The 69,360-nt window shown below is 41.2% G+C and overlaps 5 protein-coding genes across 6 annotated transcripts; 2 read left to right on the top strand and 3 right to left on the bottom strand.

The window, feature by feature from the left end:
* Nucleotides 1-12,964: 12,964 nt before the first annotated feature.
* On the bottom strand, nucleotides 12,965-19,464 carry prpf38b (pre-mRNA processing factor 38B). Its single transcript, XM_053330316.1, has 6 exons — nucleotides 18,941-19,464; nucleotides 16,829-16,897; nucleotides 16,431-16,582; nucleotides 16,229-16,289; nucleotides 14,755-14,990; nucleotides 12,965-14,396 (listed from the first exon to the last, which is right to left on the bottom strand). The coding sequence occupies exons 1-6, from the start codon at nucleotides 19,148-19,150 to the stop codon at nucleotides 13,712-13,714; spliced, it is 1,413 nt and encodes a 470-aa protein (XP_053186291.1). The 5' UTR covers nucleotides 19,151-19,464; the 3' UTR covers nucleotides 12,965-13,711.
* Nucleotides 19,465-20,109: 645 nt separating this feature from the next.
* LOC128368840 (protein FAM102B-like) lies at nucleotides 20,110-28,100 on the bottom strand. Its single transcript, XM_053329728.1, has 11 exons — nucleotides 27,895-28,100; nucleotides 26,319-26,439; nucleotides 26,034-26,063; nucleotides 25,490-25,606; nucleotides 25,096-25,142; nucleotides 23,575-23,678; nucleotides 23,216-23,311; nucleotides 22,905-23,112; nucleotides 22,254-22,390; nucleotides 21,640-21,703; nucleotides 20,110-21,399 (listed from the first exon to the last, which is right to left on the bottom strand). Exons 1-11 carry the CDS (start codon nucleotides 28,038-28,040, stop codon nucleotides 21,357-21,359), a joined length of 1,113 nt encoding a protein of 370 aa, XP_053185703.1. The 5' UTR covers nucleotides 28,041-28,100; the 3' UTR covers nucleotides 20,110-21,356.
* Nucleotides 28,101-29,108: 1,008 nt separating this feature from the next.
* LOC128368713 (calcium-binding mitochondrial carrier protein SCaMC-1-like) lies at nucleotides 29,109-33,646 on the top strand. 2 transcript variants are annotated; one of them, XM_053329568.1, is made up of 10 exons: nucleotides 29,109-29,470; nucleotides 29,619-29,745; nucleotides 29,912-29,981; nucleotides 30,126-30,237; nucleotides 31,233-31,391; nucleotides 31,496-31,648; nucleotides 31,738-31,845; nucleotides 32,004-32,171; nucleotides 32,370-32,520; nucleotides 32,803-33,646. In XM_053329568.1, exons 1-10 carry the CDS (start codon nucleotides 29,291-29,293, stop codon nucleotides 32,982-32,984), a joined length of 1,410 nt encoding a protein of 469 aa, XP_053185543.1. In that variant the 5' UTR covers nucleotides 29,109-29,290; the 3' UTR covers nucleotides 32,985-33,646. The 2 variants fall into 2 exon arrangements, with proteins under 2 accessions (XP_053185543.1, XP_053185542.1); XM_053329567.1 differs by having other exon boundaries at nucleotides 29,894-29,981.
* A 2,383-nt stretch (nucleotides 33,647-36,029) lies between these two features.
* Nucleotides 36,030-41,350, top strand: prkab2 (protein kinase, AMP-activated, beta 2 non-catalytic subunit). Its single transcript, XM_053329467.1, has 8 exons — nucleotides 36,030-36,261; nucleotides 37,227-37,409; nucleotides 37,589-37,746; nucleotides 37,898-37,991; nucleotides 38,264-38,379; nucleotides 38,677-38,812; nucleotides 38,923-38,991; nucleotides 39,509-41,350. Exons 2-8 carry the CDS (start codon nucleotides 37,251-37,253, stop codon nucleotides 39,584-39,586), a joined length of 810 nt encoding a protein of 269 aa, XP_053185442.1. The 5' UTR covers nucleotides 36,030-36,261; nucleotides 37,227-37,250; the 3' UTR covers nucleotides 39,587-41,350.
* A 3,479-nt stretch (nucleotides 41,351-44,829) lies between these two features.
* LOC128368835 (myomegalin-like) lies at nucleotides 44,830-65,424 on the bottom strand. The gene is made up of 41 exons (XM_053329722.1): nucleotides 64,099-65,424; nucleotides 62,460-62,597; nucleotides 62,242-62,361; nucleotides 62,060-62,152; nucleotides 61,727-61,951; nucleotides 61,477-61,635; nucleotides 61,267-61,368; nucleotides 60,455-60,592; nucleotides 60,149-60,328; nucleotides 59,780-59,974; nucleotides 59,445-59,627; nucleotides 59,246-59,362; nucleotides 59,074-59,154; nucleotides 58,855-58,961; nucleotides 58,606-58,745; nucleotides 55,255-55,358; nucleotides 54,925-55,109; nucleotides 54,408-54,780; nucleotides 53,489-53,687; nucleotides 53,287-53,403; nucleotides 52,919-53,187; nucleotides 52,620-52,834; nucleotides 52,257-52,374; nucleotides 52,004-52,121; nucleotides 51,818-51,872; nucleotides 50,469-50,716; nucleotides 50,281-50,382; nucleotides 50,035-50,196; nucleotides 49,579-49,836; nucleotides 49,351-49,482; nucleotides 49,057-49,173; nucleotides 48,774-48,963; nucleotides 48,571-48,692; nucleotides 48,022-48,258; nucleotides 47,795-47,896; nucleotides 47,370-47,587; nucleotides 47,134-47,277; nucleotides 46,795-46,933; nucleotides 46,392-46,438; nucleotides 46,038-46,092; nucleotides 44,830-45,140 (listed from the first exon to the last, which is right to left on the bottom strand). Exons 1-41 carry the CDS (start codon nucleotides 65,422-65,424, stop codon nucleotides 45,013-45,015), a joined length of 7,458 nt encoding a protein of 2,485 aa, XP_053185697.1. The 3' UTR covers nucleotides 44,830-45,012.
* Between the last annotated feature and the right edge of the window lie 3,936 nt (nucleotides 65,425-69,360).

The raw sequence follows: 69,360 nt of genomic DNA, 5'->3' as shown, positions 1-69,360 counted from the left end.
ACTCCCTCCTTCAGTGCACACTACCTCTAATACCTCACATGCGTTGACCAACCTGCTGTGTGGACAGAGATATGCTTTCCGCATCGCAGCACAGGATGGAACCTGCCGCAGCGACTACAGCCCACCCATAGAAATAAACACAGGTAAGGTCTAAGGTTTCTATGGCAACAGCTGCAAGAGATTTACCTGCTGGACTAGAAATCAAAAGATAGTTGCTCCATCATGCATTCAGTGTCAGTTTTCTTCCCCCTTCAGTTCCTTGTCAGCCAACAAACTTTACTGCTCGTATGGACTGTGGGACAAACAAAGGCATTTTCTCCTGGAATGAGAGCAGTGGAGCAGATTTCTACACTGTTGAGGTGAAAGGAGAGCATGGCCATGTCACCTCCTGTTCCTCAAATGACACCTCATGCACTGTAAAACTTCACTGTGGCCGCTCATACTCAGCTACACTGGTGGCCTCCACAGTGAGCTGTAACAGCACTAAACATGCTGACATTCAGTTTGACTCTGGTAAGATATGAGGACAGTGAACAGTGAACCACTCTGCTATATGTCTCTACTGGCAGCATATGAGCTTACTTGTAATCAAACTCTTTCCCCATAGCTCCCTGTCTCCCAGACGATGTTGTAGCAGTGTTGGAGTGTAGCACCAACGTGATGAATGTGAGCTGGACACAGACCCCAGGCTCAGACAACTACACTGCCTGGGCCATCAGCACTGAGGGACACAGAGCCTCCTGTAACTCAACATCCAACTCCTGCTCCATCTATGATCTGCTGTGTGGTCACATATACGAGGTGGCTGTCACCTCCTCCTCCATTCAATGCAAAATCATTGCAGGCTCCGACTACAAAGTTCAGTCTGGTGAGTGCAGCTCTTTCATGTTCATAGCTTCAATATAAAATCAGTGTAGAGATGGCATTTGCTGAAGGTTAAATGATATGACTCTAATGTCTGCTTCATTCAACCACCTGTAGCTCCCTGTAAACCCGAGAACACCACTGTTGAGCAGAACTGTAGCTCCAACATCATGACAGTAAGGTGGAGTCAAAGCAGAATGACTCAGAACTACACAGTTAAAGCCACTTCTGCTTCTGGTGTTAACACCACCTGTGACTCCGCTGAGAGCAGCTGCTCCTTCCTGAACCTGATCTGTGGTCAACTCTACACTTTCACTGTGATGGGACACACTAATGTATGCATGAGCGAGATGAGCACCCTGATGGAGAAGCACACTGGTACATTTAATAAGTTTACTTTGATGAGTATTCCTTAAAATAAAACTCACATACAACTCACAGTCTCACATTTTGGTCAAGGCCCCCAGGAGAAGTTTATCACAGTTAAAGCGTATTACTGCAACAACAACATGAAAATAAAAAACACATTAAATAAGAACATGTGCACACTGGCTTAAAATAAATTATATTCACTGAGGAACATACTTACTAGTTTTCTTGATAAGAGGAGAAGATATTTTATAGAAAGATATTTCCCAAAATGTCTACAGTTAATTTAGTGTCTACATCAGATCTTTTTGCCTCATTATATATACATTATATATTTTCATCTCTTTTCCTCACCTGTGCTCCTCCTGTCTAGCTCCATGTCCTCCAACCAATGTAGCCACTGAAATGAACTGTAACACAAGTCAAGCTCTGGTCACCTGGAGCACAGCTGCTGCAGCTACAGCTTACAGCGTCCAGGCAACCTCCAATAATGGACACAACTCCTCCTGCAGTGGAATGGACACATTCTGTAACCTAAATAACCTGGTCTGTGGACAGGAATACTCTGTTGTTGTGGAGGCAATGAATACTGGCTGTTCTGGTCCTGCCAGTGCCCCTGACAGGCTCATTACGGGTGAGAATAACTCAAATTTTGAACTATTAAAAAATCATCTTAATTCACATGTTGATGGCAGCTCTCATCACTTGTGCATAATTGTACATGCATTTTACCCAAATTCATGCACATATGAAATATTAATGAGCTATTTGTTATGTCCACTTACATTTGCATTAAAGGTCTGTGGGTTTGAGCTATGTTTGACTGCAAAGTGTGTTTGTAATGACTGATCATTTTGAGCATCTTAAGCAGTTCACATTAAAGCAGTAAACACCCAGTGATGGTAATTATCTGCTGTGCAAAAATCTCTAGAGTGATGATAATTTGATAAAAAGAAAAGAAAAATTATGCCAGTGACCAAATTTCTGCTTTTGTAACTATAAAAGAATGATAATGAAATAAATGTGTCATATATAATAGTTTAACTACATGTATACCTTATGTATGAAATCTGTTATACTATCACTGATGTTCTATGTGTCCAGGATTGACCACAAGGCCTTTTACTTGAACAAAATGTTTTGTCCCTCCAGAGCCCTGTGTTCCCACAAATCTCTCTGTTCACTACAATATGAGCACCGCCCAGGCGCTGTGGGATGCACCAAGCGGTGCCAGATACTACTCAGTCCAGGCTGTGACTGACCAGGGCTTGACAGTCACCTGTAACAGTAACAACACCAGCTGCTTCCTGAATGGTCTGCAGTGTAGTCAGATCTACAACGTCACTGTAACAGCACACAACATGGCCTGCAACAGTTTAATCTCTGAAACCAGCCACCTCATGACAGGTTTGTTACCTAATCAGGAAGAGATGTGCAAGAGAATATTTACAGGTGGTTTTTTTCTTATATTTAAATGTGTATGCTTTCCCCTCATTCAGAGCCCTGCCCACCCACCAACATTCAGGCCAACATGGCAAGTGAACAACTTACAGCAACTGTTTCCTGGGAGCAGAGTAACCTCGCTGTGGGTTATGTTGCCTATTTTGACAACCAAAATGGCCACATAACTTCCTGTGTTGGTACAGACACAGATACCAGCTGTGTTGTCTCAGGACTGATGTGTGGCACAGAGTACAACGTGTGGGTCAAAGCCCTGGGACAGCAGCACAACAGCTCTGACAGCACAGTGATCTCATTTACATCAGGTATAGACAGTTTTACACATATTACATACATTTACTAATGCATACCGACACCATTGCAACAACCCAAGCAAGCAGTAGCATCTTAGAAGGCAGTAATGTTTATATTTCCAACTGTAATTGTGTGCATAACTCTGAGAAAGCCTGCACTCCAGCCAGCCAGCAACGTACCCTTTATTTCTGAAGTAATGATGCAGATTAAAGCCACTATGTGTAGGATTTTTGATTTGTTACCATGCTACATCCATGATAGTATAAGAAAAAACACACTGACTCACCAATGAAAGTCTTGGAAATCATTTGAAAGCTGCTACAGTTACATAACATTGCATTAGCATTGCATTTCTGCTATTTACTTGATGATGCTCTTGTTTCAACTCATAATCTGGAATTGCCAATTGCTCCTTGGATTTTCAGTTTTCTGGGTTTTATTTACACATGTTGAGAAGTTTATATAAGGTTGTGTTGGGATTGTATTAGTTACCATCTTACATTTAAAAATGAAGGAATACAGTATATTCCTCATTTACATACAGTTGCGGATACAGCCTTATCCAGGTCCACAGATAGAGTATGTTGGATTCATTTGTGTGTGGATGTTGACGTGACCTTTGGTGTTTGGGAACAATATAGTGAAGAACATCTAAGCCTCAAAGCTACACTAATATATAAAATGGAAAATGGAACGGTATGAATACTGTGAGATGCAGTTGAAAGCTCTAAATCATTAGTAAGTGAGGCTTTAGGCTTTGATTGTCTTCACCATAGATTGTCAGACTGGATCAATATCAAAAGGCGCTCTTGCAGCTATAAATGTCGAGTCATATTCTTCTTAACTCCGCAGGACCTTGCCATCCGAGCGGCATCAAAGCCGTAATGGACTGTGAAATCCACTATGCTATTATATCCTGGCAACCCAGCGTTGGAGCCATGTCCTATATTTCTGAGCTCAAAGCTTCGTCGGGCCACACTACCAGCTGCACTACCAACCAGACCAACTGTCAGCTGACGTCTCTGCAGTGTGGGGAGGAATACAACGTCACTGTACAATCTGTTGGAAAAACCTTCAACAGCACCGGCCAAATGGCAGGATACTTAACCACAGGTAAAGTATGCAGTGCAAATTTTGTGTCTTACAATGACAAACTATTTTGTATTTCTCTCATGCGCAATGTAACTACCCTTTTTTTAATGTCTTGTCCTTCCAGAGCCCTGTGTTCCCATGAATATCTCTGTCCACTACAATGTGACCATTACCCAGGTGTTGTGGGGTGCAACAAAAGGTGCACAATCCTACTCTGTCCAGGCTGTGACTGACCAGGGGCTGATGGCCACCTGTAACACCACCAACACCACCAGCTGTGCCCTGACTGGTCTGCAGTGTAGTCAGATCTACAACGTCACTGTGGCCGCACACAACCTGGCCTGCAACAACTCTGTGACCTCTGAAACTTACCACCTCATGACAGGTCAGTCACCTGATCAAGAAGTAATGTATGTTTTAAACTGTTTCACTACATACTGATACAGGTGTTCAATGGGTATACATAAATGTGTATAATTTCTGTTCATTCAGAGCCCTGCCCACCCGCCAACGTTCAGGCCAATGTGGCGTGTGAGCAACTTGCAGTGACTGTTTCCTGGGAACAGAGTAACCTCGCTGTAGGTTATGTTGCCTACTTTGACAACCAAAATGGCTACATAACTTCCTGTACTGGCACAGACAGAGATACCAGCTGTGTTGTCTCGGGGCTGATGTGTGGGACAGAGTACAACATCAGGGTCAAAGCCCTGGGACAGCAGTACAACAGCTCTGACAGCACACTGACCTCTTTTACATCAGGTATAGATATACTAAATATAAAGATATGCCTATATTAAATACACTTTACAGTCTAACTATCTATAATACAATCTAACTTTTACTTATGCTCATTATAAAATATGCTTTTTCACCAGCTCCATGCCTGCCCACAGAGGTAGTGATAGAAGTCGACTGTAATTCAAATGGTGCTGCTATGGTATCCTGGAACGCTACTTACGGCACAGCAAACTTTTCCCTGACAGCCGTCATCAGTGGAAGTCTTCAGACCATGTGTACCACTCAGCAGAACAGCTGTAATGTGACAGATTTAAGTTGTGGGGAAACATACAATGTCAGCCTCACTGCCAGTAACAAGCAGTGCAGCCTCACAGCACCGATGTATGCTAACCTCACCACACGTGAGTTGTTTGCCAAAATCTTCACACATCATGTTAGTCTGGATTTTATTTATTCAAGGTTTGACTGCTATCTTTCAACACATCCTTTATCCAGGTCCGTGTCCCCCTCGGCGCGTGGCTGTTGATCTGCAGTGCGGCTCCCACACTGCTGACCTGTCCTGGGAGGAGAGGTCTGATGTTGAACTCTACAAAGCAATGGCTGTCAAGGCATCAGGAGGGATGGTGCAGGAGTGTAACTCTACAGGCTCTACCTGTCAGTTCCCTGGTCTGGCCTGTGGAGAGACATACAACTTAACTGTCACAGCACACACTGAAGGCTGCTGCAGTGAGGCCAGTCACACCGTATTCATCCAGACAGGTATTGCAGAGGCTAGACGCTTTCTTTTTGTAAGCCTTACTCACACTGTACTTAGGTATCTTTTTTTTTCTCCTCTCTGGTAATCATCCTAATGCTTTCTCTCTCCTTTTTTCCCTCTGTTTTTCTTTTCTTTTGCTGCTCTCAGAGCCTTGCCAGCCTGTGAATGTGTCTGCACAGGCATTCTGTAACAGTGATGCAGTCCAGATCTCCTGGCACCAAGCAAGTGGTGTCGTGCATTACCTAATTACAGCCACAGGAAGCCTTGGATATGTCGAGAGCTACAATACAACCCAGACGCTTCTGTCAGCCACTCTACCATGTGGACAGAACTACAATGTCACTGTACAAGGAAAAGGCAGCGAATGTGACAGCATCCCCAGCAGCCATGCCTTCTTCAAAACTAGTACTATCTCATATCTTAAACCACAATCCACACCAACATTAAAGTGTTTTTTTCTGCATGTTTATGTGTTCACATCCTCCTTCCATCCTCAGCTCCATGTGTTCCCCGTGATGTAACGACCTATGTGCAGTGTGAATTTAGCACGGGTGCTGTTAGCTGGGGGCCCAGCGATGGTGCTGAAACATATGTTGCCATAGCTACTGGACTGGATGGACACACCCACCAGTGTCTCACTAACACCACCTCCTGCACCTGGGAGGACCTGCATTGTGCGGAGGAGTACACTGTTGTAGTGAGAGCAAAAGATCACAACTGCACTAGTCTGTCCAGCAACACTTCAGTCATCCACATGGGTAATTACATTTTTGAAAAGTGCTGTAAAAATAAACTTAAGAGCATTTTCACAATCACTGAAATCACTGAAAAAAAACACAGCGGGTGTGGTTGAAGACTTCTGATGCAGCATATCCATTTGTTTCTTTCAGATCCCTGTGTGCCCCAGAATTTGGTTGCCTCTGTGAACTGTGATATGAAAGTTGTTTCTCTGAGCTGGGATGCCAGTAATGGGACAAAGCTGTACACGGTCTCAGCTGAGGGAGGGTACAAATCGACTGGGCTCACCACTAATGTCACTACAGCGTACTTCTCTGACTTTATCTGCGGACAAAACTACAGCCTCACAGTCACACCACAAAACCAGCACTGTCCTGGCGACACCAGTGCACCTGCTTCCATACAGACATGTAGGTTATACACATCTGACATATGCAGCATTCATGTCAAAGACTCAGATATGAGTCAGCTTACATGTAGATGTAAACAGATGAAGAAATAACTCAAATATAACAGTAGAAGTAAGTTGAAGATAAATTAACTCTTTTTCCTCAGGGCCGTGCCCGCCTACAGGAGTCTCTACCATGCAGGACTGCCTCTCCAGCATCGTTATGGTAACCTGGCAGCCCAGTAATGGCACGGACTACTACACGGCCAACTTGCAGACCGATTCTGGCCTCTCAAATATGTGCATGTCGGACTCTAATAAATGCAGCATCCCTGGCCTGAACTGTGGGCACAACTTCTCGGTGTCCGTCACAGCTTCCAACCAGCAGTGTAACATCACCTCCAGTTTAACCACCAGTCTGCAGTCAGGTGAGGTCTCAGTGGTCGTCAGAGGGGGAAAAATATGCAGTACGTTATTGTTAATAACATAATGTACAGTTTCATTCAACACAGTCTAATCATAAATCTGCTTAAACATGTGAGCACTTCCTGAAATGGCACATTAGTTACTGACTAAAGAACTGCTTAACGTCATTTTTCATTGTTTTGTCTACTGAAAACCTTGAAGAAATGGAACAGGGGCAGCTTTTAAGAAGGAATTAAATTGACATGCCATGCTTTCCAATGGACTAATTATGTGAAAAGAAGCTTCCTCAGCAAATCCTCAGCAATTTGTAATATATTGCCAGTACATTGTATAATATAATAAAAGATAAAGTAACAGTAACTGTAAGGAAGTGAAGAGATTTAAAGACACAAAATGGAGTTTCTGACTGTTTCTGACTCCTTTACTACAATCAAGATGTCATAAATTGTAATTTTCAGCAGCCCAAAATCGCTGTTGCTTTACTTGAATTCACCTACAAGATGAATATTTTGCCCTGCAGTATGTAACACTCCCTCTTGTCTATCTGCAGTGCCATGTGTTCCCACTAACGTCTCAGTGGTGATGAACTGTGACAATAACACTGCTGTTGTGACCTGGTCTGCCAGTCAGGGTGCTGTACAGTACTCAGTGAGAGCTCACAGTAGTCGTAGCAACGCCAGCTGCCAGACCTCTGACCTAACCTGTAACCTTGACAACATCACATGTGGCAGCCGCTACACTATTCAAGTAGTCGCAATGGATGACAACTGCTCAAGTATCCCCAGCCAGGCTCTGGTGTTTAACTCAGGTGAGTTTTACTCACTCGAAACACTTAACATGTCAATTTCAAATTTGAAGCTGAGTAATGAGATTATTTTCTTATTCCTAGCCGCCTGCCCGCCTCAGAACTTGAGTGCCCAGGTCGACTGCTCGTCAAATGATGTGATGATTTCTTGGGATGCCACAAGAGAGTCAGACTACTTTTTGGTTTCTGTAACTGCGGACAATGGACAAAGCAGCAAGTCATGTAACACCACAAACAGTGCATGCTCCATCAGCAATCTGACCTGCGGAGATACATTCTCTGTTCAAGTCACATCTGTTAGAGGAGACTGCCGCAGCCAGCACAGCCATACTCGTGCCATCCTGACAGGTATGAAAACTGTAAAAAGCCCTCCATTCATCTATCCATCCCTCCATCCAGCCATCCAGTCACCAATTTAATGTTCATGTCTTCTTTCAAGCTCCCTGCCAGCCTCAGGGAATTAGTGGTAACCTTGACTGTGTGACCAATGCTGCATTGATATCATGGAATGCTACCCCTGGGGCGGACAGCTACACTGTGTCAGCTGTAGGTGGAGATGACTACATAGCCAACTGCACCACTTCAACAAACACTACCTGCGAGGTGGAAGACCTGGCATGTGGAGTGCTCTATAATTTCAGTGTTATTGCTAAAAACAGCGATTGTGACAGTGAGCCCAGTGCCACCATCCAGTTGCAGACAGGTAACAAATTTCTGCCTTTGTGAAGGAAATACCTCTGTACTATTTTTTAATATGAAATAAATATTCTAACCTTGAGTGTCAAATACTGAAATCTGTCTCTTCCCCCCAGCGCCCTGCTCCCTTTCTGCTATCACAGCCTTCCCTCAGTGCCACAACTCCTCCATCCTCGTCGTCTGGGATCTCATAGACGGCAAAGAGGGAAACACAGCGTACATTGCCACAGCTGAAGCTAGTGACCACACTTACCTGTCCTGCAATGACACTGGCACCAGCTGCTTCCTGCATGGAGCGAAATGTGACCTCCGTTACACCATCATTGTTTCTGCATCATCAGACCAGTGCAGCAGTATGAGGAGTCCACCTTACAGAATTAGCATGGGTACATAGTTTATTTTACATTTGTTTTCTACAGGTGATTATAAAACATATTTTAAAATTAATTTTTCTAAAATTATTTTAGAAGACTGTACACAGTAGATGCCATTACTCAGGGACAGGGACGAAATCTTGACTGCCAACCTCGAGATTTTATAAAATTATTTCACTACAAATATTATAGTCTGTACAGACATGGATGTAAGCTGTTTCCTGCATTAATCATCTCACAGCCTCACAGATTTATCTTGATAAATCCCCACATTGTTAATCATCAGATAACCTTGTTAATTGATTCCAAACTGGCTAATGCTGAATCTCTTGCTCTTTGCAGAGCCCTGTCCACCCAGAAATGTGATGGTTACCCCCTCCTGTGAGGATGCCCTGGTGTCCTGGAACACCTCTCCAGTTGCTGAAACCTACCACGCTGTTGTGAGGGGTGTAGATGGACATGTGCATACTTGCAATACCACCTCCAGTAACTGCAGCTTATCAGAGCTTCACTGTGACCAGCAGTATACAGTATTTGTGATTGCGAGCCATGAAAACTGCTCCAGCAAAGCCAGTCAAAATGCGACTTTTACGACAGGTATTTGCCCTTTTTATGTGCTTTATATGCACAGTATACCAGTGCTTTATTATTATATTGGATTCAGCACTCTGATGAGGAGTTATGAAGAGTTTTCCATTTTCTGTCTGTCCAGGTCCCTGTCAGCCAGAGGGTCTCTCAGTTACGTTCGACTGTACCAATCAGTCTGCGCTGCTCTCATGGACACGCAGAGATAATGCTGTAGATTACTATGGCTGTGCTCAGGCAGACAATGGAGACACGCTGTACTGTCACAGCACAAATCCCACCTGCACTGTCGAGGGTCTTGATTGTGGAACAGTCTACAATTTTTCCATCCAGGCCTCAGATGGGACATGCAACAGTTCCTTCAGTGACCCAGTTCAGAGTGCAGCAGGTATATGAGCTGTATGCAAAGATGTAACAACTTTGCGGAGGTCATTGTATCATGTCTGAACTTCCTGTCTCTTCCTCAGTTCCCTGTCCTCCAGACACTGTTCAGGTAGAGCTGATGCCGATGCAGATGGAGATCCAGGTAATGCGCTTCAGCTGGACACAGGTCACCTGCAGGGACACCGAATACATGCTGAAGATAACAGGAAGTCTTCTGGGAGACAGCCAGGCACAGTTCGACCTCTCTTCTTATTGGACAAACATGACGTACTTTGAGATTCCCCTCCCCTGCAGTTCATCCTATGTTGCTACAGTGGAGAGTAGGAATGGAGCTGGCACCAGTGATCCATCTGTGGCTCTTAATAAAACAACAGGTAGACTAAGCCACTGTTCTAGCATTGCCCTTCAATAATTACAATGGAGTACGAGTAAATGTCTGTATTAAAACAAAATATTTATTAATAGAAAATTTAGTTAAGTTAATTTCTAATTCACAGGTGTGATTAATAATATTAATTATAGCATCCATAATCAACATCATGAGTTACACCTGTTCTCTTTGTGATAAGTCAATGCTGTATGCTTTATGTTTGCAAGGAAAGCCACTTATAGTCACAGTTATAGTTTTACAGTGTTTATTTACTAGCACATTTATGCCAGAGTAGCAAAAGTGTAAAGTTTAAAGATAATGGTTTTGTTCTTTTTAACCAGATGTTGATGCTGAATCAGACAACAGATAAAACTATACTAAAAAACAGATAAGAGACAAAGAACCGAGACAATTAACATTTACAGCCAAGGCCTCCCTTCCTGTATGTACATTAAATACAGATAGCAGATATACTTGTCCAATGATCTGAGATTATTGCAAGAAATAAAAAGTTCTTTGTTTTATAACATTTAATTATATATTAAAGGCCGCATTCCAACATTTAGCCTCAAGCTTCAGCAAATCTGTTTAGGTCACTCAGTTTTAAGGGATAAAGAAAAGAAGTGAGCCTAAACTCAGCATTGTTCTAGTACTTTTGCTTGCTGGTGTTCATCCTTACTGGAACACTTTTATAGACCTTTTTCACAGCAGAAATTGTAACCTGTCATACCAGGAAACACACAAGTATAATTAATAACATGAATAATGGCTGCTTTCCATTAACATGTTTCAGGGACTCTGTGTTGTGCATGTTGTAGGCTCTCTGGCTCAGCTGGTCATTGTCATTAGTCATAGCTGTGCCTTTCCTCATATGACAAATCATAATGAATGTGATGACAGTTACAAGGTTAAATCTTATCAAACCACACCCTCACAATCTGATGAAGAAGATCAGCTGATTGAGGATTTTGACTTTGTTGCTTATCTATATTTATAATCATAACTATTTTGTGTCATAGATCAATTTTAAGTTGCAGATGATTTCAGTAACAATGATTCTCCTATCTCTCTTCACCTAGCTCCTTGTCCTCCATCAGCTGTGCACAGCGTTAACAACTCCTTTGCCACAGTTTCATGGAATGCTTCAGTGTTCGCAGACATGTACACTGTGTACAACAACCGTGTTTCTCCTGAGACTCAGCTGTGCAGCACTGCAGGGCTGTCCTGCTCTCTGTCCAACATCACCACCTCAAACCTGGTGATCACAGCCAGCAATGCAGCTGGAGAAAGTGAAGCAAAAAGTGTCACAAATGGTAAGAACTGATGGATGCATGGATGGAGAAGACGCTGTAACCTTGTATGAAACATCTATACTAAGAGTCATCTTTGTTTGTTTGTTTTGCAAACTAACTGATAAAGCTTTCTCTTCAGTGGAAACACAAGCACGAAGAAGGAGAGATCTCAGTGAACAGATGCCAGAGAATAGTAAGTTGTATAATATTGGACCCTTCATAGTTTCCTATAGTTTCTAATAAAGTATTCATACACTAAATAGTTGAGCAAAATAGCAGTATTAAGTCTTGCACTGGTCTTTTAATGGCTGGCTATTTCACAGCTAATTGAAAGAGATGTTTTGAAAATATATTTGCTTTGATGCAATCTTCACATTAATTCCTCATTTCAATCTGTATTGGACACAAAAGTCTTCTAGGACATTTTTCACAACTGTGGCTTTTTTTTCTCAGCAGGAGGCCTCTCAGCTCCCATGCTGCACCTCACACAGGCGATGTCAACAGTTATTTTTGTTGAGTGGTCTCAAGTAGATGCTGCATCCCATTACAGTGTGGTTATCAGGCTTCAGGGCAGCTCCAACAAGTCTCAGGAGTTAACAGTGTATGGAGAAAGCGTCATTCTCACTGACTTGAGCCCCAGTTCCACCTACTGTTTCTCTGTGCTGGCCAGGAACGCAGCCACAAGTGGACCGGAGTCTGAGCCTCTGTGTGTGCAAACAGGAGAGGGGCTCGACCAATAGAAAAACAGAGATGTCTACACAACACTCCCGACTAAAATGTGATGGTCTTTCTGTCAATGTTTGACAAATCATTTTTCCAATTTACATGAAGCACAGTAGTTTGACTTGGTAGATTATGGGAATTTGTGTAGGATGCACTGACATTTGCATTTCTATTAGTTTACCATAAACTTCAACAGCTGACACATTAACAGGGAATTCCTGTATTTTACACCATTTAGTGATTTAAAGGGTACTCAGGCCAGGCTGTATGGTTCCTCTATTCTGTCCTTCATTGAGGTACATGTTTTGTCTATTGTTGGTTGAGGTTATATATTTTATATCTGGGGCTTTGTTCCTCTTGCTTTTTATATTGTAGTCACTTTTGTAAATTATATATTAGTAATCTCCAAAAGGTAATATATCAGGAAGTGTTTCACATGCCATTTCTGAATGTATATTTAATATGGAAAATGTTTTTAAACTACATTGTAATAAAACTGTCAAAAATATTGTTTGCATTCAGCTTTTGAATCTCCAGGAAATGTTTCCATTTCTATAGTTGTGTGACACTTGCATGCACTTCTATTAAAACAAGAAAACGCATTGTTCGTAAAAGTGTTTTATTAGAAAACAAAATGCAACAGAGCAATAACCCAAACACAGCACAAGCAGGGCTCAGTGTGTGTAGTAAAAATTACCCTTTGCAGATGGCCCATGAGGGGATTAAAACATTCTCAGGTTGTCTACACATGGTCATGGACATAATTGCTTTGTGCCGGCTTGAGTCGTAATCGCTGCTGTGCTCAAATTTGAAGTTCAACTGTTAGATGCTGGCTCTTCAAGTGTAACTAATCACAATATAGCTTAAACATGTAAAACTGTAATATTAGCCAAATTCTTAAAAAAGGTTTGTCAGCTTATGTACAGCCTGAACATAACAGTTCCTATCTAGAGATTACAAAAATTTTAGAAAACAAATCAGTGTTGAGCTCAGCGTGACTGTGCCCAACCCAGCAATGAATGCAACTCAGACCACTTTTCATGTGTAGACAGCCTCTGAAACATTATATACAAACCCACATCTTTCAGGGGCCAAAAATGAACCGTAGAAAATTAAAATGCCATTTTTTTCCCACTTTTCAAATGTCAAGTGAAGACTAACTGGGTTTACTGGGGGAGTGAAAAAGGCAGGAAAACATAAACGTAAAGCAACATTACATCGGCCAAAGACGACGATTCCAGATGTCCGATGTGCTAACGTTCATTCTCTGTAGCACAAAACAACAGACTAGACAACTGGGTAGAAAAAAGGAAGAAAAACACAGGAGTAGAAGTAATATTGCTCCAAGGTGACATTTACTCAGTGCTCTGACTCCTTCTGCGTTCGCTATGTTTACTATGATCGTTACTGGACTCTCGCTGATGATGGCTCCTGTCTTTGCTACCACTACGTTTGTGGGAACGCTGTTCTCCGTCTCTCTCCCTGTCCTTTTCTCTGCTGTGGGTGCGCTCTTTCTTCCTGCTCTTCTCCTCCGCCCCACTTTTGTGCCTCCTCTCCCTGCTTCGACTCCGACTCGACCTTTTTGCCTTCCTCTCCTCTCTGTGCCTGTCCCTGTCGTCTTTATGCTTCCTGTCATCAGTTTCTCCCCTGTTCTTTTTATCCCTAGACCGCTCCCTCTCAGTGCCGCGGTCTTTGTGGTGATCCCTGTCCTTCCTCTTGCCCCTGTCATCTCCTCCGTCCCTCTCTTTGTCTTTACGTTCGCTTCTTCGCTCCCGGCTGCTGCTGCGGCTTCTTCTACGTTCTCGTCTGTCTTGGTTTCTGTCTGTGCTTCGGGATCGTCGCCTCTCCCTGTCTCCTCTGTCTCCTCTGTCCCCTCTGTCCCTATCTCGGTCCCTGCCCTCCCTCTCCTTCCTCTGCCGGTCACGCTCCCTCTCCAGCTCGCGGTCAAAGCTTGGACCATGGCGTTCTCGATCGCGATGGTGGCTCCTGCTCCTTGACCGTTTAGGAGATCGCCTGGGGCTCGGTGTCCGTCTGGGGGTCCTGGAGAGAACAGTACCATTAGTTTTAACAACTTAAGACAGTAAAACCAAAGCAAAAAACTGACTACTGACACTAAAGTCAACCATATCTTATTTTCAGAGGCTGCATCGTCACACTTATGAGTGAGATTCATTTCAATTAGTCATTTACACCTTTATGAAAAGACCTTTAGCTAAAGTCGGACTGAGTTATGTTGGCAAATTGCTGAAGTCACTCACAGACTTCTGAGAAAAAGTGTAAACATGCAGGACAACTAACCAAACTGGTGTGTGCACACCATGGTGTGTTTAGGCTTTTGTTAGCTTTTCTAAAGAACATGTGAACATAAAAAGTGTTATTAAATTATCTAATTTGTCACCTAGAGCGGCGGCGTTCCCCTTGCTTTGCAGGCTCTGTAAACTCAGCCTCTTCTTCCGGTGTTTCCTTCTGAGCGACCTTACGAGGCCTCGCCTTCATCTGCTGGTCAATGATCTTCTGCACAGGCACTGGGATACGGGGGAACAGAGTGGAGAACCACTCCAGTTTGGTCAAGAAGGAGCGCAGCATCTCTCCAATGGTCATCACGCAGCCGCCTCCTGCCTTCACGTCAAGCTCCTAGAATCAAACAGTGGGAAACAGCCACAGAAACTCAATTAGCACACACAGACAAGGCACAGGTAAATCTGATTGCTTTTTCAATCTTGCCTCAAATCAAAAAGCAGTTTGTGATGACCAAGTACTGAACCTTCACCTCTGTTCATCTAGCTTAATCTCTCATATCAATCAAATGTACCTGGCTTTACTTTTAATTCACAATAGAGGAAACGAAAAAGTATAAATATCACAAAATGTTTTCCTCATCTAAACTGGCTAGCAGTTCATGGCGTCTGTATTTACAAAGTGAGCTTTGATAGTCAGGGTTGTTATGTTTGTAAGATCCTTTCCTCTTTCCTTCATATCACCAGTTTAAAAGAGCGACTTTAAAAAGTTACTGCGTCTGCCCTTTACAGACTGCACATGAAGGGAAGTGAGAGGAGTATCTGAAAACAATGACACATCCTCATTGTGCCGAGGGGACAAAGAGAGAGAAGCCTTGGCTTCCTTGTCCACTCTCCCTTCAGCATAATGAACTCTTAAAAGACTATCAGAGGATAAAAATCACCCCCAGTGTAAACACAGATTGGAGCCGATAGGTAAGTGCACACCAGTTGAATAATTGTCAACTTTAGAGTGTAGAGAACAGCCGCTTTGCACTCACACACGCAAACCAACAGTGCTGAGATACAATTTCCAATTCACCTGCTGCACAATGGGCATCTAAAGAAAAAAACAGGGGAATTAACCAGTTGGGTATGATTATATATGATCAATTCAAATATAATGCAACAGAACAATAAAAGGAGGCCTGGTTGCACACCTGAAATCAAATTATATTGTAATAGCAAGAGATGAATGCAGTGTGTGTGTGTGTGTGTGTGTGTGTGTATGCTCCAATTGCCATTTATAGCAAATTCAGTTTTGTGCAACAAGTCCTGTTAAAATCTTGTCAAAAACAGAGAGCATGCCTTAATATAACATTTGACTAAAAGATGAACTCAGCATCATATATGGTACTTACCCTGACAAAAATCAGCAGCACAGCAGTGAGCAAGTTAGTAACCTAGCTACTCAGGTTTAAAAGGACAAAACTGGGGACAATTAAACCAAATGAAGGCAAAGGTGAAAAATCAGCCATGAGCATCACAGGGTGAGGGGAGGGGGCAGAGGGACATACAGTTTTAAGTGTGTGTTGTGTGACTGTTGTGTGTTCAATGAAGAGAAAAAACAATAAATTATTACCCGGAGTGACATACCTCCTCATCATCCAGGAAGCCGTCATACCATTCTATTAAATCTGCTGGCGGCTGAGTGTATCTGAAGACAGAGACCACAATATGAGCATTACACACAGACACTCATGCTATCAAATGACTGATCATGTCAGACTAAGCTGACATATCTTTATCAGCAGTGCACCCACAATATTTTTTACATATTCCACAAAATGGATCTTACCGTATGTACATGAAGCCAAGGGCTCTGATGTATGGAGAGTCTGTGTGAGTGATCAGACCCATCAGCTGTTTGCGAGTCAGCTTGAGAGTAAACAGTTTGTATAGAAGACAGAAAGCTGTTGACACAATTCCACCAGTCCCAACTCCACGTACCTAGAAAGGACGAAAATGTGTTTATTCAGCAAATTTTTCACAGCTAACTTTATTATTATGGCTGACCCTTTGACTAAATCGCTGAAGTACAAAATCTCATGTCCCAAAGAATCGTGTGAATTTGCCCTGCTTGTACGTCATATCCAGTGTTTTCCACAGACTGTTAAGGAAGATGGAGAGGGATTAGGGTGGTGGTGGTGATGGTGGGGAGATGGGGAATATAAAAATCACGTACTTCTCACTTACCCCTCCGCACATTCCAGTCTGGCCTGCAGTCTTTCTGCTTCCCTTTTCCCAAGGCTCAACGTGAGTCACCTGCATGCAATGAGAGAATGATGTTAAAGTTTATACACACACAGACTGAAAACGCCCAATCTGAGCTGGTGTTATGCACGGCACTCAACAATTATCTCCCCGATAACACACTATCCAGAACAGTTAATAATCCGCAAGAGAGGGCAAGAGTCCATCAGGCACAGAAACATGGCAAAAGTGTGGAGGTATACATCCAAAGTTTACAAGAGTTGGTTGATAGGTACAATTTTTGGGGCCAAAAAGAATGAAACAGACTTGTTCTGGTGTTCTGGATGATGTGACCCTGGAGAACACTAGAGACAAAACAGGCTGTCGGAACAGGTCAAAGCAGATTTCAGAGCGGAGTAGAGTCACAGTTTTGTGTGAAGTGATGCACACATGCAATCAAGTTTACTCCGTTTAGACAAAGGGTGCATCCAGAGAGAACAGACTATCACTGGAAGCTATAGATCTCCAAGGCAGCAACACTTGGGTATAGGTAAGACCATTCAAGTGCTCGAGGTTCTGCGAGCTTTATGATTTGGCAAACCAACAATCACATGAACTAATCACAGTAGTTGGGATGAGTTCTCCTTCAGGACCACAATGGACAACTATGGCTGGTTGCCTTTTGTTCTCGTACCAGACAAACTAAAATGAGAAAAAGTATCTGAACAACCTGGAAAACTTCACTATTGACAAAGATCACAAGCCCATGGTTCCACTCCTCAGTGTTAAGAACATTGATGCCACTTCACTGACAATGAGTTCCTTTTGAGAATGATGAAATTCAACACACAATCTGAATATGTCCCTGCTTGTAGTAGCAAACACACTCTCATGACACCCTTCTGCAGTGCTACACCTGGAGACAATTCAACTGGCAGGTGACATATTGGCCCAAGAGGAAGCCATACAGACAGCATGGCCGATGTCAAGTTCACATCTATTACAGAGCACACAGAGGATGACCTGAAGCTCCAGATGGTGATGCATTTTATGATAAATGGTTGGCCAAAGTATGCATCCAAAGTGACAGACAGTATCTAGACATTTGGTACAATGACAGATTCTCTCACAACATGCTGTAAAACGCATCTCTACAGTGAGGTCAGAGATAGTGGAATGACTGTAGCATAGTCACATGAGTATAGTGGACTGCCGTAAGAATGCCAAATTACCTTGTGATAGTTGATTACTTATCCAGACATATCATGCTTGCCTACTTACCAGACAGGACAGAGGTCTCGCCTCAGCAACATCTTTGCATGGTGAGGCTGCCCCACTACCGTGGTAACAAATAATGGGCCACACTTTGCAAAGGCTTCTAACTTTAACCACTTATCAATGACACAACCCAGACACCAGTTGCTGTCACCACAACCACATCAAGACATACAGTGATTGAAAAGACATCTCACTTAAAAGACTTTCTATTTTGTTAATAGATTGCTATGGCAGAATAATCTTCAGCATGTATATGGGCAACCAGCACTCTACCCTTAACCCTTAATTTAAAATGTTCACAATGAAAAGAGCAAAAATTATCATTCAGTCCTATTTGATGTCATGATAAACACGTTTATTAGTTTAGCATTTCTTTTAATTTAATTTATTTTGCTATATACATCTTTAGTACACTAAGTGGAGTGAAAGTGTAATGTGACGAGTCTAGTAAAGAATTAGGACTAGTTAAGGTTGTAACGCTGTGATTGGAGACTCAAGTGTAGTCTAAACACAGTGAGCAGAGCAGCAGACTACATAGTAGCAGTAATGTATGGATAATCCCAACATGGCTCCTATGTGGAGCCACTCGCGCAAACTGGTCATTACACATTACAACTCTAATATGAGCTTATTTTACAAACTGGCTGGTAAACATTTTATTAATAACACCGCACTATTAATATTCGTGGGCCATTATACTACACTTAAAAAATAAACACTATACTATGTGTCTTATTATTCGACGGCCGCAGCACATTGCTAACACAGTAGCTACCGCTAGGTTGGCTGAGCAGCGGTTATCTAACTAGCATGCGGATTAGCATGTGCTAACGTTACCTTGAAATAGATTTCGTCCACAACTTCGTGGTAGGTCTTTAGTTCATAAAGCTGAACTTTGAAATACGGCGAAGACAGCACATTGGTGAGAATCATTGGGTTGAGGTTCATAGTCTTTTCGTTGCCCCACAGGGGCAGTACATTTCCATGTTTTCCTGCTGCAGGCTTGCTAACGGCCTGTGCTGGTTGCTGGTTTCCGACGTTCGCCATGATGGCTGGATCCAACGTCGCTGAGCTCAGTGTACAGTTAGCGTTTTTCTGATTACAGATCCATCAGTCGTAGACAGTCAGTTGTCGATCGTTAACAAATTCGTCCGTGAAGTTGTTGCTGATTTGTGGTTAAATTGATGATAACAACTTCCCGCCGTCGTTGTATCTAAAGTGCAGCTGCGAGGTGAAACCGGATCTGTAACGTCTGTTGTGCAGGAGATACGGCAGCGTGTGTTTTTCAAAATAAAAACATGTGTGATTGTTTTTAATTGTATTTAACTGTGGGAACTGACAAATCTAAGGCCTGTTTACAAATAACATGTCGTTATCATAAAGTTACATTTAGGTACGTTGAAAAACGCACGCATTTATAGTATTTTGGTTTTTGTTTTTCATAGCGATGTACTCGGTAGACGTTTATTTTGAAATATTGCTTCTGCCTAAACCGGAAATTCTATTTTCAAATTTATTTCAGTGTGATCTGGTGTGGGTGCTCGCCTACATTGTATCAATGGGTCATACAATCAATTGCCCCATCAGATTAAGCAGAACCTTATCTCTTTCAGGGGTGTCTCAGAAATACAACAAGTAAATAACAAAGTTACTTGTATGAGTTGACTGTATCTGTACAAACATTTTGATTTTTTTATTATTCTAAATATGAAAAAAAAATTCCCATCTCTTTTTGACCAGGAAAAAGCTGGTAAAAGCTGTAAAATTGAATGACCAAAAGATACACGGACCATACAAGGACCCAATAGGGGCCTAAATTATTCTTCCACAATATTGATTAATAATTTCATTGTCCAATTTCCTCTTTCAGTTTCCTTCTTATAATCCTCTGATTATCCTGAGTAATAAAAGATAAACATACTTTATTTGCCATTTTGGCCATTTTAATTTTCTATTTCCCTTTTATTTCAATTCTGTGTATAATTATCCTCCTTACACCTTTTACAAAAAGGTCTGGTGAAATGCACCACTAAACGTTGTAACGAGTTATACAGAGTGCACTTTTTTTTTTTTTTAATTGACAGATTTGGCCTTAAATTATTAACATTCAACATCTTAAAGACAACACATTAATCGTAAAAACACCATAGCCTTTATACTGCTGACTCGCACTAAATAATAGCTTCCAAGTGGGTATAAAATATCTTTTTTCAACACATTAACCTTAGTATACATTCTATGGATATGACTTCATAAGTGGCATCAAATATACATTTTACTGAGTTTTGCACATTTACAAAATGTTGGTAAAAATAAATTCATTGCTCTCACTTTTTAGATAACTGACATACACACACTAGATATAATACCAAAAGGACCAAATATAAAAACTTAATGGTGATCATGTTATATTTTCAATACAGTGAACCTCCCTCACAACCAGGTGAGGAGGTGATTCAGTGAAGACGGGCTTGTGATATTAGCTAAGATGTTGTAATCTGTAGTTCCACAGTCACAAGTTTCTATTCTTCTACATAAATAAACGAGGCTGCAAGGAACAGACACAGTCCCCCCTCCAACCACTTATTCCATTAAGAAAATAGGACTTGTGGTGGTCTGTGATTTTCCCATCACATAACATCTTGCACAGAGTCTTAAGTGACATCCATATTAATTAGCAGTTTTGAAGAGGACAACACCTTGATAGTTCGTGACATTATCTTTTCTATAGGCCTACTCAGTCAGTTTAAGAGAAACACTTTCACATTCTTCATCACCACCCACTTACACTGCTGGTATCAATATAATGGTTAAACAAAATGTAACTTGACCAGAAAAAAAACATGCTGAAGACTTTTACATATTTTTTTAAATAACAAAAAACATAAGAAACATATACACACAAATTCACCAGGGAGGGGTGAATACAATATGGTAGATTTACCGTTCTAACCACTTGTCTTACAGTTCTCTTAGAGCAGAAGAACACCAACAGAAATGTCAACACAACTATTGTGTCAGCCACCAAAATGTTCAGACAATGTGGCCTTCAACTCCACTTCTTGAACACTAGAGGGCTCTCCTGGCCTACAGATGCTGTAGGTAACGCAGCAGGATTGCATAAGAGAAATGAATTCTCCTGTAGTGAGGAGGGAGCAGTTTCTGATGCCTCCTACACTCTGCCGCTCTGTCTTGTGTCCCCTGCATCAGTGTAATACGGCACCCTTTATGACAGGCACATGCTTCCCAAAGCCTAGCGCTTGATCACCACCTGCTCAAAGGCTCCAGCTGCAACCCTGAAAGAGAATGCCACAATGAATATGAGGGAAGTTTATCTGATCTGGCTGTGGTGTGTACTTTGATGTGTATCTTAACATGATTTTTACACAGTAGAAACAAACATGATGACAAATCATTGGGTTAATACAAACACTCCTTATAAGAATCCCAATTTTACATATTTGTAATGAATAAGTATTTGCAGTAAATGCCTGGTGTGTGGCACCCACAATCCACAGTTACATAATCACACCCACCTTGTGTGCTGGCTTCCCAAGGCTGTACTCCCACCAGGACCAACAAACAACTTGAGACCCTCCTCTGCAGAAACAGACACATTAAAAATAAGAAAACTGTCAATCATTGTGCACAGTCAGACTTTAAAAATGGCTCACTCTGATGAATGAAATGTCAATTGATTGGGGGACTTTAGAAGTGAGTGAGACAGCTAACAAGAAGGCGTATCTGTGATTGTTACATACTCTGAAGAACATCTGTGGAGAGACTTGATAGCTAAGTCCCTTCATGACATTTTTTAGATTAAGGGTGGGGATATGACACATGGCAGTGAGCACTGTGTACTGAGTTTTTTCATCGCTGTCTTTGTGCTATTCATAGAAATGATATCGTCCTCACCTCTGTAATTGCTCATCAAATACGTTTAGATTGAGATGGTCCAAAATGTTGACAATTCATGATTTGCCATTATGAACATTTCATTCTCATTCAACATTTCAAGGGAGTGCTTGACACAACACTGCATAGTTGTATTGCGACACCTCAATGTAATTTGATCCCATCAGCCGGATAGTAGGCAACTTTCCGAGCCAACCCTCATAACTCCATTAAGTTATGGATTAGATGTACACACCCTCTGCACTGGAGTCCAAGAAGCCACTGGTGAAATCCTGGCTCTGCAGGATTTTCTCAATGATGTCATCAGCATCCACCCTGGTGGCATCCACTCTTTTCAACTGATTCTCCATTGAGTTCTGTTTAACTGGATGTCTAATAAAGAATAATAAACAAGGTAGAATATTAAAAAAATATACTTCATAGGATAAGACATAAGATAATTTAGTTATGTTTGTGGTGAAACATCTCAATCTTATAAAGTTATCTTATAAAGTAAAGTAGATTTTCTATCATAGCCAGTTGTGACAAATAAACGCAGAATAACAAATGAATAGTCAAATAGTAATCTAATTAATAGTCAACAAGTTTACACAAACTGATGATCCAAAACCATTAATTTTAGTTCCTGTTGTACTTCCCATACAATTCAGCAGCAATTCCCACTGCTTATCCATGACACATGAGTAACATGCAATATACTGTTTTGGTTTCAGTCTTTGACGCTCAGGCAAACAGTGGTTGAAAAGTGTTTTTTTTTTTTTTGTTGTTTTTTTAAATTAAATATTTCAAAATTTTCAAGTGATCTAAATGAGAGATTCAAAGTTAGAACAGGCAAAAAGGGACAAAACTGCAGGTGTGACTTTACCCAGGTGACTATGTATATTACCTTGGAACCTTGGCGGGGGTCGAGGGGTGTTCAGGTGCATGATGGAAGTTTGCAGAGATCGGGGGAGTGGACCTGCTCTCCTTCTCTCCTCTCTCTGCCTGCTGCTCATTGGGTTCCATGATGCTACCGATGCCTGTGGAAGCAGAACCTCCTGATGCACTCCTCCGATGGCTCAGATCTGTTAAACTGGAGTGATTTGAGCTATAACCTGCAGGACGGTAGGAAAAGGTTATAGTTCTGATTTGCGTAACAAGTGTGGAGGTAATGTTTAATGATCAAAGGGCAAAAAAATGCATCTGCGTGTTTGGTACCTGAGATTTTTGACTGCTGACTCGCATAGCTGGGCGTTCTTGAGTGACCATATGCTACCAGATTCTCTGGGACTGATACCGAATGTACAGGAGTTCCTAAATGAAAAAAAGTGTTAGCAACTCAGAAAAACAATATGCAAAACATTAAAAATTTCATTAATTCATGAACATTTACAGGAACAAAATGTGATCATAGCTAAAACTGCCACTCAGAGGCAGTGATGGTTCTCTGAGGTTCTACCCTAAAAGATTCACTTTCCCAATTATGCTTTTTATTTTTAAACTTTGACCAAATATTTCCTTTTCTCAAGAACTGAGGAATTACAGTAATTTCAACTATGTAGTCTGTTTGCACATACCGGTGATTGAATGGGATATGTCTTTGTCCCCTCCCTTCCTCTCCTCGAGCAGGCACTCTGATTCAGCCTGTGGGATTCCCAGAGTCATGGCTGTTGATGGGGGACTGTAGGGAACACAGGATGTACTGCATTAACTTGGTGCCTTAAGTATCAAACGTTTATGGAGAGGAGCACCTTTAAAGTAATTTAGCAACAGTGTTTTGTTTACATACACACATACAACTGGTGACTCCCAGTGATGAGATACACACATAGACAGACAGCAATACATGACCTAACCCTGGGACTGTCAAATGTTTCTATGAACAAAAATCACCCAATTCATTCTAAGATACTATATTTCTTGTCCAAAACCTTATCCAGATTGTTTGATATTTAAGCCGGATACTGTGTAAAGACATGCTGGTTTGTTCAAGTGCTCAGACAGTAAATTCAATTTATTTAGAATGCAAACTGAATTTTATTTATGCATACCTGTGCAGTAACTACTATACCTTCATTGTTGAATACGTGACATTTGCTGCATGTTGCAATTCATGTGTTCTACTTCTAAGTCAAAAGTTGGCGTGTATAAATCTGCTGTTGCACTAAGATGACTTTCACTTTTGTTTCAGACAATGCATGTCATTGAGGTCAAGCTGATTCTTATTGCTGCTCCTCAAGAGACTGATTATTAAAATGATTCATTCAAATTTACAATAAGATATTATTTTACTTTCAATTTACATGTCAACATACTGTAATATGTATGCAAACTGCAGATATGTAAACACATCCACATCTCATCTATTCAACTATTTATGTCAATTGGTTTTAGCAGTATTCAGCTCAGGAGACATCAACACAAGAAATGTTACTTATTTTCTGCTGAGATGCTGCTGTAAACACAGGAATGACAGTAGCTCAGCAGACAAACAGCAGACAGAGAGTAATTTTAAAAAAAGAAAGAAAAAGAGCGTCATCTTTCCGCTGAGCTCCACACACTATGAGTAACACTGCGTGGTATGAATCACTAGGCTATCCTTGAAATCACACTTTACACGTCTCCTAGGCAGCAGCATGTGTTTTATTACACTGTGAGGGAGTTGGAACATGACAGAATACAGAGAATGACTTGCATTTGTTAAAGAAAGTTAATTGTTTGCACATGGTGCAGCCTTTACCAAGAGTGTACTGGTAAATGATGTCCTGATAAACTGGTCTACACACCAACTCTTTCCTGAATAAATAACATCTATGTTGAACTGATCAGATCAGTTGTTGCTCATGACAGGTTGATTAATGTCTGGGTGAGGTGTATATTAACGCACATAGATAAGAGTGATAAGAGTGTCGCAAGATCTCAGCAGCAACATTACATGTTGCTCAGTGTGTCTCAGTGTTTGTCTGTGATATCAGAGTGCACCTCAGTTTGGTGACAGACAGGATGTCCTCTGTGGTTACATCTTGCTTAATGCAGACATTTGTGAACAATGTACATACTTTTTAACTACGTCTATAACATGAGGTTAAAGTGCTTACGTTTTAAAGCAGGGGTCTCCAGACATAAGTTGTGTGGTGATGACAACCTGTAACAGACAAGAAGAATACTTTCAGTTTTAGGCTATGAAACAACTTGACTTGTTAAGCAGAAAAATGCCTGTGTTGTATAATAAAAGTTTACAATAAGATTTTGAAAAATGTAATTGAGGGTCTGTGCCCGAAGAACATTCTGCATACTTTAAATGTACTCTCATGGCTCATGCTGTAGATAACAGGCTGAGACATGTCTTTAATAAACTATGAGGAATTTCAACTTTTCCATCCATGCAATACATCCAACTTGAACTAAATAGTAGAGTGTTTGCTCTAGTGACCATTTATGTAAGAATACGTTTATCTATGCTAAAATGTGGTATGGACTCCTAAGACATACCTTGAGAATTGAGTTGTCCTGTCTGGTGTTCTTGGTGTCATATCCCTCTAGGAGGCACCTTCTTGTAGTGCTGCCAGACCCAGCAAACTCAGACAGGTTTAAGTCAGCAAAACCCAGCTGCAAAGGATCAGAGGAGATCAACCAGTGTGAGTTTAAATTGTTTTTTATTATTATTACAACAAGAGAATATAAGACATAATCCGCACTTAAAGAAAGGTTTATGGAAACACACTATGTCTAAGATGAAACTTTCAATACTTGAGAAATCATATAACCTAATTCTTTCACTCATTATAGTTATTGGTTAACATAGTGGAGGTTCTGATTTACAAAGTTTTCAATCAGTAACCAGAGACGGAAATTGGCAATATAAACATTCTTTGTAAATAGACTTGCCTAACAGAAAAGTCCTCTAAGGTCACTTGGTTAAACTGCTATCACACATATTTTGTGATAAGACTGTTCTAATAGATCCCTCGCACTCGAGCCTTTATGTTTACAACACTCACTGCAGTCCACAGAAGAGAAAGAAAACAAGTATTACCTTTGCAAACGTTTTTCCGCCTTTCAATTCCTGAAATGACAAAAAAAAAATGAACCTGTTTTATTACGATCTAACACACTACTTTAATTTACAAAATCTGTGACTCCAAGCATTTTCTACAAATGACTTGGCTGCTGCACTGTGGTTACAAATTAACAGTGCTTTTGATTTTGCGCACATGAACATTTTCTTAGCACATGCAAGTTTCACTTCTTGGACTCATTACTGTAGTGTCAACAAAGCAGAACTTGGCTGCAAAAAAACCCAAAACACAATGTTCTGTACCTTGCGCACAGACACCCGGCACACACAAGGGTCTAGTACACCTGTCCCAGCATTGGCACTCATCTTGCACATGAAGGAAAATCTCTTCTTCCAGTGCACACAGTTCGCTTGGACCGGTTCGCTAGGAGAAAAGCACACTTGATAACATTACCCCATACAAAAACTGAAACACACAGACATACTGAATGCTGAAAGAACAGTTTTGCACATTTCTAATTTAAATCTAACATGTAGAAGAATACTGCAACTTGTATTCTTTAAAACAAGCTTATGATGTTCTTCAAGGCTATGAGCTATATCCTACAAAATTATATTAGATTATGTATTCATGTATTCATTCATCTGTTGTCAGATCTCATATGAGTGTAACACTTTAGTCCAATCTCTGACATTAAGAGTTCTGGATCTGTTTGAAGACAGTCCTGTGATATTGGGTTGTATTAAAAATGAACTGTTGATCATTAGAAGCAACAATAAGGAGGTTTAATGTTCTAATCACAGGAATGGAAACGTTTCATATTTTCTTTGACATATCAATTTCTAACATTATTAGGCTATTGCATTATTACTAAAACGTCATTTTAGAAAACCACCTCAAGGTATTTTCATACTACATAACTTTACATCATGAACAAGACTGTCAATATCCTTTACAGTATATAGTAGAAAGAAGTTGGCTGTGGTAGGAGCAGGGTAAATTTAAAAATACAGTGTTTACATGACAGTTTTTGGGGGCAGACAGTTACCATAGCAGCAAGTAATGAGGGCGCACGGCTGACATGACTGTGTCCGTTTTTTCCAGTGTGACTCATTTAAGTGCTACCAGCAGTTATAACCATGGACTCGAGAGATCAAACTGTTGTTTTCCTTTGAAATGGAAGGAAATTCTGTTTTGTTTGTCAAAGCTGTTATTAAACAGGACAGATAATAACATAACCATACTATAAAATACTATAAAATGAAGAACTGGAGACAGCCACCATCAAAGTATATTTTCTATTAAAATATCTCCAACTAATAATGATAATAATAATAATAATAATAATAACAATAATAATAATGATAATAAATTGTTGACTGACATAAGGGATTCAATCCAGTCAAATCTAAATTAACGTAAATTACAGTACTTGTTGCTTAGCAACTGGTCTGATCAACTGTCGTACTGGTTAACAAAAGAATGATTTCCATCGATAAGCACAATGTTATTTTAATGAACCTGTTATTTTATTTTCACCAGCTTTAAAAATCACACTAAACCACAGCCTCGTGTGTTAGAGTGTGCTTGCACACAGCAACGAGTCTTTAAACTGTTATAAAGGTGAGTTAATATAACATAACGTTACTGTTAATGGTAAAATCTAATGTTAGTTAGCTCCAGTAATGTGGTGTATAGGAATAACGTTAGTTAGCAAGCTTTAAACATTTACTACACAACTGACAACAAATGCTCAACAGGTGTCTAAAGAAAACTGAAGAGGGCAAAATTGTTCAGAACAAGTTTCACTTAAATTTAACTTGAGCTTGTCTGAGCAACCAGTGAACTGCTGCTTCTATAAATAGTAAAACTTCTTACCGAGAAGACTCAACTGCAAAGCCTCCATCTATGAGTCTGACTTTACAGAATATAACTCCGTTGACGAAGGGAACTGATGATAATTCCTCCAACACGAATTCAACTTTAAATTTGAATCTCTTCTTTTTCAAAAGAATGAAGGACATGGTGTGTCCTCAAACGTGTATTAGCGGGACCGTCCCGAGTCACAGTGGACAGACAGCTGAAGACTGCTACTCTCTCAGCTGTCGCTCCTGGCTGCAGCAGAAACGAATCAAAGTTCAAATCACCTCCTTCCCACCCACTGAAAAACACAAGTCATGACGCGAGGAAATTCCTAGGTTTGATTGGCTGCAGCTGTGTGAAGAAAGAGAAATACGTGGTTGTAATGCCCCCGTACACACCAAGCCCCTCAGTCTAGCTGGAACTCATTCAAAACGCCCACTGACAGGAGCGTGCTTTGTTGTTTTTTTTGTTTATTTTTTTTTTACATCAGCAACACTGAAATCATGGCATTAGTCCCATAAACACAAATGATACGTGTGAAAAGGAGAAGTGGGAAAATGGAAGAATAGGAACGTAATGACATGTGATGACATGTGAAATGTCATCACATGTGTGGTAAAGTCCTATTGCATCATTTAAGCATAATTATTATTCTTAATTTAATTTAATGCTAAGTCTCCCTTCAGATTCCCTGATCCGTCCTCGTAGTTGACGGATGTTGAGGCTAAACACAATTTCTTGTCATCGAGACATCTAGATATCTAGATAGATAGATAGATAGATAGATAGATAGATAGATACTATGGTCTTAGAAATGGCCATTTAGTTGATAAAACACATCTCAGAGTCAGTATTCGTTTAAGGTCCAGGGGTCCCACACCACACACAGGAGCCCCACCTTTACTGCGATGAAACAGCGCCCTCTGGTGACGGCCAGCGGTGCCCAGCACTCGACACTGTGTCTGTTTTAAATGACACGTCCGTTTAGATGAAGCGATAACATTTCCTCTATAATGCATTATCATATTGCACACATAATGAGGGTAAAATGACATGATGAAATGCATGATCAGTAGCAACAGCTGGAGTACATATACAGTTACATAATCCACGGATTATTTCACCACTTTTCTATTTTTCCTGCTTTCCGGAGAAAACATCGAATAGCTGCGCCGCATTCATAGCTCCACCCCCGACCACTGCAGTTCCTCTGAAATAAATACTACGGAATACTCCTTTTCACGGGACAGTCTGCAAATTTTAATAACTGGAAGACATATTTCCATCGCACATTTACGTGCACATCTGGATTTTAACGGGATTTATTATTATGATTGTTGATATGGATTAAATGATCAGATCCTGACCACAGGACGACTCGTTCAGACGCTCCTTACACATTAGCATTACAATGTATCAGACGCTACGGACGCTTGTACTATCAAATGCCCGGTGCTGGGATGCCGACAGTGAGAGGTCATATCAGGACCTGTTTGAGAGGCTTGATACCAATAAAGATGGGAAGGTAGATGTAGCAGAATTACGGGCGGGCCTCAAGGCGATGGGCATATTCCGCCAGGGTGCTGCACAGGTAAAAGTAAATGGGACCAGACTAGGTCCTGGTTTGGCTCTTTTGCATGAAATTCCTTATTAGTGTGTGTTTCTGGGCTGTGTGAGTCACTCGAAAACTACTTGAGAAGGCAAATAAACAAAATATATGTTTTATCTCTTCTCTGCAGCAAATTGTGTCGTCTGGTGACCAAAACAAAGATGGGAGTCTCGACTTCAAAGAGTTCACCAAATACCTGAAAGAGCACGAGAAGAAACTGAGGTTGACATTTAAAAGTCTGGACAGGAACAACGATGGTAAGAGACGAAGCATTGCAGAAATACTTGGCACACATAGTGACACATGATGGCAGTGAATATTTACAAAGTCACACACACTGTTTATACTCCAGCATACAGAGTTTTAATTAATTTCTTTATATATTTCTTTTTCTTTTCATGTCAGGACGCATTGATTCCACAGAGATCCAACAGTCCCTTGCAGAGTTGGGCATGCATATCAGCAGTGAGGATGCCCAGAAAATTTTACACAGGTTTGACCTCCAGTTCTATCTACTGAAGCAGTTCAAAATGATTGTTTGTGTGTAACTTAGAAGCTTTATGGTCACAGATATGCTCATTAAGATGTAATACAACATAATATGTCAAGGTAAATAGATATTTCTGCCTTTCCTTAGTATGGACATTGATGGCACTATGGTGGTGGACTGGAACGAGTGGAGAGAACACTTCCTGTTGTGCCCTGCTCACAACCTGGAAGAGATCATACGTTACTGGAAACACTCCACGGTATGGGACATTTACATACAAACAGAAACAAACACATTCTGTGGACACATGCAGAGGCAACTGCAGTGGAATGAATCACATGTCCTCTAGTGCTCATGTGTTAGATATTATGGATTTTCTCAGCAGTTTTGGCAGCTGCTTTGAAAGACTAGACTGTCCGAAATAATTAGGTCACAGCACTACAGCTTTCTCCTCCACTCCTTCTTAGTGTGAAGAAAGATGTCATTGACTAGTTTGTTACTTCTCCTGCTCAAGATATTTGCTCCGTCATGAGCAGTACATACTTGTTTTAATAGACAATGCATTCAAATGTTAGATGACAATACCAGAGAGAACAGCATTCTAATAAAGGTGTGAGATTAGTGACCACAGAACACATAAATAGCTGCATGTGTTTTCTTATGCAGTTTCATTTCTGTGAATTACATTTGCACCATGAATGTCACTAATGCTTTTGGAAAAACATTGGGTATGTTTATCTGAAACAGCCAAAGTATGCAAGACAAGGGCTCAGTCAGAGCAGTGATTATGCTTTCACAAACAGTTTTAGCTAAAGGATAAGAAGCTCAGGTCATTGTTTGTTAAAATAGTTCAACAATTAGAATTTTTAAAAACATTTTCTTCAAAATATGGTGTTTTCTTTGTGCATGTTGTTGATTTGTTTTCTGTCAGGCTGACACCTTACATTCAACTTTGTGTAAATGTGGCTCTCTCTGCCATGCACAGTTAGAAATGTGGCAAGTTGCATCATCAGTTACACTAGACCTCAAAAGAAGAACTTCTAATTTTTTTTGTTAGACATCGTGACATCTACTTCCTGAGAGAAACACCTTCTCAAAACTGGTATGAACAAGACACTGAATCTTTATTATGACCATAAACAGGCCACTTAGTATTCATATTTTTAGCTTCAGTAATAGCAGTTGTGTTGTCAAACATGTATTAGTGTCCATAAATGAAAGTGATGTGAGAAAATGTGCGTACGTGCTCACCAGGTGCTGGACATAGGCGACAGTCTTGCCATCCCAGATGAATTCACAGAAGAGGAGAAGAGCTCAGGTGGCTGGTGGAAGCAGCTTGCTGCAGGTGCAATGGCAGGGGCTGTCTCTCGCACTGGTACTGCCCCTCTAGACAGAATGAAAGTCTTCATGCAGGTGAATAATGTGACAGAAAATGAGCAATTATATCATGTTAAGCTATATCCTCTTCCTTTTTAAGGAATGTTAAATATTATGTTTGTGTATTTTTTTTATTTCAGGTTCACTCTTCTAAGGTCAATAAAATAAGCCTGGCAGGGGGCTTCAAGCAGATGATTAAAGAGGGAGGCTTAACTTCACTCTGGAGGGGAAATGGAATCAATGTTTTAAAGATTGCACCTGAGACAGCAATCAAATTCATGGCATATGAACAAGTAAGGGACTGTACCTTTGAAAAGCTTATTTAACACAGTAATATGATGGTACTTATCACAGTACAAATATTTGTAATTTTCTGTTGCAGTATAAAAAATTGTTATCAGAAGAGGGCAAAAAGATTGAGACACACAAGAGGTTCATGGCAGGCTCGCTGGCTGGAGCCACAGCACAGACGGCCATCTACCCCATGGAGGTACAACTGCACTACTGTTTGATCATCTCAGTCGGGGGGGTGTATTAAAATAAACTGATAAGCTATTTTAAGATGACTCAGAAACTTTAAGATACCACAGAAATCAAAAGAATGTGTTCAGTTTTTCTTCTTTTGGGTTTTTTTGGGTACTTTTTAAGGTGTTGAAAACAAGACTGACACTACGGAAAACCGGCCAGTATTCAGGAATGTTTGATTGTGCCAAGACAATCCTGAAGAAGGAGGGCATCATGGCTTTCTACAAGGGCTACATTCCAAACTTACTGGGCATCATTCCTTATGCTGGGATAGACCTTGCTGTTTACGAGGTATGCAGTGATACACTTTGTGATATATGCTGCCCCTCCAGTGTTATTTTACAAATGAGTGCACTTTGCTAAATTACTTCATTTGCTTGATTGTGTGATCGCAGAACTGTTTTAAATTGAGAAATAGATTTTTGTGCTATGCTAATGAACATTAGTCCTGTCTTTTCATTCTCTCCCCACTTCTCTGCTGTGTCTCAGACTCTGAAGAACGCCTGGTTGTCATACCACCCCAAAGACTCAGCTAACCCGGGAGTTCTGGTGTTGGTGGGCTGCGGGACCATCTCTAGTACTTGTGGGCAGCTGGCCAGCTATCCACTCGCACTTGTACGCACACGGATGCAGGCACAAGGTAAACTCTGTCAATTGGTAATAGTGATGACAAAACCTACATGGCATGTAATTTACACAATGCATGATCATTTTTAATGATAGGCTAGATGTTCATAAGGAGACCAGTGTAACATATAGCCCACACAAACAGACAAAATAAAATTAAATAGATACAAAACTAAAAAGTAACACTCTATCCAAAGAAATGTAGATAACACCCTTGACATTCAAAAAACACATTCTAGGTATTTAAAATAAAAAGCATGCTTTTAGATTCACTTCCCTGTCTTTTTTTCTTCAGCGTCCCTAGATGCATCAGACCAGCCCTCCATGAGCTCTCTGATGAAGAAGATTGTAGCCAAAGATGGCTTTTTCGGACTCTACCGGGGCATCCTGCCAAATTTCATGAAAGTCATTCCTGCTGTCAGCATTAGCTATGTGGTTTACGAGTACATGAAGACTGGCTTGGGAATCTCTAAATGATAATACAAGCCATGAGAAAAAAATATATGTACTGTATTTGTCAGACTTGAGCGTTTTTGCCTGAAATGACTCCAAAAGAATAGATGGACATCAAAACTTACAGGGCATGACTTCCACCAGCTGGCACAGGAATTCAGCAGATGGAAAACTGTATGTATCCCACTAAGGGCAGTCTGTCAGTATACTGTAGCTAAAACATTATCAGTTGAGGTAAGCATGCTTTAGATTGTCATTCTACTGTAAAGAAAAGCACTCCCCATATTTACACATTGTCCTAAACAATGCTTGACACAAAGACAAAACTGCACATGGATACAAAAGTAAAAATGAAAAAGCGTAAAACATGATGGTCACATAGTATATCCCTCAGTTATTCCTTAAAACCCCCCAAAAAATAGTTTATTGGAGCACACTGTGCTTTTTGTTCACAAAGGAAATATCTTACCAGCTTATCCCACAGAGACACAGCAAAGGTCTCTATTAAACCCTGAAAGAGAAAAGAACAACACTATGCCAGTTCAATTGTGAGGAAATTTAACACTTTTCAAAGTTGTGAACACCTGCCCTACAACCAAATCAACTCTATGTTTAGACAAACTGCACTCCAATCACCAGCTGTCCACTAAAAATAACTGGCCCTGAAAAATCAATACATCTTGACACTGGAATACTTCCTCCACATTGTACATCACTCTTTTATTTGAGAATAATTTAAATGTGCCTTACTGCCATTCAATGGGAGCCTTATGTATGTATGCCATAAGCAGATATGTTTTTTACTATATATATATATATACTGTATTTATTTACTGTGTATGTATATAAATATTTCTGTTTATTTATGGGTTTTAACTATGGATACCACTTCATAACTACATTATATTTTTAAGAAAACAGTAGTAACTTGTCATCTGACTGCAATGCCTGCAAGTTGTTTTTGTATTGTCGAAGTCCTCATTTCAACACATCCAGACACCCTACCCCAAACATATACATTACACACACACACACACACACACGCGCATGCACATGCACACACAGGATCCTGTTACATTCAACATTGTGTTACGTGTTCTTTCAAACAGCCCTGTGGTGGAGATGTTTTGTTTTTATCTACCACAGACAATCAAGTTTTTATCATTGTTATGAATTACGTTCATGTGAATATTAAGAAATGAAATCTTGTGTCAATTTAATACATGTTAACTTGAACATGCTAAAACAATTAAAACATTGTCTTTGGTGGAGGGTTTACTTGAGAGCAGTGGTTCAGTGGTGTTGAGTTTAGTCCTTCAGAGTGGGGATTACTGGTTGAACAACTCTTGAGATGTGTTAATGGCTCCACCTAGTGATCAATAAAAAAACATTGACACATTACAGGATTGAAACTTGATTTACTAGTGTGTGTGTGTGTGTGTGTGTGTGTGTGTGTGTGTGTGTGTGTGTGTGTGTGTGTGTGTGTGTGTCTGTAAGTGTAAGTGTGTATCAGTATAGTAAGTAAACCAGAGTATAAAAGTAAATGAACCTTTCAGACATTTTAAGATATACAAAAATACTTTGGGTATTTTCCAAAAAGAAAATATTGATTGAACTGCGTCTAGTTCCTCTCCCTCACTGAAAAATAATATTTGAATATGCAAATATTGTTCATTTAAAAAAATTTAACTGCTGGACAATGTGTCTGCTATCCTTGTCCTTGCATAAGCTGCAGCCTAGACCACAATTGGCGCCAAGCTAGTTATGATATCACAAATCTCTCAATTGATCAATCGATGAATGAAAACAGCCTCCTAGTGTCAGATGTCCACATACATCAATTCAAAATTCAAATTCAAACTTCAAAATTACTTAAATTCAATTAGTCTGTTAGCTCTTCTGTAAATTAATGAAGAATTAGACAGCCTGATGGCTGTAGGAGCGAGGGATCTTTTAAATCTCTCCGTCCTGCAACGGAGAGATTTAAAATATCCTTATAACTTGGCACCACCTCGATGTCCACCCCACAAGTATTCACTGGCTGAAGAGGGGGCTTGAACCTGCGGAAATGATGATCATTTCCTTAGTCTTTGAGGTGTTCAGTAGGAGATAGTTCTTGTGACTCCAGTCACTGAAAGCTTTTATCAGATCCCTATATTCAGATTCCTGTCCATTCCTGATACACGCCACAATAGCAGTGTCGTCCGAGTATTTCTGGATGTGACAGGACTCAGAGTTGAATTTGAAGTCTGCTGTATACAGTGTGAACAGGAATGGAGCCAGAACAGTCCCTTGTGGAGCCCCTGTGCTGCTCATTAAAGTCCCAGAAACACAGTTCTCCAACCTCTATACTGTGGCCTTCCTGTCAAGTAATCTGTGATCCAGGAGATAAAGGAAGGATCCACTCCCATCTCTGGACAGTGAATGTAAAAGTGATGGAACAAAAATAAGATTTTGAATGGAGGCGGATTTAAAGCTTTACCATATCTGTTTCGGGATCTTAGTTAAATTTTAATTCTATAATCTTGGTCGACAAAATTGATGCGTAAGGGAAAGGGCCAGATGGAGATTCTTTATGGGGTATCATGGTCATCAGTCTAAATTATGACTTTGATTTCATTCATTATTCAGATGGGTCTAATTATATATTAATATTATAGCCTATATTAAGAAATAATAATGTACAGCATGCTTACATCACATCACCTGTAGCAGAGGGTGTTGCGTCTGATAATGATATAGAATTATACATTAATAACAATATGAACAATATGTTGCAAGAACAGGATTCTTTAGACAAGCAATCACAAATAAATTGCTAGATTAATGTAGCCACATATCACATCTGCTACAATTTGCATTTTCATCATACACATGATGTATTTTGGATATCTGTACTACAGCTCTAAAATGTTTACACAGCCTGCGTCCTAGACCTAGACTATAATAGACTTCTTCACATGCAATCTACTGTATGCCCCTGAGAGATATGTGCTCATTAGTTTGTCCCGAGACGCACGCCGTAGCACCGCCGCGCTGCAGCTTTTGGGAGAGACAGAGAGGGGGGCCCTCCGCTAAAAACAAAAACTACATAAACACATCAGCTGGTGGCAGTGAGTGTGTTTGCTCTATCGCAACTTCATGCTGAGTAAATATAGTTTTCGTCGTGTTGTCATAATCGACACCGACGTCGTTAATAAGACAAACAGCGTGTGAGATATTATAAAGTGACAGCTAACAGCAGCTAAATATTCTCCTGTCAAAGTGATCTGAGCTGAGCTACCGGGGCGGGGACATTGTGGTAGGTTGTATTGCAGGATATATGCTCTCTGCTAAAGTATCGTCTATTTTGTGAACGTTGTTTGCTAACCGGAAGTTTTATAGGTTCATTGGTTGATAAGCAGCCAGCTGGTGGTTGTTGTGTTTGTCTGACCGGATGATTACATTAAGCGGTTGCACAGTCTGACCGGACAAGTCCAGGTTCACAGCTACGAGCCATTTACACAATCCTGCTAATATCTGAGGCGGCTAGTCTACCGGTAAGCCTTTTAGCTTTCCTGTAAAGCCGGTCAAGCTTTTAGGAGAACTACACTAATTACCTGTGAGAATGCTATGACAGGCATGTACTGTATTATAATGACATGTTATTATAAGACCGTACATGAGTGGCACAAACTGGCTATTAGTCACTATAATTGATTTTTTCATCGATATCTTATTACAGATACTCTATTATTAATGGTATTTCAAGGGTTTGCATTGATTGCATTGGTCTTGCATTAAAGCTGCAACAACGAATGAATTAATAAATATAACTAGTGGGATATTTGATGGTTTCAGGTTGTCAATTTTGAGAATTTTCAGCTCTTCCTCGTCTTACATTGTAGTAAATTGAATATCTTCCAATTTTGGATTGTTAATTTGATAAAATAAGGCATTGAATTCTTAAAAAAGTATTTATTTGTAAGGAGCCATGTTAAAATATTTAACATAAAAGTTGCCATTCAGTTTTATCTGGAGTCCTTTGGCAGGTCCCAATTAAATGACATCGCCTTGGACAAGAAATTGTGATAGGCATTTTTAACATTTATTTTGATGTTTTATACACCAAAGTGATTTATTGATAAAGTAAAAAAAATCTGAATATTAATCAGTGATTTAATAGTTGTTAGTTGCAGGCTTACAGGAAAATAAGCAAATGACCAACAAAACATCAGTTCAGGCAACTGCTCTAATATCATCAATCATCAATTATTTTCTTTCCAGCAGCACTATAAATAGTGTGACATTATGGGCAACACAAGCGACCGGGTGTCGGGAGATCGCCATGGAGCCAAGGCCCACCGCTCAGACAGCAGTGGCAGTCACAAAGACCATGATCACAGCAGTAAGATGGTGGACAGCACAGATGACCCCAACATCTTTAACACCCATGGGCCAGAGTCCAAGGTACAGAATCCACAAGACTACTATTCAGATTTCACTATCCTAAAAGTGACTAAAAATGCTGCATTTCTTTTAATTTTTGTTTTGCTTTTGGTTTTCACACAGATAGAAATTAAGAAAGTCAAATTAGAAACATATGAAATTCTGAATGAGCTTCTACTCAATTTCTACTTTACATCCAGGCGACAGGAGAGAAAGAATTCACCCCAGATCTGGATGACCTGGTGAAAACTGGTCCTCAGGCTCGACCCACTGTCATCCGCTGGGCCGGAGGGGGGAAGGAGGTCTACATAGCAGGTTCCTTTAATAACTGGAACACCAAGATACCACTAAATAAAAGGTGAATACAATTATTTAGCATTCAGCATGTCATTGATGTGCATATATTTTCTCATGCTAATTATCACACATTAGCTCCAGTCTCATTTTACAGTCCACACATAGAAAAGCCCGGTGTTGCAGTGACTGACTTTTTCTTCTTCTCTCCAAAGCCATAATGACTTTGTAGCAATCCTGGACTTGCCTGAGGGAGAGCACCAGTACAAGTTTTTTGTAGATGGACAGTGGGTCCATGATCCTTCAGAGGTACATCAATATCATTGTTATTTTATTATCACTTCATGTTACCAGTGTAAAAACTCTAAGTATTTTCTATGCTTCTGTAGAGGATTCTGATTTAAGGAATTTAACAATATGAAACTTTGCTTTGTGCTATTTAAAAGCCTTCAGTCACTCCCAGTAACTGTGTAAAAGTAGCTGCACTCACTGTTAGCTAAGCCTGTTTAAAGCCCAGTGAAATGTGTGCAGAGCGTTACAAATAATAATTATAAAAATGCTCCATTATCATATTATGGCAGCCGGTGGTAACCAGCCAGCTCGGCACCATCAACAACCTGATCCAGGTGAAGAAGTCTGACTTTGAGGTGTTCGATGCCCTGCAGGTTGACTCTCTGGAGTCAGACACATCAGGTCAGCCTGCATCTCGACTGATTGTTCATTCCAATTTTCAATTATACAACCAAATTTGAACAGCTAATATCTATAGTTATTGGAAAAATGTTATTATGTTGCAATACATGTCACATAAATAGACTGTAGCAGTAAAATTCATTGGAAACAACTCAAAACCTTTGCTTATTGGCCCAGACCCAAACTCAATGTCATTTCATATTCATTTCAATATTTGTTGTTTTTATTGATAAACTAGCCAGCAGCTATCAGCTCACTTATATCATATAATGACAAATGCTAACATGACTTGTATCATCACAGATCTGTCTAGCTCCCCTCCAGGTCCATATGGACAGGAGCAGTACGTCTTTAGACCTGAGGAGCATTTCAAAGCCCCGCCAATACTCCCCCCTCACCTCCTTCAAGTCATACTCAACAAGGACACCAACATTTCTGTGAGTCTCACTGTCTTTCTCCTTCACATCTCTCCACCTACAGTACTTTGCTATATATTCCTCAGACATGATTTGTTATTGTTGTTGTGTTTGTCTCATTCTCTTTGCAGTGTGACCCTGCCCTGCTACCGGAACCCAACCACGTCATGCTGAATCACCTGTATGCCCTCTCAATAAAGGTAAGAAACAGTTTTGGTAGGGAGGTTATATCTCTACAAACATTACCAGCAAACATGAACCTAGGGCCGATTATGACAAAAATCAAAATCACGATTAATTGAACTTTTAACCTCAATTACGATTAATGAGCGATCATCTCCACCCTTGATGAACAATTATGTATTCACAGTTTCTTTTGTTTTGTATTTTACACTGCTGCCACCATATTTTGTGATGAGTATCTTTAGGGAGAGAAAATAATAATGTTTTAAGGTGTGACGCTGTGGTTAATGTCTAGTTTACTTGATTAGAACTATGTAAAGATCATGGTTTGGGTTAAAATGATCACTGGAGACAAGTTTTCAAATTCCTAAAAGATATGCAACCTTTACTTCTATTAAAGTGACTAACTTGTGTTTAAAAAATCACATTTTCATTGTTCTTTGTGATGCTGGGTGGACCAGTTAGCAGTTTCTTCTTTGCCCCGTGGCTTATCTAATAGCAGCCTGCGTATGTGTTTTGTTTGTTTCTTTGTAGGATGGAGTGATGGTGCTGAGCGCGACTCACCGATATAAGAAGAAATACGTCACATCTCTGCTTTACAAGCCTATTTAAACCTCACCTCGGGGGCTCCGCAGTGCTTTTAGAGAGCGGCATGTTGTTTAGTTTTTTTGTTTTGTTTGTATCATCACATTTAGCTAAATCTTACACTGAAACGAGTTTACAGGTGAGTTGACTGTGGCTTTGTTTTAAAAAGGTTGCACTTCTGTCTACATAGGGCTCTGATTTTTAAAAAAGTAGCTAAGCGTGAGTTGGGTGAGATGAAAACCATACTCTGGCTTTTTTTGAGTGTGTACCTATAACATCTACAGACAGATAAGAGACTGACAAAATCACTGTGTGTGAGTGTTTGCTACACCTTATGCATGTCGGTGTGTTAAAAATGGATTTTACATATGAAGAGGCACAGTGAGGCAGCACAGACCTGTCATGTGCTGCATTGACTGATATTTCATTGATGGTTCCTTTTTAAAGGAAGCTCTCATTATGTGAGGGATTTTTGAGTGTTACTGATGATTTTAAAAGTGTTCTTGAGCTGACTCAATTAAGTTTTTAACAAATTGACGGTGTAATTTTGGGCTGTAGTGCATGCGTGCAGAATAAGAGAGTGACTTAATCCGGCCCACAGTCAGGGTTTAGGTACTGCAGAGAGCAGTAGACTTGCTTGAACGTTTAAGTGCAGAAACCTGAAGGTAGACTCAGACTCATGATGTCTGTGCTTGTTTAGGAGGCAGCAGCGAACAACTTCTGATGTTGTCCATATTACAGATTATGTTGTTTCTTCAAAGTTGAGCCGTAATTCAGTGAAATCTCCATGAATTCATCCCCAAGATTCCAATTTTGTTGGTCAAAGGTCACTGTTTGGTTCTGCTGTTGCCTTTATCTTTTCATAACGTTGCTAGCACTTTACCATCCTGTGAGCAGGAGTGTTCATATAAGCTTTAACTATGCAGCCTGACAACTCTTGTACTGTAGTTTCTCTGGATTGTAAATCTAATTTGTGCTCATTTTCATTTTTAGATATTCAGACCTTGCAGTGCTTTATGTGTGTGTGTGTGTGTGTGTGTGTGTGTGTGTGTGTGTGTGTGTGTGTGTGTGTGTGTGTGTGTGTGTGTGTGTGTGTGTGTGTGTGTGTGTGTGTGTGTGTGTGTGTGTGTGTGTGCGTGCGTGCGTGTGTGCGTGTGTGCATATGTGTTGAGTTTGTATTTATCAAACTGGAATGTACTGTATGTATCTATTATATGTATCGTCATGCACAAATGTGTGTACACTCAGACAGCTTCAACTTGTTGCTTTGCATGTATTGAATGTGTGCAACAGATCTGATGTACTGCAGATGAATTAAGAGGGCTATAAGGGCGAATTTAAAGTTGTACAATCTTTGCTCATGTGTGTTCTTTTTAACTATTTAAGCTAATCTGTGTTTTGAGGTACGGTGGCTTTGAAACATGTGAAAGTAATTTTTTTCTCACTTGTCAGTCTTGATGTTTAATGTTCTGCGGTTACAGTTCAGTATATACCCACATGATATGATATGTTACAGAAATGTAAAAAGGGGCTTTTATAAATCCATTTAGCGTTTAACGAGACGCTCTGAAAGTATTTTGTCAAAGTGGAGCCTTGCCATGAAGCTTTTTTGAAGACTTGCAGACATGATAAGGGAGAACTGACTAGTGTCGTAGTGTAAAGGCTAAAACCAAAACTTGAATTTTACAACCGTTTCATGAATGTTTTAAAAATGCTTTGCAAAGTAAATAAGTGTGATTCACTGTACAAGGTTGAACTTGTTTGCAAATAAAGAGAACAGGCTGTTCCTGGTATCTGTCTCTTTTTTTTCTTTCTGGTGCAAGGGGCCTTTATTCTGTACAAGTTTCAAAGTTTTATAATTTTATTGAACCCAGGGGCTGATGCAAATATACATTTTGGATATTTTATGTATTTGTCCTGTTGCTTACCTTAGTCCTGGAGAAATGATATGTCACTCCAACTCTTTGTTTAATACGTGGACCTAGTTGACAAATGGAATTAAACTTAAACCTTTCTGGAGCAAGTAGCCCTGAATTCAGGGGTAAATACACTTTTATACACCACCTATCAAGTCTAGTACTTATCTAGGTATATAAAACAAAAGTAAACTACACACAAGCTTTTTTAAATGTTTTATTCAATCTTTCCCAAAATCGTTCATTGATAATACTTTGGCCAACACAACACACTTAACTGTCATCAGAGACAGGATCCGTATGAGTCCTGTATCGGCTTTCTAGTTCGTTATGCAAAACAAAGCTGCTTTCCAATCACAAAAGCTGCACCAATCAGATAGCATTATATATACATACGCAACTCAGGACCAACAGTTAATCGTTTCAAATTCCCTTCTTAATAACAAAAAGCGATAAGGCTTTGTTTACGCTCCGACAAGGTGCTGTGTAGATCTAACGTTTCACAATCTTTACAGTCATTGGCTTTTTTTTTTTTAAAACAGTAGACAATTCAAAACTTTTCCCTTTAACATATTTAATTTCAACAGGACTTTTCCAACTTTGAATCTATTGAAATACTTGGCAACTTTCGTCTTTTTCTTTAGACTTGAGCGCAAATAAAACCTAACTTGGCAGATCTCAGGTAGACGAGCGCTAGTTCAAGGCCATTTCTACCGTGGAGAGCAGATCAAAGCTCTCAAGCTAAATGTAAAGGCAAGCGAAGCAACATTAATCAGAGCGTTATAGGTGAACAATATTTTGATCAATGACTTAAATATCATAAAGGCATAGTTTGTGATTTCTTATCAGACACAGCCTATGTGACTAATTGATTCAAAGTGACGTCCTCTAACATAATCATATAAATCATACATTGCAGGAGGTGAATGTGGCAAACACACTTGAGATACAATGATGTTTAACATCAAAATAAAACATATAAAGTTATTGCACAGCTACCCAGATATTCAACTTTGCAAAAAGCAAATGTTGGATGTTTATGCACACGCACACACATGCGCGCAGACACACACACACACACACACACACTCACACACCAAAGTTCATACAGGAAAAGCAAGTTATTTACAGCATAAAATGGCAAATGTACAGCAAAAAACACATCAAACCAAATGTGAAGTTGGCCTGTTATAAGTGAGTGAATTACAGAACAATGATCCCACCAGTAGCCTGCCAAAGTTTGTATCATCTCTAACAACTTGATAACCTATATTGCCATTGCCATGGGAATGCTGAGAACCAAGAGAAATATCATAAGGACATAATAGCATATGGCCTTTTGAGAAAATACACTTGTGTTTTGGTCCTAAAAAGGAAATCATTTCCGTCGCAAAATTTGAAATAAACCAAACCAGCTGTCTAACAGTTACCGTCTCTGTGGTTCTATTAACAAACATCAACTCTGTCTCCTTATGGTCTGATCATACCCAGGTTTTGTCATTCGCATGGAGAAGGCAAGTCAAAGTGAAGTGAAGAGTTCAAAGTTCAAACTTTGGCAAGTATTGGCAATCCCCCTGCTCCATAAGTTTGATTTTTACAATCGCTGTCATGCATCCACACTCCAAAAAAAAGTACAATCATTAAAAGAAAACTTCAGTATTTTTCAACTTGGATCCTATTTTCTCATCTTTTTGTGTCTAAGTGACCAATGGAGACAACAGTGTTTGAATTTGGTCCAGTATTGAGTGAGAGTACTGCATCCAGCAGCTGCAAAATGGGCTGAAATGTTGTCCAACTCGTTAGCAACTCTGTCATAGCTTAATATTTAGCTGATTTTGAAAACAGCTCCTTCTCCTTGAGTGAGACTTGGTTAGACACATCAACAAACTGGATCAAATGAATGGTAAAGAAAAACATTTTATTCCTGTTTGAGTGTCCTTTCCACTGATAATAGCAGCCTGAGCCTCTCAGTGGCAAAAACAAGCACTTTTTGTGGACATGAAGCCTGTTTTGCAGCTGTTGGCTGCAGCAGTCTTGCTCAATACTCAACCAATTTCATAAGTTGTTGTCCCCATAAGTCACTTAGACACAAAAAGATGGGAAAATAGGGTCCAGGTTGAAAAATACTGCTCTCCCTTTAACACCGATGTCCTGACATTTGAGTGTGACTAATAATCCAGTGTCAGGCAGAGAAATAACAATAAACCGGTGCAGCATGATCATTCAAGAAACAACATCATTATTGCACATGCTCGTATGAGAACTCCTACAGAGGAGCTTGAATACGCGTGTTTAGCCTGGTTCCATTTGAGCACTTGACCCTCTTTTCTTTATACACATTGCAGCACAAATCTAGCTTAGAAATCACAACTGACCAAATAGAAAGTGACCTTAAAAATTTAATTGACTCATCTGTCTTCCATATCTGACTTTCAAGTCAGTATTTCGATGCAAAAAAAAAAAGGCATCTTTAGGACCTAAAAGAGGAGGCTTGTGACAAAAATGGAACCTTTGTCTGGCTTTTGTTCGGCTATTCATAACCCTTGGCTGATGGCTAACAAACCATTCATGAGCTTCCTCCTACAAATACTGTACAGAACAGCGAGTACACGACTACTCAGCAGTGATCACCTACCTACTCTACATTCCTCCACTGTGTTTAGTGATACATTGTGGGTGTCATTGTTCTTTGCATTGCATTTGCAAAAAAAAACAACAAAAAAACGTCCTCGTTTAATAAAAGCGCCATGAAAAGTTAACTTGCACTTCTGTGGCAGTCAGAGTTAAGGGATTTCTTGTCTTTGAGTGAACTGTGCTCGATCACACATACTGTATGTGTGTACGTGTGTGCAGAATTCCTCTCACAAGCCACGATTTAACATACAAAAACAATCTTCATTTGTCCACAGGCTGTCTGGCTCTCAGTAGAAGATACTCTTAGACACAGATCTGGGTAAAACCTTCTATTTTAACTCACCAGAAAATATTTACAGTCAGATTTTTGTTTTAGAAATATCTTAATTTTCCTTTGTTTATTTTGAAAATGTCTGTAAAGTTTCACCCTGGAATCAAGATGAAATTACTGAAACCAGATTGAAAGCCTACATCTGGTCTGAGATCAGTGTCTAGGAGCAGCTTCTATCAGCTCCATCAGTAGGACGCACGTTCACTGAAACCACCAGAGGCACATTTCCAACACCTTCTTCTGTCACACACACAACAAGGCAAACTGCTGACTGTATCACTCAAAGACAATAATTCATGTGGTGATTGTGGAGTTTTGAGGGTTGGGGGTGTGGGGGTATGTGTGGTGGGGCGGGAGGGTGATAAAATTGGACGAGAGGGTGAGGGGAGTTTGCTAAGGCTCAAAGTGCAGATTATAGTGTGCACATATTGCCTAGAGGAGGGGAGGATGGAGCAATCTCATGACTGGAGGAAGGTAAAGGTTGGCAGGGGAAAGGGGAGGAGGATCTTGGCTGTTTCAGCATAGAGGTCAGAGGTCATAAGTGGTAGCATTGAGGCTGGTTCTTTAAAAGTCTAAAGCAAACATTCGCGACTGCGCTTCCTCGCTGCTGGACGCTGATTGGCTGCCACTGAAGGACCGCTGGTCTTCAGGAAACTGCGATCAGCAGGCCGCTCTCTGACAGTGCCTCCTGGCTCCTCAGCTATATTTAGAAAGAAAACAAGATGTAAGTGATTATGTAACAACTGTAAGACATTTTGATATAACTGAGAAACTGTCGGCGAAGTGAAATGTTAAAAACCATCTCAAGGGGTGGATAGCTTTGAATAATGTTAGTTGTAGTAAGATTCTCAAAACAAAACTGCTTGCAGATGAAGAGCCGAGGATGAGTGATTCCAAAATTACAAACAATCCCTCACACACGCTCACACTTGCTATGTTTTTGCTAGCATGCCTCTTGTATGAATGGACATTATTGCGCCTCTCGATCCTCAGACTGAAGGGCAGCAGAAACCATGTTAGTGTGTATGTCCTCGATAGGTGATACTGTGACAGCATATGCACAGAATGGAAACTATGCAGTGTGTGGTTATTTTAGCACTCACTGTGGAGGGGCTGAAGCTGTAAATAGACTCGACCTTAACACATGTAGAAGTAAGCAACAGTTTGGAGTAGAGGCAGCTTAGTAGATGGGGTGTGTATGTAAAAACAGTGTGGTCAAAACATTGGTATCATTAGATCATTAAACAGAGCTGTACATGCGTGTGATCCTTTGGTTTTCCACTCAGGACAAGAATATTTGCATCATCATCTCCAATGTTTAATTTTAATAAAGCAATGATTTCAGAAAAAACTAAAAAGAAAGTCAAATGTTACAATAGTCAGACGGCATGGTAAAGCAGTGATGTCAGCATGATTAAAACAGCAAAATCCACGCAGAGGTAAAAGCTGCCCCAGACCACAGAGTCACCATTAGGTTTACTTTACAACTATGGTTTAACTGATGGGTCTCAACTACTACAGACAGGCCTACAAAATGCAGTCTGCATCTGGGACAATGTCTACCTGTTCGCAAGACCACAAGATGTCAGACAATTACCAGCATAAGGAGAGGAAGAGGAGGAGCTTAGAGAGGAAAGTCTCAGCTCATTCTTCTGGAGGTTTTCAAGAAAGAGAGGAGAGGAGAGGAGCAGAGAAGAGAGGAGAGGAGAGTAGCGGAAGGAACAGAGAGGAGGAAGAGACAAATGTAGGACGAAGGAACAAGTGAGACAGAAAAGCCAAAAGTGATGATTTCACATATAATAAATACTAAGACTAAGATTGGGACACCAGAGACATCACAACATATAATACTGATACATATAATACTGTGAACTATGGAGTATGTATATACAGTATGCAAGTGATTTAGTGGTTAAGTGAGGCTGCATACGAAGCAGTGATTTGTGCTCACCTCTAAATTTGTCCTTGCTTTCTTCAGCACATCACGAGTCCTTGACACTGCGAAAATACACAAAAAAAAGATATGCTATAGTGCTTTTACATGAGAGCACAGTGATGATGATGTAAGTGCTATAGATGATATATTCATTAATGAGTGCAAACACCAGATAAATAATTTTTGCATTATAAGGCATACTTGTGTTTCTAAAGGCTGCATTACAGATCTGTGAGTTATTGTTTTTTTGTCAAACATTGAAATTTCTGGAAGTTTCTCTACATTCACAATAAGAAACAAATAATGTCTGCTGAGAATGCCTCTCATTCACTTCCTTTACTTGTACCTTATTATGCTTTTTGTTTTGCACTCTACTTTCTTACTTTTTTCCTATATAAATCCCTACATGAAGACTTACGCTGGTTGACTATGAAGTGCTCCATGCTCTCCTTGGTGCGGCTGGTGCTCCTCAGTCTCTGAATTGTCCCCTTTAGAACCTCTTCCTGCTCTGAAATACGCAGCTTCAGGGACAAGATCTCCTCTTGCATACACTGCTCCTGCACAAAAATACATGCAAATTACATGTCTGACTGTTAACGCCCTTAAAACACGCTGTTCCGGGACGGGTCAGAGGTTGGGAGGTAGCGACAAGTTCTTCTGAATGTTAAACACCAACCCTTAAAAAACATAAAAATAGGTAAGTGTTTTAAGAGGTTAAAATCAGGCTGCTCATGAAAAATCACATTGCTTTCCAAACCTTCTTAAGGTTATGGATGGAGGGATCGGTGCTAGGCAGCGCTGCCCTCCAGAACATCTTCAGCAGAGACATGGCCTCCTCCAAAATCTGCCTCAGAGTCTTGGTGTTAGACAGAAGACTCTTCACACATGCGTAGTCCAGCACCTGCAAAGAGAGGTTAGTTAAATACTGATAATGGTGCTTTAAAGCTACTTCGTCTGTTCTCTAAGTATTATTTTGGCCACTTTGGCTCTCACCAGCTCACTGCTCTGTTTCTGGCTCCCCTCCAGCAGTGGTGGGCCGAGGCAGGCCTGTAATGTTGTCTCCATGCGTTGGACAAGGCTCCGGCCCTCTAGGACTTGCTGCTGCAGAGCACTGAAGTCATCCACATGACCGATGGCGTGGCGGCCATTACGATTTGCAAATGATCCGTCAGGGGCCTCCCCCTCCAGCTCAGAGTGAGGGTCGAGAGGGTCTGATGGAGATAACAGAACAGTATTTTTAGAAGGACTTTCAATGTATTTATTATGTTGAAACAGACAATTATGTGGAATTCAGTCATTAAAACAATATGGTGACAGGCACAGCATCATAACATGGGGTAATAATTTTTAGAAAGCAATACAATCCACAAATTAAAGACAGATTAAGCAGCAGTCATGCAGTGCAGATTAAGTCACACCATTGGCAGTGCTATGGCTGTCGTCCAGGTCTGAGTAGGGCGGACCGGGAGATCCACAGTTAAACAGACCAATGTCCCTGACAGGTGGAGACGGAGCTGGGTCTGTGGAGCACACAGATACACAAACCAAGCTTGGACACACAGCAAACCACACCATTCCGCACTGAGTGTTTTGCACCATGTATGTACTATATGTAGACTCAAAAGAAGAAGAGTTTGTCTCTTACCATGCAACAGCTGTCGTCTGTAAAAGTTTTCCCTCTGTGGGCTGGCAGTGAGGGCAGAAAGGGACGGAGTGCGAGGAGAGCCAACACCTAACTTCTGCTCCAGCTGTTTGTGGAGCTCCAGCTGCTTGAGGGCGCTGTTCTCCTGGACACTGTTCTGCAGCTGGGCCCGCAGACTCCTCACTTCCCCCAACAGCTCCCCAAGCTCCACTGGTAGACCTGGAAGCTCACAGATGTAGCCTAAAGATAAAAGACAAAATGTCAGGAGAGTCTGACAGGACATGCTTCTGCTCCACGGTTCTTTGGAGTGTGGATTGTTTCACAGGAGTACACAAAGAGTTTGCTTACATGATTGTCAATACTTGTATAGATGAAACATCTACAGTATGTTAAGGTAAAATGTAGCAAAATGTTAACACCAGTGTTGCTTTTGAAACTACCACCAGATGGCGCCAGAGTACATACTTTTTAAATATTTCCAAATAATGGCTTTAACTAAAAAAATTATATACTAGTAATATTAAGCTTATGTGCTAACAATAACAGACGGACCTTTGTTGGCCTTTGTGCTGGAACACACACGATCGTAAACTTGCAATTCACTCTGCAGGGAGTGGATGAGCTCTCTGCTCTCACACAGCTGCTGCTGCAGTAGAGACACCTCATGCTGGAGCCTGAAGAAGCACAGATACAGACTCCGTAAGGGCAGAGAACAGACGCAGTCATGATACCTGTATGTTTGTGAGTTCACACACCTGTTGGTTTTCTCCTGACTGGCCTGTCGTTCCTGCCTCAACGTGTGAATCTGCTGTCCCTGCTCCTGACTGTGGGCCTGGAGTCGCCTTAACTCCTCCTTCCACTGCTCAGCCTCCAGCTCTGCTTGCTTCAGACGGGCACGTGCTGTAAACACTGCCTCCCGCAACTGCACCAGCTCCTCACATGTGTCTGAGAAAGAGGAGAGCCCAATTAGGTTTTGATTTTTTTTTAAAAAACACACACATAAAGAATCACTTCGGTTTGTACTTTCAGATGAAGTACCTGTGCTAGCCTGCAGGCGAGACTTTAAGCTGAGGTTGTCTTCTTTCAGGACTCTGATTTCATTAGACAGCTGAGTGACTGTATCCAGTCCCTGGATGTAGATATTCGTTGGTGCTCCTGGACAATAAAACAGGAGTCATGTCTTAAATAAATAAACCAGTGATAATGTTACTTTAGTGTATGTGTTTGTGTGTTTGTGTTTGTGTTTGTGTGTGTGTGTGTGTGTGTGTGTGTGTGTGTGTGTGTGTGTGTGTGTGTGTGTGTGAGACAGAGAGAGAGAGAGAGTGACAGTACCTCCATCACGCCCAGTGTTGGCCAGTCTCTCTTCCAGCTGCTGTCGGAGCCTCTCGTTTGTCCTAATGGACTCTTCCAGACGCTGACGGAGACCCCTCACCTCACGCAGGTGCTCCTCTATCAAATTTACCCCTAGAGACAAGACAACATAACAATAATGTTGCAATAATCATTTAACTGCTTGCTCAAGTGTACACCTTGCTTCTTGAGTCACAGACAGCAGCATACCTGCGTGGCTGTGTACTGGTTGATGTCCAGGTGATCCAGAGAAACTTCCGACTTGTTGAGCCATGTTGTCCATGTCCCACAAAGTCCCCCCCGGCACTAGACCTGAGTCAGACTTCAGCGAGTGGCCTTCAGGAATGCCACTCAGCTGGTACTGTTGAAAGGCATGATGGGATAGCTGGCTGTAGCTGGAGAGGTCATGCTGGTTGCGGGCACCGGGTGAGAGAGTGAACAGAGCCTTGTCATGAGGAACTGCAAATCCTGTAACCATACACACAAACACACACAGGGGAAGAGATTTATGAAAAAATGATGCGAAAACAGGAAAACGCGAGGATTGTTACTTAAATGTTTTAATCTATGCAGGTGAGATAGTGGTTGCATACAGGAGAGAGTTTCAAAGTTATGTCTTTGATTTGTAGTTTAAAATCATGTCACACACTCTTCCTGACCCCTCACCCCTGTTCTGCTCATTCATCTGTTTGTACAGTGTGTCCAGCTCTGGGCGAACTGCGATGACAGACAGGGCCCGGGGCCGGATGTCAGAAGTGACTTCCACACCCCAGACGTCAGGGCCAGAGGGGACATAGAAGGAGGAGGAAACAGGCTCACTGACAAGGGCTGGAGGAGGATGACAGGAAGCGGAATGAAAGAAGAGAAAAGACATTTTTGGGGTACTTTGCACGACTTCTGTGAGTCCCATACCTCGAGAGAACTGAGGGGTCAAAGCCACAGGAGCTGAGCAAAGCATGTTGGGACAGCTGTGGGAAGACTTGAGGCCACGAGGAGAAGAGGTGGATAGACGGACTAAAAGAGGGGGGATGGAAGGTGAAAGGATAGAAAAGAGGTATTTCACGAAAAGAAAGAAAGAAAAGAAATAGAATCAACAATACCGTCTTGTTCTGAGCCATGTCCTGGCTGCCGCAGTCGATGCTCCTCCTGATATTCTCTGGCATCTAAATCAGAGCAGAGCTCCAAGTCTTCATTGGTTCGATACTCATCGGACACCAGAGAGGTCCTGTCTGATTGGTCGGTGGTCTCAGACAAGGCTTGGCAGCTGGATGGAGTCTCTGGACGATGCTGCAGCTTGGTGTGGAGAGACTCAATAATTTTATCCTTCTGCTGGAGCTCCTTACTCAAGCTATAGATGCATGAGGATGAAGACCAACCATTAGATTCTCAGCTGATATCCAGTGAGTAAGTATGTCTATAACAGCAGGCTACTATAATAGGCACTGTTTAGCATTGCCTAAAAAATAAAAATAAAATGAAAAGATGCTTAGAGAAGGTGGGAAATATAACCTAACTGCCATTTTATTTATTTATTTTATTCATCTTGCAATGTATACATAATAGGTTCAGATAAATCTGCAATCAGTTATGAATAACTGTCATATTTAATGAGGCTCTTAAGGTACAAGTTTATATACGCCTGCATAAAGTAACTTACTGTATCAGTTGCCACTGCATTAGCTCTTTGTCTCTCGCCAACAATATCCTAAGTAACGCTGTCTGTCTTGTTTGTACTGTTTATGGAGCTGCTCTTAGAAATCATAGATTTCCACAGAGGAGCCACAGCAAAGCCCAGAAACAAAGTATAAGTCCTTGATGCACTACATTCAAACATGAGCGAGCCTTGTCCACCAGAAATACTGACAAGACTTGTTGTTTGCTGGCTCTATTCATTTTACCCTGAATTCTTATATGGCCCTATGACCAGTATGTATCCAGAAATAAATTTCAAGCAAAAACTTCTGACAGGAGCATTCATGCATTCATCAGGCTGCGACTGAAAGAAGGAACAACAATAAAGGACTGTCACACTGAGCCTCTTAACCCCAGCTGGTGGGACACCTGTAAGTCGCAAGCAACTTAACAGCAAATGATCTGCGCTACTGCTCATGTGTGGATTAACAAGAACCTTCTGGCTCCTCTTCACTGTAAGGAGCCATGTGGACGGCTCCTTGCATGTCGCAGTGTGTCACATGACAGAGTAAATTAATCTCCAGGACCGAGTTAGTGCTCTATAGTGAAAGCTAATTACTTAGAGGGATTTTTATTTGTTGTTGCAAAGGTTTAGAGGTTAGGAATTTTTTCAGTTTTAATGGTATTTTTGTATGATGAGAGCTGATCATAAGAAAGCTAAATATGAAAATACTTTACGTACATGTACTTTACAGGTGTGTAAACAGCTACAGTGGACTCACACAGTGATATAAACAATATGATCTAGCTGACTCACCGCAGGGCAAGCAACTCATGGCCTGTCTTATCGTCATGGCTCTCTGCACGATCGCCTATGGACATAAAACAGGAAAAGACACCACAGAGAAGGGAAGCAAAGTTCAAACTGGGCAGAAAAGAAGCACCATAAAGTGAAAATGTAACTGTCTTTTTGTGCCTTAAGTGATGGGATGATGTTTCTTACGTCCACTGATCTTGGTGACCACTCTGTGTGCCAGGGCAGAGCTCTGTGCCAACTGTTCTCTAAAACTCTGGCCCATGTAGTAATCAATATCATTGGCCCGCAGCAGCTCCTCAAAGGCCTGTACATTGTTGAGAAATTAAGCAGGTGTGAAAATATTGACCATGAAAATGTAGTGCTCCCCTTTGTTTATATTCTTTCCCAATGTTGGCACAATATAGAAAATTAATTATTGGTAAAGAAGGATTTGAAGTACCTTGGTGGTATCTCCCAGGTGTTGGGTAAGGATATGACAGACTCCTTGCCCCTCTCTCATCCTCTGCCTCAGGTGGGACAGCTCACGAGCTTGTGCCTGGATCAGAGTGTTGTACTTCCTGTGACGAGAGGAAGAGAGAGGCCCAGAAGGACACAAGAAAAAACAGAATTAATAGAGAGATTAACAGTGTGTTTACAGACCTTTAAAGCGCATGACTAACCATTCCCATGTGATAACTGATACTAGATAAAGCACAGATGCCTTTGGATACACAGCAACTAAAGAGGCAGCAAGAACAATGCTAACCCTTTCTAAGTCCCTCTTCTATATTTTCCACCTAACTCTTTATCTCTGTCCACTTACCCGGGCCAAGTGGCACATTTCCCATCTTCTGCTTGGCCTTTGCCCTCCAGCTTGGAGCTCTTCAGCTGTGCCTCCAGTGATGCAACACGTGCCACCAGTTCTTGCAGCTCCCTGCTTGGCTTGGACCCTGAACGAATCCCTTGAGTGTCAGACATCCAGCCTTCATCCTCTTCCACACCACTTGGGGCTGGTGATGTCTCAAACGCCCAGTTTACCTACAAAGCCAGAATAAAATATCAAAAAACTATTATTCTAAAAGAGAGCAAAATCCTTATTGCAGAGCAGCTGGTCAATGTTACCTTGCGTGGGGTGCGCTCCAGGCTGGAAGCATAGTCACTCGTGGTAGACAGGGAGCGGACACGCAACTGCAGCCCACGGATCACCTTGTGGCAGCGGGTCAGCTGTGAGCGAAGATCCTGGACCAGATGCTGGAGAGAAGATGACTCATCCCCCATTTCATCATAAGCACCTCTATTAGTGCTGCAGTTACCAGAGTACCAGCTACCGCCAACTCCCTCGTAATCCTGATGATGGGACAGCGATGTGCACATCTCCAGGTCATCAAACTCTGAGAGAGGGAGAGATGAGGAGGAATATTGTTGCATGATTAATGATGAAATGATGAAATGATAAAAAATAATATTATGGTTCAAGATAAATTTGTCACCTGGGCTGCTGGCGTCTTCTCTCTCAGCTTCGTTCTCACTACGGCCACAAGTCTCATAACCCAGATCCTGAAGATCCACCTGAACCTGCTTACTAGCCTGCTGGACAGACGTCTCCGCTGCAGAGACACAAAAGACAAGTCATACGTGTCCTTATAAGTGTTTATCAATGTGCCTCCATACACGTTCCTGACAGTAACTCACTCAGCAGATCCCTGTAGTCCTTCAGTTGTTCAGCCTGAGCATGGACTGTGGCCTCAGACACCATCAGCCTCTCCTGCAGCTCTCTGTTCTCCTGGCGGCTCAGAGCCAGATCAGAGCACAGACGGGCCGCCTGCTCTCGGAGACCCTCGTCTATGTCCTGCCAGAGTGCTCCCACCTCACTGCTGTCACCAGCAGCCTCCTGCAACAGCAAAGTGTTCAACAACTGTGAAGTATAATACAAAAAGAGAAGATATCACAGGTACATCATTTTAATGATATATATTTCTCAGCAGTAACTGAAGTGATATTTTTAATGTGGGAAAAGCAGGTGCAGCAGTCAGGACTCATCACTTATATAAACAACCACAGGACTGAAAGAACAAAAAACCCTAACATAGAGGCTGCAAATAGACAGAGATGAGAAGTCGAAAGGGACCTGGAGGCAAAGCTGCTCAAACACAGCTTGTCAAAAGTAACATTTATTACATTTACATCCTTAGTTTTAAGTTACATGCTTGTAAATTTTACAAGCTGATGAGCTCAAATACACAATCCTCATACTACAGCCTGATTACTGACAGTAATAAAAAAATCACACACTTGAGTGCAGCAAATATCTAAAACTCTAAAAGGAACCATCCTTCAAAATGAACTTCTAATACTAACATATTGAGTATTTTACACTGTTTTCATCAATTTGCCAATAGCACATTAGGAAATTATTTGAGCACTGCATGTCACAATAAAAATGACCATTTTCTAAAAAGGGAGGGCAAAACATCAAAGTTACGTGTAATCCTACACAATGATCCTGTAAAGAATAAAGGCTAATAGATTCTCTTAAAATATCAGTGATGGAATGTAGTTGCAGATTTAAGTCATTCAGAGTAATGAAATGTTTAGTGTGATAATGTGTTACCGTCTCAGACTGGTGTTTGTATTGATGAGACGTCAGCATGCCCGGGTCCAGAGAGCATGGCCGTGTGCAGTGCCTCTTCCCCCGCTCCCCACTCAGACTAACACACGGAGGACGACGCTTTCCCACTGGCACTGAAGATGTTTCCTCCTCTTCATCTTCCTCCTCCTCTTCCTCCTCCTCAATATCCTCCTCCTCAATATCCTCCTCCTCAATATCCTCCTCCTCCTCTTCTTCTTCCTCGTCCTCCTCTCCCTCTTCCTGGTGTAGGCTCCTGTGATTCTCCTCCATGTTTGTCCTCAGTCCCAGGAGTCCAGCTTGTCCTTGGTTTGCTTTCAGGAACTGGTTCTCCTCCTGCAGCCTCTGCAGTGAACTCCTAGGAGATGATGGAAAGAAAGACAGAAGGAAACAGACATAAGATTAAAGTTCTCCTAAAAACAACTTAAGAAGGCAAGATCAAAACAATCAAAACTTTCACTCCAGACATGTTCGGTGATGATTTTATGAGAGAAGTACGTACCTCATCTGAGCCACAGAGGTATATCCATCCCTTTCCAGCTGTGACCTTATTTCTTCGAGCTCTCCTTCGAGTGTTGTTTTTGCTTCCTCAAGCTGCTGTTTGTCCCTCTTCCCATCAGCTCGCTGGGCCAGCATACCCATCACCAGCCCTCCGGACACGCTCTTAGGTCCAGATCTTCCAGATGTCTAAACCATCAGAAAAAATATAAAATATTGTATGTTATGATCAAAACCATTGAGTAAAGTGCTTTCATCAATGTTTAAACTGAGAAAATATCCATAAAATAAAGTAAATTCAAATTTGAATGAAGTATTTCACCTGAATGGAGGCCAAACTTCTAGCTGTCACTTTCTCATCGTCCTCCTCTATGCTGTCCGTAAACTCGTCACTGCTGCCGTCTTCATCATCGCCCCCCTCCTCCTCTGTGCTGAGTTCTGGAAACACAAAAACCATATGAAGACAAGATCCACTTGTGAGTCTTTGTTCTTGTTTATTTCTTAATCCTCTATTATTGTCCTTGTTCATGCCATATTTGTACGTTTCATTCTCTCTAGTTCACTCTCTGTCCCTGTTTTCCTCAACTCTGAATCACCCCTTTGGAAGTCATGGGACTAAAGGGAAATGTTATGTCATAGTTTGCCAGCCAGCCAAAAACACTCAAGGCGGTACAGCCCAGTGTGAGTGAGTGTGCGTGTGTGTTGATGAGAACCAGTGTAAAACTTTTAACACTTAAAACTGAGAATAAATGTTTCATATGTGTCAGAGTCACTCATATGGAGATTGCGTGCAAACATTAAATATGTATGTAGAATATCATTCTGTTATTTAAATAAAATAAATTCTCTATAATGGACACGCACACACACGCACACACCCACACACGAAGGAAGCGCCAGAGGGGAACACATAAATGGATGTTGGTTCACTGCCAGTGGAAAGTGACGGGCAGGAATTTCAAAGGAAAATTGTTTTACATACTACATAATACACTCCATTGATACACAACAGACACACAGACACACATACAAGTTAGCTTACGTGACTTTTGGGGTATATCCATAGCCTTACATTAATTTCCTGGAGACTTACCCTAACCCTAACCTCTGACACAAAAATCTCCATTTTACTAAATGGGGACACAGCTTTTGTCCCCAATTGCACAAGCTGTCTCCAGTCAACTGGTCTTAAGTCTGTTTTTTGTCCCTGAACACACACACACACACACACACACTGTGCAGAACTAGACGTCAACCATAGGTGTATGGCTGTGTCTACAGTTACAAATGTTGTTGCAGCTTATTATTTTACTGTATTGCCTTATAATCAGTTCAAAAGCAGTCATCAGTTGAAGGTGTCCTTAGACCCTTAAACAAGTATGAGTATATAAGTTTTTTGTACCACTATAATGACATGGCATCAAATTCATGGAGAGAAACTGCTGGGTTATTACTGATTGAACAATGTGCACTGTAAGCCAAACTGAGTGAATGTGGGGCCCTGTTTATACACTGTGGCACTCGAAAATGTGACCTCTCACAATGGGGACATGTACGGGGGCACTACTTGGAGCTGTTTGTTTTTAGTTGTTTGGTGGATTTGACATTTAAACTTACACACACTTCATGTTTCAGAAATATCATGGACATTCAGTGACAGGGCTCACATGAGCTTCCCTTATTTGGTGCATTTTGTATTTTAGTGTAGTGAATATCTAACTGGACATTACAGCAGAACAGCCATGCAAACATGAAACCATGCCACAATCTCATGCATCACAGACATGAAGAAACAATAGTTTCACATAAGCCCTGAATTATCTGAAGAAATATGTTTTTTTATAATTTTTTTAATTGTTATGCATGTAAGTGTGATTATCAAAGTGTGTATTATGATAAAGTGGGAGACAAATTGAGGATATTGAAGACAACATGGTATTGCTATTTCTGCTATGAGGAACCCTGATAGGAAGACGAAGACACTGTGGGGTTGTTCTGAGGAGAGATGGGAGGTACATAAAGGATCAAGTGGGGGATTTCACATTTGGGATATTCTTGAGACAAATTCCCAAATTGAAGACAATAAAGAGAAATCCATAACAGAAGTGCTTTTGACAAAAAGCCAGCACATGTTTTATTTCTGTTGCATTTAAAATACAAAAGAAGTGTTGAGGCAAGATGAGCGATCAGGGCACAAATATTGAGAAAATGTACTCTACCTATTATAAATATCAAATGGGAAAATATTATTTCTGGCATTTCACACATTTCACATCTCATGTGACTCATGGGACAGTGCACACTAACAAATAACCTGCCATTATAATTTACTGGTATCTTGGTGCAAAGCTGAGTTGAAGTTCAACAAGGAGATAAACTACAAACAATAGATATTATCTTAGATTACCATTGAGTTATCTACCATCCCATATCTAATGTGGCTGATATGATCATGCATGTCTTTTAGACTAAAATGTAACTAGAGCAAGCAGGTTTACATTATAAAACTGTGTATGAACGCTAAAGTCAGATGGTAGTACTGAGCTGAGCTACTTTGCTGTCTTTTTGGATTATTTTGGGCCTGGAGTAAATATGCACATCACGTATACAAATAAATGGTATAAAACAAATGAATGGTTGCAAGACATTTCACTGTAAGGCATGAGCTTGAGTTTCTTCACTGTGACAGTAAGGCTGGAAGGGTGACACCGGTGAGAGATAGTACGCAGAAATGGCAATACAGAACAAATTGCACTGCAAAAGCAATATGCAGGCAGTTATTTAAAAACAATATAAAACACAAAGTCACACCAACACTCACAACACAATATATTAATAAATAAATCTTTGAGTTGCATGTTGCCACTTCATACAAATGAGGTTAATCTGAACAGACGACTGTGAGTAGTGCTTGTGCTATCTGGAAGAAGCTGTCTGAAGACTGACGGCTCACACTGATCACACATAATAAAATCATCTGATCATATTTACAGGGCTGCCAAGTTTTGACCTAGAGTGACATTTGTTGTTGGGGTATTTACCTTTAGTAGTGCTAATTTTTGTTCGTAATAAAATGAGCATTATTCACAGTAAATTGACCCACTACACTCGAGATATTACTTTTTTTTTTGTGAAAAGGATAGGATAAGGAAGATCTGTGCCCCTCTCCAAGTTGCTATCAGGCCAATCCCAGTAGAAGTAAAACTTAAATAAATTATCAGGTCCCCTGGCATGCACATCGCAAGGATTTGTTGTTGCATGCTTTTGGTTCTAACATATGATGATCTGCTGCTGTTCAAGAACAATCTATGAAAAATACTGCCCTAACCTTGTTACACTACATCAGTCCGTCTGAACTGAGAAAAACAACCCTGCTGTTCCTTCACTTAAAAATCACAAATTTACATCAGAGGAAGCAAAGATGAGAAGTTCCAGTGAGAAAAGGCATGTGTGGTGTGAGACTGTGAAATCTGTGTCTGTATTGTGTGTGTCTCAAGGACTTGGCAGCTCTACATTTACTTTAGGGACATTAAAAAAACAAAAACAAAAAACCGTCAGTGGCTACAGACAGCTCCATCTCACATAAAGAGTGCCAGTTTCACTCAGTGCTGTAAGACAAAACATCACACAACATTAGTGACAGTGCCCCCTGCAGCCCTGGAGGCTGGACCCTGCCCATCCCCACCTCCAAAGTCGGACTGCCTTTTAGCTGCCCTTTCCAGCACAAGGGCCATGTTACAGGTCCTGGCCAGGACCTCCTCCAGCTGTCCACGGAGTGCCTGAACAGAGTCAAGCTCAGTGTGCAGGGCCTGGATCTTCTGTGAGCTGCTGTGAGGTGGAGAAGAGGAGAAGGAAAAAGTGTCTTCAAGTAAAAGGGAAAGAAAATGCAGTTAGGTGTATTTACAGGAAACTGAGTGGTCACAAGCTTCCCTACCTGTCACTTTTGCTGTGGATGTGAGTGAGACTCTGGTATAATCTCTTCTCCGCCCTCAGGGCATCATTCAGCTTGTGGTACTCTGACACAAGCTTCTCCAGCACGAGCTACATCACAGTGGCACGCAGGGTGGAGGCGGGACAGTAAAAACATACAATTCTTGAGCAATACAAACACTAAAACATTGTCTCATTAATTATGATTGAAGTAAAAACCTACTTGGTGATCAGTGCTGTCTTTTGTGGCAGCTTCCTTGGCCTGCTGTTGAGCTATGGACAGACGCAGAGCAGAGAGCTCCTTCTGCAGGGAGAGGGCATAAATACAAGAGTTTTTCTTAAAAAATGTCAAAGATTGTTAGATTACTGTATAATTACAGGTACTACACAGATACCTGAGCTTCTCTCTCCTTCTTCAGTATCAGCTGCAGCTCCTCCTGGATAGCATTCATCTCTGTCTCGCTCTCTCTTGAGGATGACTGCATCGCCTCTTCCTGGCCCTGCAACAGTTCCTGATGAACATAGTACACTGTGAAGATCAAGTCTACAGGGAAGACAGCTAAAGAGATATGTAAGGGGAGTATGAACATGCACCTTGATAAAGGCTTCCTTCTCTTTGAGCAGAGTCTGCAGATGCTCTGTTTCTCCTCCCATCTCCCTCTCCTTGTCTCGTCTCAGCTCACACAGCTCCTGCTCTCTCATTGACAGCTGTCTGCGTAGCTCCTGCAGCTGACCTGTCCGCTCACTAATCACCACAGACAGTCTGTAGGAGTTGTCCTGAGAGAGAAATAGTGTCAAATGTGTGAAAAAAATCAGTTGTTGGACTCTATGTTTCATGCACAATATATCTGTGAATTTTATATTTCTATATCTATTCTCAAACTATGACCATGTTATCGATCTGTTCCCAGACCAGCAACACAGCCTACCTGCAGGTACTGGTCTTTGGAGCTGAGAGTGTTGAGCAGGTCCTGGACCTGGGTTTGGTGTTCATTAGACTGGCGGCTGCGGTCTGACAACAGCTCCTGGAAGAGCTTCTCCTTCAGCGCCAGTCGAGCCTTCAGCTCCTCCACAACCTCACTAGGTCCAGCCTGGACTCTGGCAACGAGCGCAGCTGTCAGATCCTGTGGACACAGAAAAGGCTGAGTCAGCATTGTTATTACTTATTTGTAAAAGGCCAAACAAGTACTACAGGTTTGTCTACCATGACCATGTTTTTCCAAAGCTTTGAAAATTAGACATCAACAAACACTTGCTGTGACAATAATGGCATAAGTGTGCATGTGTGTGTGTGTTACCTGTGTCTCCTGGCTGCGTGCCTGCAAAGCTGCCTGTAGCTGGCTGATGATGGTGTCTTTCTCTCTCAGAGTGTTTCTCTCCTTCTCTTCGCTCTGCTGCTTCAGCCACTGGAGGTTCCTGTAGGCTTCGGCCGCCTGCTCCAGCTCCAGCTCTTTACCTCGCACCAAAGCATCCAGACTCTGAAATACATACACAATCCCAGGTGTAACCATAAATGATGAAAAATGTGAACATGATACCTCATATATGTCTAAAATGTAACCATTTTTTCACATATATCAAATTCATGTCCATATCAAGCGTACCGTGATGGTCTCCTCATTGTTGGACAGGATGCAGCGGAGTCTCTCCAGGTCTCGTTCCTTCTCCCTAAGAGCCAGCTGCAGCCTCCTCACCTGGCTCTCGCGCTCCTCCACACAGCGGAACTTGTCATCGATGGAGCGCTGAAGGCAGCAGATGGAGGGGGAAAAAAATCACTCTGCTATTCTGGGCAACTGTGATATTCATCTTCACCCTGATATTCACATTCATTCTGTACAGCACGCAGTTTTATGGTTAAAGGCAAAAATGAGAAGATGTGGTTTGTTCACAGCTCCTTTTGCTTAGAAATGCATAAGAACAAATGAGAGTACATCAAGGTAAGACATTTACTAACTAATCTGATTTTAAGGAATATTTTGATCGTTTCCATATTTTTTCTGATTTTTTGTCTATTCTTGTAACTGCTTGATTTCTAACAGAAAACAAAAGTGATGTTTTTCTTTTTGTCTCTCCATAATAATTCCCTCCATGATTTTTTATTTATTAAGTGTTGATATTTTATGCTGACCTACTGGTTTATGGGAGGGGGGTCATTACTGTCTACTCTTTCAGCTGCTGCAAGCTGCATACATTGCTGCTTTCTGATGAAAAAATAAACTCTGCTTTCCCTGCACAGAATGTTCTGGAGAGACGGTCCCATTAATCACATGGTGTAAAGTACAGTGACCCACATGGAACTGCAGTTGAGAGGGATACTCAGTGTACTTCAGTATAAATCAATGTCTGATTTTGTGTGTGTGTGTGTGTGTGTGTGTGTGTGTGTGTGTGTGTGTGTGTGTGTGTGAATGTGTATTACCTCTAGAGCTCTATCTCTATCTTTAATACGCTCTTTTAGTTTCTCCAGCAGGGCATCTCTTGGTTTGGAGCTTCCTGTTGACTCGAACATCTCTGAGTACTCCTACAGATATAAAGATTTTTGTAAAGGATGAGAAATGTGCATGTGTGTATATCTGTGCATTTGTACTGTACTGTATGCATGCAACATGTGAGGGATTTGGTGTATTACCTGTAACTGTTGCTCCTTGTCCTGCAGAGAGAGTTTGAGCTGTGCAATGCTTCTGTCTTTTTCCTGCACTACAGAGAGTCTCTCTGCCTCGCTCTCCTTCAGAGCTGCCTCTTTAGCCTGCAGCTCAGAGCGAGTTCTCTGGAGGCCACAGCGAAGGTCCTGCAGGAGAGAGCGAGGACATTACACATTCTGCATCATCCATACTTCAAAAGTCCTTTTAAATGCCCACTTTCCTCACAAACACACTAACCTGGTTATGTTTTTCAGTGACATCCCTATGCTGCAATGCCTCCTGTAGATCAGAGTTGAGTCTGTCTTTGAACCTAACCAGGTCATCTCCTTGCCTCTGGCTCTGTCTCAGACTCCTCTGACTGGCCTCCAGCTCCAGACCCAGTGAGAACAGGGAGCTCTGCACTCCCACCAACTCACCCTGCAGCTGGGCAAGCGTCAAGGACTCGCTGACCCCTTCTGGAGCCTGGAGAGAGGATGACCACATAACAAGGACAGAATGTATGTCACCAGTCTGAAGTCGAGAAAGATTCTGGATCAGGGTTTTCACCACAGAGCGTGCATCATATCTCACCTTGGATTGTGCTAGCTGGTTGCGGTGGGCCAATTCCCGCAGCTTACACAGTGTAGTGTTCTGCTGTTCGATCAGCTGGTACAGGTCCTGGGCCTTGGAGCAGAATTAATCATATGAGCACATTTTCTAATACATATATCATCTTATACAGGTTGATCTCTGTTCATACAACAAACACTCACCTCACTGTCTTTGGTGCTGATGGACTCTGTGAGGCCCTGGATGGTTCTTTCTTGACTCTGAGTAGACTGACGGAGTGAACGCAGCTCACACTCCATCTCATTCAGCCTCTCCTGCAGCTTCTAAATAGACAAGACAGAAATCACTGTCAGGCTGTCATCAGGCCTCAAGTATGCTTTTATCAAATCTGATTAAAATAAGGTGTTTTTATGAGCCATACCATATTGTTGGCCTCGCTCTCATGGACCTTGGCCTGCAGAGACTGGACTTGGAGCTGGGCCTTCTGCAGCTCACTGACACACTGGCCAGCTGCACACTCATACTGGTTCAGTTGAGACTGCTGCTCCTCAACCAGGCTCTGTAAAAGAGAGAGGAGGGTCAGATGTTAGGGTTTCAAGTCTTAATATATTGGATTCATCTCGGAGGCTGAAGACTCAGAAGCTGAATTATTTGTGTATATGTGTTACTTTAAAGACTGACAATAAAGCGGGTGTAGATGTTCAGCTCAAAATCCATGTAAAATGCAAAGGCTACAGGCTATATAACGTTCACAGTGGATTGTGTAATATGTGTACAACATTTATAGGCTCTGCTTATTCATGTGTGTACTTTGTAAAAAGCTCTGATGAAGGAGAGAGCTTCTCGAGTGGTGTGTGAGCTGCATGCATGAGTTAGCACGAGTGCGTGTACCCAGAGTGCTCTGTTATTATGATATGCTAGTCCACACATTAATTTCACATGAATTTGTAGTACGATGTAGTTAAGAACTAATTCAGTTGATTTTTGTTATTGTAGTTTTTTTCATTTTTTTTTTCAGATAGAACTTTTGTAGTGAACTTAACATTTTAATTGTGTTATTATAGGAGCCAACTAGTGCTGAGATGACAGGGTGGTCTGACATTGCGTGGATCACTTTGCCTCAAGGGCTCTGAGTGAAAATAGGCCAGTAGTGGAGTCACTCTGACTTATTCTCTCCCCACATCTAACCTACTTACGTCAGCAGCTCTTACTTGAACATTAGACACATTATTTTAAAGAAGAACATCTAATTTCAAGTCAACATACCCTCCAATAACTGTAACTAATCTTGTCATAAAATATTAGTTTATAACTGGAAGAACTGGGACACACTGTCTGCAGTTTGTGTTCATGCCTCAGAGTATGTAAGTAAGTCAGTGTAGGGTGTGTGTGTAGGTTGCTATTTCAGATCATCAGAACTAAATCTAGACCACTGAGATTAGATAAGGAATTACAAATTCAAGATCATTAAATTCAAGTTTTCAGTTTTTTGGATAGTTTATGCTCATGAAAATGGGAAAAAACAAGGAAAAATGTCTATGTTTTCACAGTCTGCACTCTGCTTTACTGACATGACTAATGACCTTTATGTGCATGCTCACATGCACAGTAAGTAATTAGGCCATGTCATGGCTTACAGCTTACCCACACCTGACTGCTAATGTAATGTGTTCCCACATATACACACAACACTATAGCTCACATCCACTGGGTAAAGGCTTGCTGGAGAAGCTGTGAGCAGGATTTAAGTGACTGACAGCTGGCTTATGTGGCTAATAAGCTTTTTTTTATCTGGTCTTACAATGTTACAATGTCATTTGGCAGAGGCTTTTATCCGAAGCGACATACACATAAGAGTTAATACAACAAGTATAAATAGGTGGTGAAAAATAATAGTTTTGTGGGAAGGCTGATGAAGCCTGTGGGGTTGGTTCACACAGAGCGCTGCAGATACTGCAGATTTGTTATACAAACACGAAAATTCACTATTCCAATGAGAGTTATCATCCTGCAGTAGTGAAATCCTTCTATGCAGCACCATCCTCATCAAGGTATTGTACCTGGTGGGGAGGTGGGGGAGGGTACTCTTTGTACACATCTTCCAATAAATCCTCTATGTCAGCCAGGCTAAGACCCTGATCAACCCCGATATCGAGCCTGATCAGAGGGGTATCCAGTTCAGGTGTCGGCATGTGGTTGTATCTCTCTCCATCTGTAGTTCCATAAGACATTCCCAGAATTGGATCAGGGAAGCCCAGTCTCGTGCCTCCATTATTGGAGCTCCGTCTGAGCAGCACTGGGAGTTTACTCCCTTTAGTGTTCTGGACTGGTCGGTGGACAGCATAGCTCTGCAGCAAGCAGAGGGCCAGAGAAAGGCTGGGTGCAGGTGAGGCTTGGCCATGTGGGGATCCCATGTGCTCCTCAGAGAGGGAGTCAGATATCCGGTCATCTATTGGTTCCCTGGGGGAGCTCAGTGGCCCATCTGTTATGGCTCCAGGCTGAATGTACTCCTCAGTTGTCTCCAGGGATGCTACAGAGGGGCTGGAGCTGGCTCGTCCAGCCAGGGTGCGATCGCTGTCTGATGTCCTTGAGGGGTCCTGAGAACCAGGGACCAGAGTTAGAGAGGAAGGGGGTTCATCTGACCCTTCCAATTTTTTTCTTTCTGCTTCACCACCACCTCTTCCTGTCACACTCCCTCCAATAACACTGGCTGAATATCGGGTTGATGGCCCACAAGAAATACTCCGTGCCAACTTCCTGGGCACCTTACAAACAGCTTCATAGTCAGAGTCCGCAACACGCCAGTAGGAACATCCTCGACACCTCCTTGGAGTACAGGGCACACAACGGTGTGACCCTGCAACTGTGACCTCTGACCCTGGATCAGCAGCACACTGATGGTGGTGATGATGGTGAGAGTCCAAACTATCATCTGCCCAGGACTCATACAAAGAGTAGACCAGATCCTCTTGAAGCAGAGAACAGTATTTAGCATGGGTGAGACCTGAAATATCCACCATCCCATCCCCTTGTTCATCATTAGCCCCAGTTACAGCAGCCTCCTCTGAGTTTGTCTTCCGGTAAAGTCCATTGATGCACTGCCTCAGCCGGTGTTTTTCTTGCAGGAGCCTCTGCAGCCTTTCTATGGACAGGGCCTCCACACGGGCAATCACTGTGTCGAAGCGGTACATACGGTCCAGCATGAAGGTACACTTGGAGCAGGCAAATTCTCCTCTGCCATCCCGGGCCAGCTCTTGCCCCAGAGCATGAGACAGCAGCACCTGCAAGTTGAGCTTGGCAGTGGGGTGGAAAATCCATCGCCGCTGGTTGCCGCAGAGATCTCGGCCACAGATGCGACACGTCTCTTTCATCTTGAAATCAAGCATTCCACGGGCTTATGAGTATTTGAGAATGGCAGAATATTTAATTTACTCTCACATAAGGGCAGCTGAATCCTTAAGGGGAATCTGAGCAGTAGCATCAGAGTAAACACACACTTTCAGAGGAAATAAAAAGGATATAGCTTGTGACATCAGTCCTTGCAATGGCATTAAATTCAATGGCTTAAAAATTAAGGAGATGAGGTAGACAAGAAGCAATCCATCAGGCTTATAGAGAATTGGTTGCACATGTGGTTCTTGGCAGGACAGAAAACGGTGAGATATGACAGATTACAGTCAATTAGACAGTCATTCAATCTATCAGGTCAGGTTGATCAGCTCGTGCAGGTGCATCAGGAATATGACGCAGCCCTCCAACAGACACACTCTGAAGTCATCATATTCACGTCTAATCAATTAGATGCAGTATTCTTCTCTAGGTCTATATTGTCCTCGCGCTGTCACCAAAGTATAGTTTTGCATTGCCCTACAGCACCGCACGCGCCTCTGCACCATCACCGGGCTGTCACGGACACACAAGCAGCACCGTGCGCCGTCAGGTTCATCATGACCAGGGATCGAGAATTATCCACTGCTCCGGACGCAGAGCAGGAGCGGGAGTCTTGGGGCAGTCCTCTGAATCTTCCGCCGGTGTCCGGAGAAGAGACAGTTCATTCATTTCAGAGCCGTTACCGACTGCTACACTCAGGCACGCTCTCACCGTGTCCACAGTCCTTCGTGCGGTGCGAGATCCTCCGGGCGGCCAGATAACGCTGTAGCTGCCTGTACCAGACCTGCAGCGGCGGAGCGCACCATTCAGGATAAGAGGGGTGGAGGAGCCCGGTGCAGTCAGACAGGGATCTTTATTCTTCAATGTACACCATGATCCTTATTCATAAAACCCACTGTTTCGATTTACACAGCAGAAATAAATGCAAATCCAGCAAATATGAGTTTAATTTGAGTGTATTAGTGAAGAGACAAAGCGATGCTCCCCTAGGAGTCTGTTACTTCCTCCTGTCCGGTTTGCTAAGCTATGTTCGCCTGACTGAACAGGTGAAATGCTCAGTATCAGGGTAACATTAGTGACGCTCTGTATAGTGAAATGACTCCACTCTTTCCTCGAGAGAACGAGATTGATTTTATTATATTACACTCAGTTTTTTATTCAAGTTTACATCACTGGCATGAATACAGTATTGCCATTACTGCACACTGTCTAATGTAAGTAGGCTATATTTAAAATGTAAGAAATATGTAGCGTAGTAGGCTATACAAACTACTGTAGGCTATATATAATATGAGATATGATATTCTATGTTAATTCTAATATCTATTAGTAATCTATTAATCTATTACTATTTTATGTCGAATTAAATCAAACTTGTCTAAGGACACACATAAGGTACTATTTTAGATCTTGTCCAATTCGGTATGATATTCTATTTTAATTCTAATATCCTTTTCTATTTTATGTCGAATTAAATCAAACGGGTCTAATTAACAATTCTCTCTCTCTCTCTCTCTCTCTCTCTCTCTCACACACACACACACACACACACACACACACACACACACACACACACACACACACACACAATTCACTAAGGGTTGAATAGAAATGGTTTCCATTTTCTAGTACTGTATCTTAATGAGTTCCCTCATGAAATTCACTAACTAAAACTGACCATGAGAGTAAAGCACTGTCTCATAAGCCTTTTTCACAGCAGACTTTTGGACCCAAGCAGGAAAAGTTCATCTGTTACTGTTAACAATAAAAATGGCTCTGCCCTGTTCAAGTGTTCCAGTAAAATGTAAAAAATCTTTATGATTATAATGAGAAGTGCATACTGTACAGGACCTAGAACTTATAAAGCCCCTACTCATATCTTTGAACTACAGAACATACCAATGAGATTAATCATTTTCACACTGTATGTTATTTTACTCTATTCATGTTTCCAGTCAGTCTTTCATCAGGCTCTGCAGAGTAAAGACATAGAAATGTTACTATATACTGTACATACTAATCAGTAAACCATAAAACCAGTTACCAAGACAAGACATCACTACTTGTGATGTAATGCTGCCTGGGGTTACAGGCAAAGGAACATAAACTTTGAAGGTCATTGTCATACTGGCTACATTACAGCAGCAACTTATCGTTATGATAATTGATTAGTTATTAGTCATTTATTAGGTATATATCGTTTTTTGTTATTGCTGTCGTTCCACACTTGTGGCCATTTAAGGGTGCCCTGATTAGACCAGTGTAATTTTCCAATCACCAGTACCCAGCGTCAAAACATTTTCCAAGATGACTATTTATAGTATTTTGTACATGGTGCTGATATTTCAACAATCATTTGGCTGTGATGGTCAAACAACCAGGCCTTTCTCATGATTGTGCAAGTTCATCACTGCAGAGAATTTTCCTAACCCTTCCCCAGAGGGTGCACTAACAGATGGTCACGCTGTCACACTGTGATTTCCACGTAGATATGCAGTAAAGAAATCCTGTCAACAGTCTGTATACTTGAATCCTTAAAGCAACTGTTTTGCTTCAGGACAGGGTGATTCAGTACATATTTAACTAATTAACATCCGGCAGACTTATGGATATTGTGTCTGCTCTGAGGCCCCCGATTGCTAATTATTTCAGGGTTAATTACTGGTCTTTTTCTCTAAATCAGATGTTAAAATCGCCTTGAGGAGCCTTCAGAGAAGCAACAACACGTGGGAAGGGTGCATCTGAATATTACATATGTACACTATTTTCCTTTGTGAGTTGATGTTTTGTGAAATACAAAGTACAAATTACTACAGCTTATTCTTGAAAATAATTATTGTGTTAAGAGGTTTCAGGTTTCCTCTCTCTCAGACATAGATTTGATCTAAATGGCTGTGGTGTCTGGGGAATTAATTAAGTCTGTCTGGACACAACACTACATTATATCACTGTAGTGGTCCCTCAGCACTCAAAAGGTCAAGCTGACCTATTGACAACCCTGCTGAAACCAGACCTGCTAAAGTGCTAACCAGCCAGATGCCTGCATGTACACACGCACATATGAAAGGAGGCACCTCATGGGAATGTGCACACACACACACAAGCAAGACCCCACTTACACTGATCCTAACATGATCTCTTTTTATCTCTGTGAGTAGATGCAGATGCAGCTGTGAGCAGAATTCACCTGGACTGCTGTAAGACTTAAACTGATAAAGAATAAAACTAATAGCTGGCAATAGTTTATATAAATTATTAAAATGCTAAATGTATTTTATTGTATATTTGATTACTAATGATACAAACTTAATTTGTATAGAACAAAAATACAACTCAAAGTGCTTTAAAACAAAACCAATTGCGTCACAACAAAAAAGAAGATGGAAAAAAACCCCATTTGATAATCTTAATAAATATAAGATGAAATTGACTGAAAATACAATACATAGAATTCGTACTTCAGTGGTGTTGATTTGAGACTTAATAAGCAAAACCTCAGAAAGTATTTTGCCATGTGTACACAATCAGGGCCTAGGTCTCTGATCCATAAGCAAACAGAACCTCCCTCTTCCCAGAGGCACAGACCACCAGTGTTGATAAACCAAAATAAGCCTCTTTCAGCTTTCCACACATCTTCCCACAGGTTTAACCTCACTGTGGGTCTTATCTGTGTTAGGCACATTATAAAGGTATCATTGTCATAAACAGTACATATCTAGATATATTACATATATTATTAACTTACTGAAACTAGATGTTGTTTATGTTTCTGTCTCTGGTCTGTTTTTGGCTCTGACAGTCTCTTGGTTTGATGTTTGCTTCCCCAGACAACATGAACATAAAGGGTTTTTTTTCAAAGAAGAGTAAAGTAAGTCATCACTGGTAGTAATCAGTTAACTTCAGCTAACTACGCCTGAGTCTCTTATGGACAG

This window comes from Scomber japonicus, chromosome 12 (assembly GCF_027409825.1).
Source record: "Scomber japonicus isolate fScoJap1 chromosome 12, fScoJap1.pri, whole genome shotgun sequence".
NCBI lineage: Eukaryota > Metazoa > Chordata > Actinopteri > Scombriformes > Scombridae > Scomber > Scomber japonicus.
The sequence above is the reverse complement of the archived record's forward strand: the minus strand, read 5'-3'. Positions and strand labels throughout refer to the sequence as shown.

Coding starts and splice junctions, on each gene's coding strand:
- prpf38b (XM_053330316.1), bottom strand. CDS start 19,150: ATGGCGAACGTCGGAAACCAGCAACCAGCACAGGCCGTTAGCAAGCCT. Junction 16,898..18,940: donor TGGACGAAATCTATTTCAAG/GTAACGTTAGCA, acceptor CATTGCATGCAG/GTGACTCACGTTGAGCCTTG. Junction 16,290..16,430: donor CTTGGCTTCATGTACATACG/GTAAGATCCATT, acceptor CTCTGTCTTCAG/ATACACTCAGCCGCCAGCAG.
- LOC128368840 (XM_053329728.1), bottom strand. CDS start 28,040: ATGTCCTTCATTCTTTTGAAAAAGAAGAGATTCAAATTTAAAGTTGAA. Junction 26,440..27,894: donor TTTGCAGTTGAGTCTTCTCG/GTAAGAAGTTTT, acceptor CTTTTCTCCTAG/CGAACCGGTCCAAGCGAACT. Junction 25,143..25,489: donor AGGACAACTCAATTCTCAAG/GTATGTCTTAGG, acceptor TGTCTGTTACAG/GTTGTCATCACCACACAACT.
- LOC128368713 (XM_053329567.1), top strand. CDS start 29,291: ATGTATCAGACGCTACGGACGCTTGTACTATCAAATGCCCGGTGCTGG. Junction 31,392..31,495: donor GAATGAAAGTCTTCATGCAG/GTGAATAATGTG, acceptor TTTTTATTTCAG/GTTCACTCTTCTAAGGTCAA. Junction 32,521..32,802: donor CACACGGATGCAGGCACAAG/GTAAACTCTGTC, acceptor TTTTTTCTTCAG/CGTCCCTAGATGCATCAGAC.
- prkab2 (XM_053329467.1), top strand. CDS start 37,251: ATGGGCAACACAAGCGACCGGGTGTCGGGAGATCGCCATGGAGCCAAG. Junction 37,992..38,263: donor GGGTCCATGATCCTTCAGAG/GTACATCAATAT, acceptor ATATTATGGCAG/CCGGTGGTAACCAGCCAGCT. Junction 38,380..38,676: donor GAGTCAGACACATCAGGTCA/GCCTGCATCTCG, acceptor TTGTATCATCAC/AGATCTGTCTAGCTCCCCTC.
- LOC128368835 (XM_053329722.1), bottom strand. CDS start 65,424: ATGCTTGATTTCAAGATGAAAGAGACGTGTCGCATCTGTGGCCGAGAT. Junction 59,628..59,779: donor CCAAAGACCAGTACCTGCAG/GTAGGCTGTGTT, acceptor TTTCTCTCTCAG/GACAACTCCTACAGACTGTC. Junction 58,746..58,854: donor ATCCACAGCAAAAGTGACAG/GTAGGGAAGCTT, acceptor ACCTCACAGCAG/CTCACAGAAGATCCAGGCCC.